General features: G+C 35.6%; 4 protein-coding genes, 1 non-coding gene and 1 pseudogene across 6 annotated transcripts; 3 read left to right on the top strand and 3 right to left on the bottom strand.

Moving 5' to 3' along the window:
* Nucleotides 1-3,864: 3,864 nt before the first annotated feature.
* Nucleotides 3,865-12,179, bottom strand: LOC118028329 (uncharacterized). Its single transcript, XM_073404979.1, has 3 exons — nt 11,376-12,179; nt 4,307-5,117; nt 3,865-4,160 (listed from the first exon to the last, which is right to left on the bottom strand). The coding sequence occupies exons 1-3, from the start codon at nt 12,177-12,179 to the stop codon at nt 4,156-4,158; spliced, it is 1,620 nt and encodes a 539-aa protein (XP_073261080.1). The 3' UTR covers nt 3,865-4,155.
* An 11,342-nt stretch (nt 12,180-23,521) lies between these two features.
* LOC118028283 (uncharacterized) lies at nt 23,522-25,862 on the bottom strand. The gene is made up of 5 exons (XM_035031828.2): nt 25,728-25,862; nt 24,387-25,000; nt 24,072-24,227; nt 23,806-23,853; nt 23,522-23,592 (listed from the first exon to the last, which is right to left on the bottom strand). Exons 2-5 carry the CDS (start codon nt 24,964-24,966, stop codon nt 23,537-23,539), a joined length of 840 nt encoding a protein of 279 aa, XP_034887719.1. The 5' UTR covers nt 24,967-25,000; nt 25,728-25,862; the 3' UTR covers nt 23,522-23,536.
* A 1,872-nt stretch (nt 25,863-27,734) lies between these two features.
* On the top strand, nt 27,735-31,282 carry LOC118028285 (protein PHLOEM PROTEIN 2-LIKE A9). 2 transcript variants are annotated; one of them, XM_035031831.2, is made up of 5 exons: nt 27,735-27,868; nt 27,990-28,042; nt 28,699-28,765; nt 28,883-28,968; nt 30,474-31,282. In XM_035031831.2, the coding sequence occupies exons 1-5, from the start codon at nt 27,806-27,808 to the stop codon at nt 30,919-30,921; spliced, it is 717 nt and encodes a 238-aa protein (XP_034887722.1). In that variant the 5' UTR covers nt 27,735-27,805; the 3' UTR covers nt 30,922-31,282. The 2 variants fall into 2 exon arrangements, with proteins under 2 accessions (XP_034887722.1, XP_034887721.1); XM_035031830.2 differs by having other exon boundaries at nt 28,690-28,765.
* A 1,863-nt stretch (nt 31,283-33,145) lies between these two features.
* Nucleotides 33,146-38,656, bottom strand: LOC118028364 (exocyst complex component EXO84C). Its single transcript, XM_035031930.2, has 7 exons — nt 38,232-38,656; nt 37,635-37,729; nt 36,019-37,063; nt 35,136-35,651; nt 34,308-34,496; nt 33,780-33,916; nt 33,146-33,706 (listed from the first exon to the last, which is right to left on the bottom strand). Exons 1-7 carry the CDS (start codon nt 38,325-38,327, stop codon nt 33,460-33,462), a joined length of 2,325 nt encoding a protein of 774 aa, XP_034887821.1. The 5' UTR covers nt 38,328-38,656; the 3' UTR covers nt 33,146-33,459.
* Nucleotides 38,657-39,401: 745 nt separating this feature from the next.
* On the top strand, nt 39,402-39,474 carry TRNAK-UUU (transfer RNA lysine (anticodon UUU)). The gene has a single exon. It is a non-coding gene; the product is annotated as a tRNA-Lys (tRNA).
* Nucleotides 39,475-47,266: 7,792 nt separating this feature from the next.
* On the top strand, nt 47,267-49,746 carry LOC118028370 (vesicle-associated membrane protein 722-like; annotated as a pseudogene).
* Nucleotides 49,747-62,720: the final 12,974 nt, after the last annotated feature.

Raw genomic sequence — 62,720 nt, 5'->3', positions numbered from 1 at the left:
AGGCCAAAAGGGAAAAAGAAGAAGAAGTTGAACTTACTTACCAGTGGGTTTGGGTTTTGAAGCAGTGAGAAACGGCAGAAGGGCCATCATAATTGATGCAGCAAGGTAGTAAGTGGACCTTGCTTGTCAAATTTGAGACTTCTGTTTCTGATTTATAGTTCCTATTGACCTTGCTTGTCAAATTTGAGACTTCTGTTTCTGTTTCTGATTTAGGTTTTTGGTTGCCCCTTCAAGTCTTGCAGTCTCTCTCTATGTTTTCTGTTTTCACGCGCTTTCTTGGCTCCAAAAATGGAAGACAGAATGCCCTAACAAAACAGACAAGACAGGCTTTGTTTAGATTCTTGGGGATGTCTGTACGACTTGTCATCTGCCAAAGACGACTCTCTTCTCGATGTGCATTAGAAACTATTTTAACTTTTTTTCTTTTAACTTCTTGAATTTAAATATTTAGACCAACTTTTAATGAAATTTATTAAACAGTGAAGGAAGATGCGTCCATACATTTTCTGCATCTCAACGTTGATTGGCCATCTTCGTGAATCTTTTTACAAGCAAAGGGAAAAACCTCCTCTCGCTCAAGGAAAAACAATTACAATGGCAAATGTTACTTGCAGGTTGACTACGTGAACTGATGCTTCATGTTCGGAATCTACACAGGTAAATAGAGGAAAAACAAATGAAATAATGTACAAGCTCAAAATCTTCCACCAATTGCATTGCGTAGAAGCAGCAGCAGCTTCAAGAATTGAGTAAAAAAATAGCCTTCACTGGACAGTTCTAATTTCCAAATTGCATAAACTACCTCACTTGACAAGATACATCAGCTGGGACTAGCAACTACAGAGTTGGTCAGTATGAAGCATTGCTCTTATGTTACAGTTCTAGAATTACACCTCTCAACTAATATTAATAGATATACTACAGCAATATATTTTGCTACAACATTTGTGAGCATTACGTCCAATGACATGCATGGTCCTAAGCCTCACAATTTGAATCTTTACATCCAAAAATTTGATCAGAGATTGCTGTCATGGAAAAATCTTCAACCCTCGGGATCAGTGAAATACACGGGATGATAAATATTTGTGAGCATTACGTCCTATCTAGTTCACCCATGTTTGCAGAACCAAAAGACTTGAATGATTCTATTGACGAAAGGGAAGAAGCAGTCTCGTCAGAGTCTGAAACCATCTCGTCGTGTATGATACTATGGTCCTCGTCAATCTCAGATGTGTCTGACCCAGACGTTCCTAACAAAAGTTTGTTGATGGCTGTCCTTGCAGTTTCAACGAACCATTCATCCTCAGGTAGTGCACTGCACAGGAGAAAGGTGGCAAAATCAGTTGCCAGTAAGAACAGCAGTACTTCATGGAAATGAAATGTGACTACCTTTGTGGGTCTATGCCTCTAGCTGAGAAAGTCCTGATTGCTCGAGCAATTATGGCCGAAGCAATCTGATGCACATGTCGAGATGGATAGCCAGCAAAACGAGCAATTTCAACAGTGAAGTGCATGTCAAGAATTAACTGTAAAAAAAATTCAAGTGATTGTCAATGAATACAGAATAGGAGAAGAGATAACATGAAAGCAAATCTACCCAGTTGTGGGACCAAGTCACTGACTCTCACTCAAACAAATAACTTCTTAACTTCTGATTTTCACAATACTCAATTAGTCCTGTACTCTAACTTGTGATATAAAAGAAGATTATTACTTACTGAAATTATTTATTAGTGGCCAAACTTGGAAGAGTGCAACAAATACAAATTATTCTTCTCGGAAAGTATTTTTCTAAGAACTTGGGGTCATATGTATGGAACCAATCTCGTCTAGGGGTCATATGCCATGTTGCTCTTGAATCCATGAGCCAGACCTCAGCGAGCTCTTCTCTATCTGTAGAGATTGTTGCTGCTTCACTATATAGAACCTCTCCATCTTCTGAGGTGCTTGCAACACATCCTTGAGGTCTTGATGACTCTGCAGTATTCTCTATACCCTTTTTAAACCAACAATCCTTTTTGAAGTGCACTTTTCTGCCACAGTTGTAGCATTTCACCATCTTCTTACTTCTTGATTTGGACCTCCCCTGCCTTTGACTCCCACTGGAGCCACGTTCCATTGATCTTCCTCTTGACACCAATAACGCCTCTGCTTGGTTTGAACTGTTTCTGTCTCCTTTGTTTTTGCGCCTATTTTCTTCTTCCAGGATAGCTGCTGCAACATCATCGAAGACTAAATAGTCTGAGAGGATATTATTGGCCAGGTTGATAATGAGCTGATCATACGAATCAGGAAGACTTTGAAGTAGAAGCTCTGCACGTTCATTTTCCTCTATTTGTTGACCCAACGTAGTGAGTTGTGAAAATAGAGTTCTTATTGTGTTGATGTGGTCAGTCACCGACGTGGTTTCTGCCATTCGAAGGGTATAAAGTCTCCGCTTTAAGAAAATCTTAGTGTGCAAAGACTTGGACTCGTATAGCTTTGTTAGAGTCTCCCATATCTCCTTAGCTGTTTTCTTCTCCGCCACACTTGATAATACTTCATCAGCTAGTGCTAAATGTATGTTAGCAATAGCATTGCCATCCATCTCATTCCATTTTGCATTATCAGTGATCTCCGCGGGCCGATCCCCAATTGCTGCCAAGCAATTGTCTTTCCTCAAGATTGCCTTGATTCTCATTTTCCACAGTGAGAAATTGCTCCCCTTGAACCTCTCAATCTCGTACTTTGCTGCCATTGTATTCATCGAGATCTATTCAGCTATCACCATTTCACAGATCTGTAACGTATATGGAAATAATATCGTTTGAATAATACTTCACTAAGTAAGTTCCCAGGAAAGATTGGAGGGGTCACAAACGGTCCCGCTTAAAACCCAATCTCCTTAGACAGAACTTCCTAGACAGTATTTAATCACCGCACTGACTTTCTATATACGCCAACAGTAAGTGAACAGTACCGTATGGATGAATAGTTCCGTATAGGTGAATAGTGCCGTATATGTGAATAGTAACCGTATACACGAATAACTTTTGTGTGTTAACAACACCAACCAAGAAGGCTCTGATACCACTGTTAGGATACTGGCATGCAAACCCGACAAGATAAAAGGTAAGAGACAGGATAAATGAGAAATGAGACACACAAGAATTTACGTGGTTCACCCAATTAGGCTACGTCCACGGGCAAGTATAGAAGGATTTTACTAGTAATGTGGGAATTACAACCTCTCTCAGATAATAGAAGAACAACTAAACATCTCTCTATTACTAGGAGAAAACACCTCACTTACTCTCTCACAAATACCTCACAATTTAGTGGGATTTCCCTCTTCACTCTCTCTTCCTTCTCTCTTCTTTTTTTTTTTTTTTGTGTGTGTATGTAATGCTTGGATGCTTGCCTATTTATAGGCAAGCATCCATGAAAGAGCAAGTGGCCAAGTTGGCCAAGTGGCCAAGTTGGCCAAGTTGGCAAGTGGCCAACTATCTTCACAATATGTGATTTTTCTCAAGAAAGAACTTCATCGATAGCAGCAGTTGGGGTCATTCCATTCATCAAGAGCAGAGGAATCCAGAAACAGGAGAGCTTGGACTTTCTACAAACTCATCGGTGCAACATACTATGCACTTGCTTCTACTTTGATCAGTTTAGAAAAGTGGTACGACCTCAATTTGGAGTGTCACCCCAATCCAGTTGGACCAAAAGAGATGCAAATAATAAACTTGGGGAAGAAGAAAAGAACAGAGCAAATGTGACACTTCAGGTAACGGGATAACAGGATTTATTAATTTTCAAAACTAAAACTCAGTCATAGTTGAAGGGAATTTCCAAAATACATAAATGGTAATTAAGATAATCATGGAAGGAAAATATCAAGCCAAATTGATTTGTCCTGCGTCAGATTGAATCACAGATGTTTTATTTTCCATCGAGTGTCTTAGTCATAAGAGAAAAGTAACAGAGGCATGGCCTCCCATAAACAAGAGTCTGTTACAAGGAAAACACAAGTAAATACTTAAGTAAAGACAATAGTAGGTCTACTGACTCATACGACCTTACAGACATTTTCAAAGGCCACCAATTGAACTCCCAGCCCTTGCTTTCAAATCCTTAAGTCCCTTGCTTTTTCTTCAATGATACAGTTGGTCCCCATTAACCTGTATCGCAGATTAGTTAATATTTATAATAACTCAATTTTGATCCCCTCAACATTTATAAAATTCTCAAAAAAATTAAAACCAAAAGCAAAGAAAGTTCAACGTGAAAAAAATATAGCATGTCATGAGTGCTCTTTACTGCTTACACGTACGTTTAGGAGAACTTATCTTTTGTAACCAGCTAGGAAGCCAAACACAATATTCCCCTCCTTTTCTACAACGCTGGCACCGAAAAGGACAGCAATATCGAGGTACATACTTCCCGGCTTCCTTAAAGAGGTCCTTCATAGTGCTCAGAAATGAGACATATAAAGGGAACTGCATTAGTGCAAATACTGTCACTGGAAAGAAAGCAGCAAACGAAATAAGACCCGTGGTCCATTTCTTTCTGAAATGAATTACTAGAAAAAGGGTGCAAGCAAAAGCAAGCATGGTTGTCATCACTGAGAGGAAGAGTAAAGTGAAGCCCAATATCAGTTTCCGAGGAATATTGTGGTAGAAGTTCTCATATTCAAAAGGAGAGGTGAGGATAGAAAGGAACATCACAACTGAGGTCAACGAGCTAGCCAAGGCGATAACATCCAAGACAGTGAAAGCTAAGAAGAAACGGTTGTGAAGGAAAATGGGAAAGCCAAGATCGTTAGAACCTCCAGGTATAGTGTAAGCGGCAGCAAAGACAACGGTGGCCAAAAGAACGGCTACTGCTGAGCATGACTGAGAGGTCTTCTCGATCCATTCTTGCGCCAACTTGAGTTGAGCTTTATGCTCCTCTTGGAAGAGCTCGAGTGCAGTCAATTCCTTTCCACGTTGCATTGCTTTATAACGCAGAACCACCACCCTTAGATGATCTTCATTGTCAGGCGGAACCACCACCCTTAGATGATCTTCATTGTCAGGCGAATCGTCCCTCGGTGCCCGCTTCTCGGACAGAGAAGGTGGAATCGCCCTCTGCACCCGCTGCTCGGACAGAGAACATGTAAACAAATTCATTAGTGTCGGTAAAGTCATTAATTACAGGAAAATGGGTTCCCTATCATGGACACGTATTCTCTTTTATTAAAGCAACAGAATGTACATTAAAGTACAGTCTTATTTACTGCAAGGCATAAAGAGCTGCGTTTCACTGATTTTGTGTATGGGTATTGAAAATGAACTTAGATTTCAGTTTGTTTTTGTGTATTGGTTGCGAATTAGTTGACTGGTTGATAAACAATTGATTTGTTAAGTTGGTAAAATTATTATTTTTATTCAGAATAGGTTTTATTTTTATTAATTCAATTTTTTATTTGTCTAAAATTTTAAACTTATAAATAGACTTGTAATCAGAATCATAATTTAATAATATAAAGAGTGATATTAAAGTAAGCAACACTTAATAAAATATACCAATATATCTCAAATTTTTTCTTGTTCTTGAGTTTGCTATTTAGCATTGTTGTTCATGAGCTTAATTAAAAACATTCTTTAATTTTACCTAACCAATGAATACTACTCATAGCTAGGAATAAAGAATTGTATTGTTAAAAGTAAACTAAATCTCTAAAGAATTAGTTGAACATGTCGACTAGTTGGGAACTGGTCAACTGGTTGAATTAGGGCAACCAAATTAGATTAAATGAATCGATCGACTGGTTCAAAAAACAATCAACCGGTTGAGTCGGTAAAATATATTTCCTTATAAACTTAGGTTTTCCTCTTGTTAATTTAAATTTTTTATTATCTAGGATTTTATACATATAAATAAGCTTGTAATCAGAACGTGAGAAATGTATATAAAAGAGCTTATAGAGTGTATCTTTGAGAAAATACTTAATGAAAAACATCATTTCTCTTAAATTTATGTTGTTATTTAGTTTTTGTTTTTAGCAATTAGCTTCTACCACACCTAGAGTTTATTCTAACAAGTAGTATCAGAGCTTGTGTTTGATTATTTGACATAACCAATCCAAACATCCCACTTCAATGTCTTTGTTTGACAAATGATAACTATGAAACTTAGCATCTTCAAGTGAAAGCTTTGCTAGGTTCCCAAGATATATAGAAAACAATTAAAAAGAGCTTTAAAAAGCCTATGGAAATAGTAACGTTGACTTCATCCCAAAATGAGGCCATACAAAAGGCATGAAGAAACGATCAACAAGAACTCACAATCATCCACCAATGCATTGATGATGCTATTTTTTAGATAATAGCCAGCGCAACCACCACTAAATTGGTATAGGAATGTTTGCAACAATCAAACTAAGAAGCTGACAATGTAAGAAAGTTATGTCTACAAAATTTATAAAGTGACCTTAAAAAGTTATATATGCTTAAATTTAAGAATATTTTAGATTACTTTGCTAAAGTATTGGTCATATACAATAATAATAATAATAATAATAAAAGAGAATACAAAGTGATATCAAAGAGAGAAACACTTAAAAAAATATACCTCTCTCAATCTTCTTCTTATTCTTGAGTTTTGCAACTTAACATTATTATCCGTAAGCTTCTACTACACCTAATTTACTTCCAACAAGTAGTATATACTCTCCGAGTAGATGGCTTAACACATGTGGTAGAAAAGATTCTACGCTCATTGTAAAAGAGATTCTATTATGTGATGATTACGATAAAGGAGTCATAAAATATGGATTTTCTTACAATTCAAGATCTCATGGGTAAACAACAAGCCCATGAAAAAAGAGCCAATGAAATTCAAGAAGATATAGGTGCATAAGCACTCTTCTCAAAATTCTCCATAAAAGAGAAGCAAGATGGTTTTGAATATACCCAAAGAAGTAAACGACGTGGACAAGGCAGAAGAAGAGGAGGAAAGGGCAAATTTAGAAGATAAAGCCATGATAGCCTTAGTAGGTTAACCAGTCAACCAAATGAAGCAAACAGGTCAACATGTTCCACTTACAGTAGCAATCCGAGACCCAAGTTTGACAAAACAAAAGTATTGTAGATGTCAAAAATAATTGGTCATTATGCTAGGGATTGTTGGAATCCAACTAAGAGGGTTCAAGAGAATGTCAATCTTGTGATAGAAGAAGAGAAAAAGGCTATTATATTACTAGTCTATGATGAACGAATGCAAGCCAATGAAAACATATGGATTTTGACAATGGTGCCAACAATCACATGTGTCGAGATAAAAGCAAACTCATGGAGCTTAATGAATCAATTAGAGGTAATGTCACCTTTGTAGATCATTTAAAGGTTTCCACCAAAGAGAAATGTATGATTTTGATTCTTTACAATAACAAAAAGATAACAATAATAAAAAGATGATCTTTATAGGCTATTATCAAAAGTACAAAGGATACAACCTTTAAAACCCTAATGAACAAAAGACTGTGATTAGTATAGCTGTTGAGTTCAATGAAGAAGGAGCATGAGATTAGAAAGTAAATGATGGTGAGAAGACTTTCTATCGATTCTTGATGAAAAGGAGGAGAGACATGAAGATCATCAAGAACTTATAGTTACACCTCCACAAACACCAATGAACTTAACTTCACCTTCATCTTCTTCTTTTTCATATGAAGTTCAAGTAGTGGTAGCCCACAAAGTCTACCAAGAAAAATAAAGAGCCTTGATAATATATATGTGGTAACTAATTTTATTGATGATGATGTAACAATTTATTATCACCTTGCTATATGTGATCCTATATTGTTTTAAGAAGAAATAAAGGATGAAAAATGAAGAAATGTTATAGATGAAGAGATTGCATCAATAGAGAAAATGACACATGGAAATTGGTTTCTAGACCTAAAAGAAAGAAGCAAATAGATATCAAGTGGATCTACAAAGAAAAGAAAAATGTCAAAGGAGAAGTAAAAAGGTATAAGGTAAAGTTAGTGGTAAAATGTTATAGTAAAAAACATGGGATTGATTATTCCCATAACTACCCAATATAGATGGGAAATCTACCAAATAGAAGTCAAATCAACCTTTCTAAATGGTTTTCTTGAAGAAAAAGTCTACATTGAGCAACTTATAGGTTATGAAGTGAAGGGGCTTGAAGACAATTTTAAAGTAGAACAAAGCCTTTTATGGATTGAAGTAAGCCCCAAGGGCTTGGTATAATCACATTGATGGATATTTTTTAAAGAATTGATTTGGTAGATGATCCCATGAATATATTATATATGTGAAGATAAAAGAGAGTGGTGATACTCTTATTATATGTTTGTATGTGGATGATTTGATGTTTATAGGAAATAATCTAAAAATGTTTGGAGACTTCAAATAAGCAATGATCAAGGAGTTCAAGATGACAAACATTGATCTTATGACATACTATCTAGGGATTAAGATCAAACAAGGAGAATATAAAATCTTTGTAAGTCAAGAGAAGTTTGAAAAAGAGATTTCTAAGAAGTTCAAGATGGAGGATTGTGCAAAAGTGAATACTCTAGCTAAGTATGGAGTGAAGTTGTCAAAAAATGATAAAGGATATGGAGTTCAAAGAAGTAATCTGTAGTCATATTATCAACTTGTAAAGCTGAATATATAGTGCCCGTTTGGCATTGAGGTTCAACCTGCTTTTTGAAAAATTTAAAATTTTTTTTTTGCTAAAATTGAGTGCGGTTTGTACTTTTTAGATCGTTTTGATGTGCTGATATCAAAAATGATTTTTAAAAAATAAAAAAACATTATTGGCATGCTTTTCGGCACGAAAAACTATTTGAAAAGCAACCGCTACCACACACCCAAACACCCTGATTAGTACTTAAAAGTGCATGTTTATCAAGGTTTTACATCATCATTTTGCACTTGAAGTATCAATAACTCCTTAACTAAAGCATGTTTTATAATAACAAGTTTGATACTATAAGATACCTTAATTTATGGTAAATGTTCATCTTATATGCAGGCCTATCACATAAATAAAAGGATTAATTGATGAGTTTAAGTATTGAAAGTGAAAGGACAAAGAGATGGCCAAACTTAGAAAAGAGATGTCGGTGCAGTCCAAACCGGAACATTGCTCGGTAATTGGATCATATCTGGAGCTCTAGATCTCGGATTTTGGTCCATTTTATATGGATGGAAAGCTAAGACAAAGGCCTACAACTTTCATGAGGAGCCCAAGATTTAAAAAGGTCGTTTTGAAGTCCAAATTGAAGGAACAACGAAGAAGTCCGAAGCTGTCCTGCAGCCCAAACACTATTTAGTATTCAGCCCATATCTTGAGTTCTAGAAGTCCAAATGACCTCATCTTTTTTTTGTTGGAAAGCTGAGACAATTTCCTAGAACATTCCTGAGGATTATGGGCAAATTATGATGTTAGCAATGACGTTTTGTTCAGACAAAAAGATAAGGATTGTCACCAAGTCAAGATGTGGCCACCCACTCATCAATTAGTCAACAAATCAATAGTTCCAAATTTTGGCCTATAAAAAGAGGCACTTACCATGTATTGAGGCATCTTGGTGTTCAGATCAAGATCATGTTCTTGCTTTCTCTCTTTGTATTGCTTATGTTTTGCTTTCATTAATATCAAGTTTATGCACTTCATTTCCTTTCCTTTACTTAGTTAACTTCTTTCTCATTTATGTTCTTATCTTGTTCATTTATGTTTCTTTCTTTCATTATGTTTAGCTAAGTTAATTATGTCAAGGTGAAAAGGGTACACTAATGGTGTAAGAACAAGTATAATATAAACTTAACATGGACCTTAACATTGGATACTAACATGTTTTATATTTGTTATCTTGTTCACTTTTAATACTTTGCTTGTTAAATGGTTAATCTAGATTTATGTTGTATAACACTTGGTACAACAAATACTTGGCACTTTCATAGCCCATACTGTATGGTTTAACCGACACCTGAGCTATGAAAGGAACTTGATTTGTTGTTAACATAAGTTATAATCATGAATGCCTGCCAACATTTACAAGTATTAGCTTTATTCGAATAAGATAACTAATGTAATCATGTTAACAATTTATAATCTGATTGGAACCTCCTTTATGTGTGGTTTCCAACTAAGTAATAAGAGTTTATACTATACTTGTTTGAAGTACCATTAGTGGATCCTCTAACCTTGACATTTGTTTTTTATCATTGTTTAATCCTTACGTTAATCTTTCATCTCAAAGTTCTCATTAATTTCTTCATCTTCCCTTTTATTATTATTATTATTATTATTATTATTATTATTATTATTATTATTATTTATATTCTGTTTATATTATATAATATATATCTTAGATCTTTTCATAAACTCAGTATATAGGCTGGAAACCTGTGACCCGATCTTTTCGATCATTCTGAGGTATAACAACGCCACGTACTGAGTATTATAATTATTATTATTGTTATTGTTGTTATTGTTTTTGTTGTGTTGTTATTTATAATTTATACAATTAACCTCTCTGTGGTTCGATCCCGGTCTTGCTGGGTTATTTATTACTTCGACAGTCCTGCACTTGGGAAAAGACATCAAGCTTTTGGTCGTGTCACACCCTCATAATTGTTACAACATGTCTTTATCATTCCATATGGCTAAAAAGATTATTAAAAAAGTTGTTAATGTCACAAGAGAAACATACAAAAATTTATGTGGATAACTCATCAACCATTGTCTTAGCTAAAAATCCAGTTTTCATAACAAAAGTAAGCAATTTCATTATCTATGAAATTACATTATAAACAAGAAAGTTAAAGTTAAGTATGTAAAAACTCAAAATCAAGTTGTGAATATTTTCATAAAGCCACTTAAATATGATGTTAGATAAGAGATTTATTGGGAGTTATAAATAAATCAAATTTAAGAAGGATGTTGAAAGTAAACCAAATTTCTAAAGAATTAATTGGACTGGTCGACCAGTAGGGAATCGATCAACTTATTAGAACAAAACAACTAGATCGGATTATATGAATTGGTCGATCGTTTCAGAAAACAGTCGACTGGTTGAGTTAGTAAAATAATTTTTCTTATCAATTGAAGTTTTTCTTTTGTTAATTTAATTTTTTGATTGTTTAGAACTTTTACCTACAAATAGGCTTATAATCAGAACGTGATAGATTCATGCATAAGAGTTTAAGAGTAACTTTGAGAAAATACTTAATGAAAAACATAACTTCTCAAATATTTCTTGTTGTTAAGTTTTGTCTTTAGGGATTAGCTTCACCACATCTAGAGTTTCTTCCAACATGTATCTCATAAAAATATGGCATGGGGTTACGATAGTACAAGAGTAGCTAACTCACCTTGAACCATTGTATTTCTTCTTGTAATTTGAGTGCAGGGCTGGGCTTGGTTCCTCCGCGGTAGTGCTTCATGTGTGCAACGTGGTGTAACAATGTGTAGCCATTATTATCGATCCTCGAACTCAGCCTGACCATAATTGGTTTGAACTTTTTCTTTACATAACGGTAAATCTCCCGCTGTCGATGCATCACAGCTACATGCATTATGTTCTGTCCTGTTTCATTAACAAGCTCAACACCCTGAGGAAATTTCTGAAGTATTTCTTTAGCAATCTCTTCTATTCCATTACTAGTTGCTATAAACAACGGGTGTTCTCCTTTTCCTCCTACGTCCCCTAGGTCTACTCCTTGTCCTCCTTTTCCCCCTACGTCCCCTGGGTCTCCTCCTTGTCCTCCTTTTCCTTCTCCAATATCTTCTATTTCGTTACTAGTTGCTATAAACAACGTGTGTCCTCCTTTTCCTCCTACGTCCCCTGGGTCTACTCCTTGTCCTTGTCCTCCTTTTCCTCCTCCTTCCCCTGGGTCTACTCCTTGTCCTCCTTTTACTCCTCCGTCCCCTGGGTCTGCTCCTTGTCCTCCTTTTCCTCCTCCTTCCCCTGGGTTTCTTCCACCCTTTTGTCCTTCACTTCGTAGTCCTCTTCCTCCTAGACCAGGGGTTTTGATATTAACTTTGTTAGAACCCACTACATCGATAGATTGCCACCAAAGATGCTTGTTCTTTTCTATAAGCCACCGGGCAAGTTTCAGTGCAGATTCATGGTTGTCCTTTTCTTTCTGGATTCTTCCCCTCTGCCATCCTATCATGTTTCTTTATATGTGAGATATACAGAGAGAGAGCTATAATGAATTTTCTGCAAATATGAGTAGAGTATACGAGAAAATAATACAAATGTTCAATTTTGGTGAGATGTGTCCAAAATTCTACTCCTATGTCAATTTTCCGGTGTTTCCCAATTTTTAATACAGACTTATATTACGTAATTTTATTTTATTTTTTGACTAGTTCGTGGTGAGGTGCTGAAGCAATAAATAAATAGTGAAAAGGTAATAAGTGATTTAATTTAACCATAACTATAACTATATTTAAATGCAGTAACTTTAATAATTCGAAATATAAATTGGACAAAAACACCCTTCACTAAAAGTCTTTCATAATCAGAGGCTCGTTTACTTGTATTGAGAAAGCTCTAGAGGTAAACTTTAATCCTTTAATTGCTAGATAATTTAGAATCCCAGGCTTCGAAAATAATTGGATTTGGTACTGCTTCAAGAAGAGATCTTGTGGCATCAAAAGACATTAGTTTGGGAGACAGAAATACCAAATTGTACCATGCTCTTACAGTTGAAATCTGCGGATGGAAGCTGGTGTACTGATGTAGATGTTTTGAAGATCATGGCTATAGACTATTATAAACAGTAGTTGATAAAGGATTCTCCTTTGGTCTTAGGTGCATGTGTTTCGGATATTTTCCTGCTCTTTCCTCTAGTGAAGGAGGAACTGAAGGTTGAATTAGTCATTTGCAAATATTTCCTCACAAGTAGGTCCCTTAGTTGATGCTTCTTTCCGTGTTTTTGTTAGTGCTTATTTCTAAGTTTGATGCCCCTCAAACTCTTGGCCAATAGAACTGTAATATCTCCTACAAGACACCCACTAAAGTCATTGTGAATAGGATTAACCCAACCCTTCCATCTCTTATTGCTCATACACTTTGTGCTAGGGAGACACATCAATGACAACATTATCATTTCTCAGGAGGTTGACGAAAGGTTTGATGGAAATCAAAATTAATTTAGAGAAGCATATGACTCGCTGCTATGTAACTTTGAGCATATTGTGTTAGTTGTTGTTTTTCAAAGTATTTTTTACTTGAAAATGTATTAAAATAATTTTTTATTTTTTTTTAATTTATTGTTGACATAAAAAATTATCTAAAAACATATACAAAAAAAAAAAAATTGAAAATAAAAAAACATAAATAAAAATTCAATTTTTTTTTTAAAATACTTTTGAAATGCAAAAAACAAACAAGTTCGTTATCTTTCATTATAAGAGCTCTTTTCAATCCATGAGCACCTTTGCTACTACTCAGTTTCTGCCAACTCCAACCCAACCTTCTTCAGCTTTTGTTGCACATCGTCGACCCTCTGGTTCTTCTAACAGTGGCTTCAATTCTCACCGTTGTAGGGGGGGTTTTGTGGTGGCTAGCATAACTACAACCGAAACTTTAATAATGGTTTTGGATATCGTGGATACAATGGTTATCTCAACGACAATTGGTAGTAGGGGAATTGGCAACATGGCAGTCGGTTTTCAAGCTCTCAATGCTCTCAATACACAGTTTAATTTGTTAGGTGCCAGCTTTGTTTCTTTTGGTCACTCAGCGACTCAATGCTCTCAGCTTGCAGGTCACGAACAGCAGGCCAATGCTAACCTTGCTCTTAGCAATGTCTCTATGGCAAGTTCTGTGGATTGGTTTCTAGACATCGGTGTAAATCAACATGTAACTCCTAATATTGCGAAACTGATGGGTTCAGAATTGTACCTTGGTAGTGATCATTTGTTTATTGTTGGGGGTAGTAAGAAACTCATATCCTATATATTGGTCATACAAAATTATGTACACTAAAATAAACTTTTATTTTATCTAATATTCTTTATATGCCCCTTATTAAAAATTTGTTGCTTTCTATTCAGAAATTATCATAACAATCATGTGCTTTTTTAATTTTACAATTGTCTTTTATGTTAAGGATCTTACCACCAAGACAGTACTCCTTTCCAATTAAAGCAAAATGGTCTCTATGTTTTGTCCGAGTCTTCCACCACTTCAATTCCTCAAGTTCATTGGTTTGCTTGTGTTTTTACCTTTGTTGATATCCAGCATCGTTGATCGGGTCATCCTACTCCTTGTGTTTTAAATTTCTTGGTGTCAAATAATAAAATTGTTTGTAATTCTAGACATTTCAATTTTCAATGTCAAGAATGTTAGATAGGGAAGTCATTATGTCTATCCTTAGGATCTATGGGTTACAAAACTTCAGCTCCCATTATTTAGTTTTTAGTGATGTTTGGAACCCTACTCCTATGTTTTTCTCTTATGTTTTTTTTTTTTTTCTATTTTGTTATTTTTATGGATGTTAATACAAAATATATTTGGTTTTATCCTCTTGTTGTGAAATCTAATGTATTCTCTATTTTCATCATTTTCAAGCTTTCACTAAATACCAATTTTAACATGAAAATAATATGTCTAGACTAATAAGGTGGTGAATATCAAGAATTAAACATTTTCTTTCAGACCATTGGTATTTATTATCGCTAAATATATCCTCATACTCATGAATAAAATAGCACTCTTAAACGTTGTCATTAGCATATAGTTGAAATTGATCTTACTCTTCTAGGTTAATGTAAAGCAACCTTACAATTTTGGAATTATGCATTTGAAACTTCTGTGTATCATCAATCATATGCCTACTCTTGTGTTGTTACAAAATAAATCGTCTTTTGAGTGTCTTTTTCAACATACTCCTAATTATGGGTTTTTATATATGTTTGGGTGTCTTTACTTTCTGTTTCTTCATCCATATAATGCTCATAAGTTATATTTTTGTTCTTCTCCATGTTTGTTTTTGGGTTATAACTGCTCTCACATTGGTTACCGTTGTCTAGACATGTCGTCTCAATGTATTTACATCTCTCGTCATGTCTGATTTCATGAACATATGTTTTTTTTTAAAAAAAAAACTTAACAGATGGCTACGCCTTCCACACCCTCTCCCCATTATAGTGTTGCTACTAGCCTGCCCAATTTGCTTAACTCTTTTACCTTTAACTCCCCTATGTCTACAACTCACTCCCTACCTGTGATGCTCCCTTACTTGCCTTATTACCCTTGCCTACCAGCCTTGCCGCTATGTCACCTCATGCATCTTTATCTAATGTTCATTCTCCAGGTACAAGTTCTACTCATTCAATGATGCCATTTTCAGGTTATGATACTACTGCTTCACCAAGTTCTGTTGATGCCCTGTCTGCCTCATTGTCTGATTCTCCAACAGGTTTGAACTTTGTTGTTGACCTATATTCTTATCCTCTACACCAGACCTCGAGATCAGACTTATCCTTGGCTCTTCTAGTGTCTTGTCAGAACCCTATAGTTCTCCATTCCAAGCATTATTGGCATCTTTTATCCGCTCTCCTTCCTGGGTATCTTCTCCTCCTGATCATGAACCTTTTATCTTTTTTGACAATAACATGTATGAGTTTTGGCATCATGCTATGGAGGCTGAAATTCAGGTTTTACTTTGCAATGGTACTTGGTCCTTAGTTCCTTTTCATCCTTTGAAGAATATGGTTAGTAGTCGTTAGGTGTACAAAATTAAGTGTCGTGCTGATGGTAGCATAGAGCGTTATAAAGCTCACTTTATTACTAAAGGTTTTACTCATAAAAAAAAGTACTGACAATTCAAAAATATGGTTAAGCAAGCTATTGTTCAGTTGGTTCTCACTATTATTGTTTCTCGAAATTAGAGCATTAATCAACTTGATATTCATAATGTTTTTCCCAATGGGACACTTCATGAAGAATTGTACATGTAGCAACCTTCTAGGGTTTGTTGATCCTACTCTTTCCCCTCATATATGTCAGCTACATAAGTCTTTATATGGCTTGAAACAAGCCCCTCAGGCCTAGTATACTTAACGGAGTGATTATCTATATCAATCAGTTCTTGTGCTTCCAAGATTGATACCTCTTTATTCATTTTGTCTATGGATAATAATATTTGTTATCTTCTTGTTTATATCAATATTCTGCATAAGGGAAACAATTCAGTCTTGTTAAACCGATTGATTCAGTTGCTAAACTCAGTGTTCAAGCTTCAGGATTTAGGGGCTACTAATTATTTTTTAGGGATTAAGGTTCAACCTACTAGTATAGATAGCATGCTATGATAACACAAGTATATTCTTGACATAATTAGTTGAAAATGTATGTCTTCTAGCAAACTAGTTGATACTCTTATGTCTACCTCCAAAGTAAATATGTTGTCCAATTTTGTATGTTTTCTGATTATATACGATTTCATCAAATTATTGGTGCTCTTCAGTATCTCACTTTTACAGGATCAAATATCTATTTTCTGTGAACAAGGTAAGTTTATACATGCTCCGACTGATGCACATTGGGTTGCCGTTAAATGCATTTTTCTTTATCTAAAGGGTATGATTTCTTGTGGTTTGTATATTACTTGTCGCTCATCCTTTTCTCTTTATGGTTTTACAAATGCTAATTGGGGTAGTAGTGTTGATGACTATAAATCTATGAATGCTTATCTTATGTATTTCAACAATACACCTATTTCTTGGAAATTAGGCAAACAATGAACGATTGCTCTATCTTTTATTGAGGTTGAGTATAAGGCTTTAGTTGACGAGACTTCCAAAGTCTTATGACTTAAGTATTTATTGATAGATTTGCAAATTACCCCTACTTTTGTGTCTACCATTTGGTGTAATAATTTGAGCGCCACTTACTTGTCTGCAAATCCTATATTCCATGCTTACACTAAACATATGGAGGTTTATTATCACTTTATATGTGATCGAGTAACAAATAAAGTTCAATTTCGCTTTATTTCATCCAAGGATCAACTTGCAGATGTTATTACCAAGCCATTTCTCATTACATTCTTTACTCATCTTCAATTTAAGTTTTGGGTTGAGACTTCATCCTCAACTTAAAGGTGTGTATTATAAGAAATGCTAATTTATAGGGTGTATATTATAATAATAATAATAAATTTACCATGTGTATATATAGAAACTTGTATTGTAATATCTATATTAACTATTGTATATTACCCTAGATATATAAATAGAAAATGATGGGCTATTTAATTGATTAAATCTCCTATTATTCTCAACTTATTTTCATAAAAAAAAATATATAATAATAGAAGCATGGTTCTTCCTAAACGTCAAATGAGAAGAATGAACGATGAGTTACTATAAACTCAAGCTTAACATTCTCTTCTACACAGTAGAAGAATTAAGTTCATTCATGCTTTAACCACTCAAGGTCACGACTATTACTTATGGGTTTAGTGCTTGTTGATAGTGTAGCAGAGGATATTTTTTAAAGTACTTTTCGTTTTAAAATATATTAAAATAATATATATTTTTTATTTTTTTAAAATTTATTTTTAATATTTATATATCAAAAAATTTCAAAAACATAAAAAACCTAATTTAAAGCAAAAACAAAAATTAAAATTTTTCATAAACATGATTCAACCGTAATCTCATACACCCCTTTACATGCAAAAACATATTACAAACTTAAAATTGGGCTCCCTCAAGGTTTTGTTTCCATGTAAATCCATTTAAGTATCTATCTATTATCTTGCAAAAATTTCAAGCCTTGGTACGTAAAGTGTTACCGTGTTAATCATATCTTTTGTCTATCAAACATAGCATACACAAATCATATCCAAGAGTCATTATTATTTTTAACACTCCTCCATATAGAGCTTTCAAATGCCAACCATCAATTTCCATAAAAAGTTTATAAATAAATGGCTTTCAAGAAACTCTTGGAGATTCTTTAAAATATAGATTCTTTGAAACTCTTTAGGTGAATGCACATCAACATTAAAATTAGGGTCAAACCAAAGTATTAGAACTAAGGTTAAACTCTTTTGATAACAAAGCATGTCTTGGACATCAGAACTAGGATATTAAACTCTTTTGATAGCTAAAATATCTTGGAGACTCCTTATAATTGTCTTCTACAAATTCCCTAGCTTTTGTTCTAACTCTCCACAACTTCATTGGATACGACTTTATTCCAAACTTATCATCTAAAAAAACATCAAGAGCTTAATTGGATATGTTAGGGTCACCATTTATTATAGGCAGTAGTTTTTAGCCACCCATGTTGAGTTAGTTGTAATGACCTAATACAACCATGTCTACCTCGCATTAACTTAATTATAAAAGCTTTGCTACTAGGTAACAAAGAAGCATAAATCCTCAATGTGTAGCCAATGCCTAAACAAAATGCACCCACTTTATTTTTTTTGTTTAATAGTTCTTTTAAATTTATAACCATACTTAACTTCATATTCCCTCAACATTGTCAAAGAACCATCTCAACCCAATAGCTTAAGCTGTTAGGTGAGGTCCCAGGATATGATTTATATTATTATCTAACACACCCCCTCAAGTGAAAGCCCTTTGGGCTTGAAACTTGCACAGGCCCACATTACCTTGTGCTTAATTTTTATCAAATAAATGGAGATGGTGAGATTCGAACTCGTGACCGCTTGGTCATCAAGGCTCTGATACCATGTCAAAGAATCATCTCAACCCAATAGCTTAAGCTGTTAGGTGAGGTCCCAGGATATGATTTATATTATTATCTAACAAACATATCCCTAAAATGATAAACATTAATGAATATTTTACATTATTAAAAATCAAGGACCCATCAACCAAAAGCCTAAATCTTTTATATTAAAACTCAAAAGGTTGGATCTACATTCTTTTCTTGCCCATACAAGTTTTATGCTCATTATTGTTAGATTTATGACTCAGAGGCATCATTTAATGTTTTTTGCCATTATAAATTACTATTAATATTGTCAATCCATTCATCCTCGTCTTCATTCACAAATTCAAACCACTTCTAGTCTAATGGAATATAATCATCATTCATACTATAAATATCACCATCATACTCATTTCCTTCAACAAGATACTCAAAACCAACATTACTAAGATCTTCTTTGACACCAACACTACCAATATCATCATCATGTTTACTCATTGCATATACACTAACTAATAGAAATACTCTATTGCTACTATTAGCATCATCATTATAAGCAAGAAAATACTTAATCCTTAAATACATACCTTTATGAGATTCACTTGAGTAGTATTGAGGTCTACATTTTGGAGCTGTATCAACGAACAAGAGAATTTGTTTTTCATGTTCATGCAAAAACAACATCTTCAATGTGGAAGCATCATCAAAAACTTTATTGCCTTTTCCATCTCGAATTTGAAAGTCCTTCGATCCATTATCTTTAACTGTATTGCCTTCTCTATCTGGACTTTGAGATTCCTTCGATCCATTATCTTTAACTTTGTTGCCTTCTCTATCTGGACTTTGAGATTCCTTCGATCCATTATCTTTAACTTTGTTGCCTTCTCTATCTGGACTTTGAGATTCCTTCGATTTATCAATGACAACTTCCTCGCAGATGAAAAATATGTCTATATATGATATACAGTTAGCGCCATATTGAATTTCTTTGCGGAACTCATTGTCAAGGTGTACTTTGAAATTTAGCTCTTTGTATCCTACAAAAAATTAATTAAATATTAGATAAAGATCAAACAAAGCTTAAATAAAGTTAACTGCAAATTGAAAAAAAAATTAAGGTTAAGGTTCTTCTACGAAATTTTTTTTGGGTTTTGAAAATTTGGCATTTTGCCTCCTGCATTAATTAATTAAATATTAGATAAAGGTTAAACAACGATTAAATAAAGTTAATTACATTAAAAAAAAAGATTTATATGAACAATAACTCATATTTTCAGGATTTTGAAAGGAGAAAAAAACAATAGTAATTCATTTATAGATGCCAAAAGGTCTTAGATATTCTAAATATTGATGATTTAACAAAAAACAAATTAGGATTTTTATTGTTTGCGGTTGACGGGATCATTGTACAAAAATAGGGTTTCTTTTGGAAAATTCTAAATAAGGTTTAGTTTAGGATTCAACACTATCGACACTAACAAAAAAATGTACTTATTATGAATTTTGATAACTTGATTTGTAAAAAATATTGTTAAGGTTGAATCTCATACCTGATTTTTTATGACTTCCAAAAGAGAAGAGAGACAAATGAATTACAAAGGGAAGATTTGTGTTCAATTTGTGTTTGTAAGAAGGGAAGAATAAGTCGTGCAGAGGGAAAGTAAATAATTAACGTTCGTGCACTCTAATGGGCTGATTTGTTATCTGGGTTGTTGGGGTAAATGGTAGAATATTTTTATCTTTTCATTAAAATTTAAATTTTATGTTGATCCTGAATGTAAAATATAATATATTGAAAAATAAAAGTAGAGTGTTACCGTGCTCATTATTCAGAAATGAAAAACATCCTTCTTTTAAGAGTAGCATGTGTCACCACCAATCCAATGTGTTGAAAGAAAACAAGCTATGAAAGAAAATAAGGGTTGTGGCCATGGGTATTGCGATACAAGAACCACAAATGGCATAGAATGAACGAAAACAATGGTTTATTAACTGGCAAAGCCAAGAAAATCTAGGTCAAAAATCAAAGACTTAGGAATCTATTTAATAAAATATAACTTCAAAGCCAAAAAAGTATTGTAGAAATATAGAATCAGTAAAATAACCAAGTCTCAAACTAGAAAAAAACAAGTATGAAAATCTTGGGAATCATTTTAAACCAGTGAAAAGCTTAGGTTAAGAGCATGTATAAACAAGAAGACCTCAAAGAAACCCAAAGCTGAAACAATGTTAAAGAGGTAGAATATGCATAGACCAATGCTAAAACTGGAACGAACATAATTTGGTTGAACTAGAAAACTAGGAGAAACAGCAAAGGAGCCTGAATCACACTCACGTAAGAGTAGGCGATGTTACAGAAGATGTTTATGGAGATCGATCCAATGACAATGAAACTTCGTCGGAAATAACGAGAAATCTGACGGTCTAGGAATTGTTGAGAAAAAATTGAAATTTGGGATACCAAAGAGTGACAGCGATGTAGACAATTGATGAAATAAATAAAAAAAGAAACACTTAAAGCTTGCTTAAGCTGGAAAAAACCCAGTTCATAGGAGGGGGCTCTGATACCGAGATAAAATATGAAACAATTGAAACCTATACCTAAATAAGAAATAGAATCATATTTAATCTCTAAATAGGGAGGATATCTTAGATATGAAGGATCTTAGATTGAGTCTCAAGTCCATCCTATAATTATTAGGAAATTATTCAAATATAATCTAACATGCTTCTAAAATACATCTATTTAGCATCGTTATTGTTGACAACAGGAAATTTCATCCTTCCACGAATTACTTTTGACACTTACTAAGTGGGTGTTTGTTTCCGCTGCTGCGGTTGCTTTTAAAGCAAACCGCAGCTGTTAAACGTTTGGTAACATAAAAACCATGCTAACTGTTCATGTGGGGCCGGCTAAAATAAATTAAAACCGCAGGTTTGCAGAAAGCAGCTGAGAGCTGCTTTCCGAAAAGGCGCAAACATGTGGAACGCAGTGGAGAGTTTTCACTCTCCACTGTTCAGTAACATGAACAGTGGAGAGTGAACTCCACTGTTTATGTTACTGTTTTAATTCATGTGGGTTGGTTTTTTTTCACTCGTACTGTTAACATTTACAGGTTTTTTTTTTTTTTTTTTTAAACCATGAAAATGAGTTTAAATTTTTTTATTGTTTTTTTAAAAATTATAATGATGTAGCATTTGTGAAAATTGATCGCAATTCCAATTATGTTATTGCCAGGTCCGGCCCAGTTAAAAAAAATTCAGTTTTTATTTTTATTTTAATTGTGTTCTATTCAAAAAAATTAAAAAGAAATCACTTGATGACGTAATGTTGTTGCGCACTTAAGAAACCATGAAAAATATAATCCTTGTTGGATAGATTTCGTATGTGATGACATTGCACATAGTGTAATAGAATAATAAAAAATATTTGATATCAATATTATTTATTTCATGATGTAATAACAGTAGTTAAATTTACAATATTTAAATTAAAATCATTAATATTAATATATATATTTTTAATTATTTTATAACCTCAATTTGAAAAGCATTTTTTTTTAACCAAACACATTAAATTACTTTTTCTTCGACCTCAATTTCAACCACAGTTTTAACCAAACACCTATTTTTTTAAACCAACCTCAACTAAAAGTACTTTTTATAAAACAATTTTTTTCTAAAAGGAGGATATTGTTGCATGAGCAGTATCGTTATTGTTTCTAAAGCTTTAAACGGTGGTTGCTTGTGTTTAAGTGGCCGTTTGGCGCTGCGGTTGCGGCAACGGTTGAAAACAAAAGCTGAAGTAAAGTGTTTGGTTAATCCAAACTTCTCATTTTTTTACATGGGCCCCACCTAATAACTGAGGTCGAACCTCAGCTCATGAGAAGTAGATTTTATCTGCTTCTCCTGCGTTCTTCTCCTGCGATCCTACCTGCGTCTTCTCATGTTGGAGAATGAACTCTCCACTGTTCACTTAAGTGCACAGTGGAGAGTGAAATTAATTCACTCTCCACTGTTCACTTAAGTGCACAGTGGAGAGTTCCTTCACTGTTCATATGAACAGTGGAGAATTCTTCCACTGTTCACATGAACAGTGAATACCGGACCTGGTCCAAAACTATAAAAATGTATTGAATTAGGTCTGATCCAGTAAAAAAAAATATTTTTTATTTTTAATTGTGTTTTATTTTAAAAAATTAGTGTTTTACATTATCCAATAACACTATATAAATTAGAAGAAGATCGTTTGATGACGTAATATTTGTAGAATTTGATCACAATCCTAATTTTATTTCTGATGATATTTTACCTGATGTTGTTGCGCGCTTACAAAACCAATAAAACTATAGTCCTTATCGGATGTATTTTATACGTGATGGAATTGTAAATGGTTTAATGAAACAATAAAAAATATTTTATATAAAATATTATTTATTTCATGATGTAATAACAATAATTAAATCTACAATATTTAAATTAAAAACAATATATATATATATATATAATATATATATATATATATATATATATATTATAACCTCAATTTGAAAAGCATTTTTTTTAACCAAACACATTAAACTACTTTTTACTCAACCTCAGTTTCAACCACAGTTTTAACCAAACACCTATTTTTTCAAACCAACCTCAACTAAAAGTACTTTTTATAAAACAACTTTTTTCAAACCACAACCACAAAAGCTACCGCAATACCAAACACACTCTAAAACCACAAGGCCCAGGCAGCATCGGTCAGCGCAATATTATTATCAATATAATAGTTAAATTACTCGATGATTTAGGGCTGTCCAAGATAGCAAAATAGTTTCAATTTTCAGTACCTTTTTTACTATTGCTCTGGTCACCATTTGCGACGGAATGGCCTGCAAAAATCTCACAACTTGGGGGTGAAATCAAACCTTCGGGGATTTAAAGCAATACAATGTGTAACAATGCTTTGAACCCTGGTTTCTTGAGTTTAAAACCACAAGACCCAGGGGGCATCGGTCAGCGCAATATTATTATCAATATAGTAGTTAAATTACTCGATGATCAAGGGCTGTCCAAGATAGCAAAATAGTTTCAATTCTCATTACCTTTTTTACTCTTGCTCTGGTCGTCGTCACCATTTGATGCGGAAAGGCCTGCAAAAAACTCTCAACTTAAGTCTAATCAAACCTCCTAGGATTTAAAGCAATACAATTTTACATGGCTCCCGAAAAACAATTAAAACCCGAAAATCGTGTTTAATTAATCGGTTAAACAGCTTTCCTTGAGAGCAGATGCTCGAAAGGGGTTTAGCTTATTAATGCTTATCAAATAAAATAAATGAATGAAAAAGAAAATGTTGCATCAAACATACAACAGTATATCAGGTTCCTAATGGAATATTTGGGCATTGCACATCCACTCTTGAAAGCACTAGGCATCTCAGCAAGGAGATGAAGACAGGTCCTGCCCTGTTCGTCCTTCATATCATCAAGTGATGGATCCCGTTTCAGCAACGTCAGAGCAGTTTCTGCATTGAAAGTATAATGTCATTTGATTTGTTTCTAATCAATTATAAATTTATGTTGTCTCTAATCTTAGATGTTTAGGGATGAATGTGTGTGCAGTCGGAGTGTCTATAGATGTCTTGAGAATTTCATATGAGAGGGAATAAGATTAAGAACAATACCAAAGTGTTGTCCTTCGATGGCAGCATGAAGAATCGGCTTTAAATCTACTTTCTCGGAGTTATCATTCTTTTCTTTATCTAAATGTCCTCTCCTGCGGTGCTCTTCTAATAGCTTTCCCTTGGAGATTTGCTTCATTTTTATAACTAAATACTCCACTATTTCTTTCTTACCACATGCAGCAGCTCTGTAAAATGGAGTCTCCCCAAGCGCGTTTTTAGTCTGAAGTTGCATTGAAGGATCATAATCACCCTGTTCTTCAGGGGTAAACTCGAGTAAGAGCTCTACAGCTTTCATATTTCCAGCAAAAACAGCTTCATGGAGAACTGTGTTTTCATGCGCATTCTGTAATGTACAGGGATTCCAGGGAATTGAGTTTTCATTAACAATATGAAGTAGACTTTTAAGCGGTTCATCCTTTTTGCTATACACTGCCAAGTGAAATGCAGTATCTTTTAAAACCGTTATTGGAGACATCACGTACTTATCATATTCTCCATCGTAAGCTTCTTTCATCAAATCCCATTTTCCTTCCGAGGCTGCTTCGTAGACTTTCTTCATCAAATCTGGAAGTGTACCCATCTAGCCTTCTCTTCTTTGTCTATCTTAAAGTTCTCTGCAATTGCAGTAATAATCATGAGCGAACTCTTAATGGTACGTAAGTTCCAGAAAAAAGATGCTCTTGATTAAATACATCAAGTAAACAATATATATATATATATATATATATATATTAGAAGATTGATTGATACGGATAGCTAGCTAGAACTTCGCTCCCAAGACGTACGGATCCTTGTGGATTAACATCTAAGATTTCCCTTGAAGGATGAATTCTAAGCACACTTCAACATGACAACCAATCAGGGGGGGGGGGACTTGCCAATTAGAAAAGAAAGGGAAATCAATAGATTTGATTTTCTATTGGAGGAGACTTTGTTTAACCAAAAGTGTGTTATTCAATGCCTTGGTTAAAACATAAAATTATACTGACTTTATGCTTAGCTGAATGTTTCAAGATTTAATAACAATCATTTAATCCATTCATTAAGTACTCCATGAACCTTTTAACCAATTAAGAACTGATATCTAAGTCCACCTCACCTCTTAAAAAGAAAGATACAAAACATAATGAAATTCTTAAAAAGACTTTATCAATTCCTAAAAAAATTACGCTAAAGCAATTTTTAACCGAATATACTAATATCAAAATCAAACCAACATCTACCTTTTTTTTACATAAAAAGACTGAACCTTGAAAAAAAATCAAGTTTTGAACATAGAGATTGAGGAGGGCAAGTTCTTTTATTTTATTTATTGTAATGATGGTAAGTTTAGGTAAATACCTTGGAGCAGAGGAGTGAGCAGTTGGCAATGGGAGAGAAGAGGTTTAGTGGAGGAGAAGAGATGGGGAACGGATATAAAGAAAAGAAACCAGGGAGGACTTGATTAACAAAGTTCCTATGTAGTTTTCTTATATTACAATAATACCATTAACGTCCGTTCTTTGTTTTCAAGTTTCAACATTCAGGACATGCCAGGTTTCAGCAAAGTCAAGAGCCAGCATTAAACTCACATCTGACACCACCAAAGCCATGACATTAGACAAATCTTGATCACTTTATAACCTTGTTTAAGTTCTCTTGGCAACCAATTTTTTGTTCTTAAACCACCACCATTTTTTTTCCTTTTATACAGGACGAGACGTACCATAAGATATATTTTTTTAGGGGAATAGTTTCACTAAAATTTTGAAATAAAGTTAGTTTGAAATAATTGCTTGACCGGGAATAGCTGGAATTTCGTTTTAGTCACCGACAAACTCTGCCAAACTTCCACCAAGCTATCACTTGTTAAAAGTGAAAACTTTGATGGGATCAAAAGCAAAGGTGTCTATTATGAGAGGGGGCATTTGAACTTCTAGCCACCGTGGAAACCTTCTACCCGAAATATCAAATTATTAGACATACCATCATAATGGTAAAAATAAAAAGCAACCTGTCAAACAATATCCCTTTACTTTAGATAGACTAGGACTACACTTCATGATGTGAATCCCACCATCAATCTTAAGGTAGAAGTCTATTGTCCATATGTGATCCTAAAATACCCTCTCATTTAAAAAAAAAAAAAAAAAAGGAGAGATGATTAGGAAGGGAGAAACAAAGGCCCAGATCGCAGATGAAATATTCCTTTTATGTTTTGAATTGATAGTAAAATTATTGATGGAATTAAAAATAGAAACATGTTGTCGGAAAACATACCAATCATATATGTTATTTAAACAACAGTAGTATAAAACACTTACTTACTTATTGAAGCACATAACGGTTTATTAAGCTAAAATCTATTATTGTCAAAGATAATCCTTTTATTTTTAAAATTTTATTACTCCTTTCTTAGTATAAAAAAATATTTTGCAATAAGATACCATTGCAATTAAAGCTTGGTTGTTTGTAATGAGGGGGTAATGTTTAGATATAAAGGGGAAGAAGAAGGAAAAATAGAGAAAAGAAAGGTTGATGGTCAGGTCATATATTAAATATTACTCATAGAATTACAGACAGAATAATTTTGTCTGTCAACCTGTTAGCAATTCTGTCGGTACAATAAACACGTCACTGTCGGAACTCCAAGTTTGAATATCACTGTAATTTCGTCGGTAAAGTCATCCACAAAAACTTACACGTCATCGCACTACTTTGTTTTTTAAAATTCTTTATATTCCGACTGGGATTCCCTCGGTATATACTAATGGAATGTTGCTATCAGTATATATTGACGGGGTTAGCAATGGAATAAATTCAGTCGGTAAATATCACTGCAAAATACCGATAAAAAAAAAAAAACATTGGTGATTCTGTCAGTATTCGTTGATTTTCTAGTAGTGGAAGATATTTTTGTCATCGACAAAAATAAAAATAAAAACAAAAAAAAACAAACAAGAGGTACATATTTTTTTTATATATTTATTCTCTTTTATTTTTACTAGTTGGGATATTTTGATTAAATGAAAAAACAAATATTGGTTTTTATAGTTCATTTTACACCTTTTCATGTTCATCTCAACAGATGAAAAATTACTTTGCTTATATAACATAAATTATGATGAAAAATTACTTACTTTAATATTTGTCATTTAAATGTTAATAACACTTTTAATAAAAAGTTTATCAAATCATCGTTACTTGTTTTTAAACTTAGCAATACATAAACAATAATTAAGGAAAAAATCAAAAGCAACCTGTCAAACAATATCACTTTACTTTAGATAGACTAGGACTACACTTCATGATGGGAATCCCACTATCAATCTTAAGGTAGAAGTCTAATGTCCATATGTGAACCTAAAATACCCTCTCATCTGACAAAAAGAAAAAAAGCTATCGTTATTGTTCCTTGAAATCTCTTTGGCATCCAGATCATGAGTTCTACTTCCAAAAATTCAAGCAAAGGGGCCGGAGACTCTCGACGAACGCCTCGACAGGTCGGAATTCTTTTTACTTCTTCGGTAATTCAGATAATCAGTTCGTAATGATCAGGGGAGCAAATGAAATGTTTTAATGATATGACAATTTGGAATTTTTCTTGTGTGGCATGTTTTAAAGGGTCGTACATCAAAATTTTTGTCCAGGCTGCTTGATCCGAGATTTGGTGGAAGGTGAGAATATGGTTTTTTTTTCCTCCTATTTGAAGCTTCTTTGTGCATGCTTTTTTTGCAGTGGTTGAAACATTGTTTACTAATCAGTTTATTTTTGGTATATGATCTGCACATAGAAAATGGAAAAAGGTCCTTTATTCTATTTTACGTCAATAGATCAGCCAGCCATCCAAGGGCGATGCGAAAATTTATTATTAAGGTGATAAAAAGACAAGATTGATCTATTGAATAAAATCAATTACTTTTTTAGGTGAATCGAGATCGCCAATATGTTGAGGACTGAAGAATAAATAATGCTTAATGGATTAACCTGAGTTAACTCGGGTTGTTTTTTGTATTTTATTTAATTGGTTTTTTTTTTAATTTTATCATTTAACATTGGATCGGTTGAGAATTAAGTTTTAGAATCTATTTTGATTTGTTTTTAATGAAAATATCTTGATCTTAAAATCGAGGTCACGAGTTTTGGCATTTTAATCTTTGTTAAATCAAGTCATTTCTTATTTTTATTTTTTTAGGAAGTTATATCAGTCTTATTATCATTTAATATTAAATCGGATTGGTTGAGAATTGAAATTCATAATTTATTTTAATTTATTTTTTATAAGAATATTTTGATATTGAGATCTAAGGACACTATTCTTCAGAGGTAATAGGAATATGAAGCCGAAAGAGTCTAAATCATCTACAGATGGGTTAAAGACGGATAAAGTCTCCTCAGAGGTCAGAATATTATTACTGCTTGAATGGTAATTAATTAAGATAATTAGTTTGTGATGATTAGGGGTCAAACGAAACGATTTAATAATGGCAATTTGGAAATTCTCTTGTTTGACACAGGGCACTGGTGGCAAAAAGGTGTTTAAACCAAAGGATCTTAAAATCTGCTGGCAGGAAGAGAGTCAGTTTTGGAGTATTCCTGAAGGGTGAGGATAACATACCTGTTTTCTTCTTGAACAGTTATGCTGTTATGTTACAAATCTTGGTGTGCTTGATCTATTGTTATGTTACAAATGTTTTGTTAATAAAAGTAAAATTAGAATCATTAAATTACAATCAAGATTTTTAATTAATTAATATTCTTGCATGTATTCATTATAAAAAATCATAATTTACAAATATATAAAGTTTTAAAAGGATCAATATCTTAGAAAATTTGTATGGTGTTTAAGTTGTCACTATTAAAATTTAATAGTAGATATGAAAAATAAAAACAATTATATCTAGTCTTTTTAGAATTGAACCAATTTAATTTTTTTATAATGGTTCTTTATCCTTTTCATGCATAACTCTTCTGTAATGAGAAAGTATTGATAGTTATAATTTGAATATTATAAAATATTTATGAAAGTTTTTTAAATTCATAAAAAGTATTTTATATATTGATTGTTTTTTTTATAAAAAAAAAACCCTCACTATCTGGTTCATATCTGTTTTTTTTTTTTTCTATTTTTATTCTCTTTTAGATACCCAATCTCCCCAAATTTCTCCTTCTATCTTTTTCTTCTCTCTACTATTCAATCCATTAATTAACCCAACAATAACCCAGACAGTCATAACCATAATCAAGCTTTCTTTCTCTTCCAAACCCAGCTAGAAATAATTTATTGTGTTGATGAATTTGTTAATTTTTTATGCAATATTTTTTTGCGGGTTTTACAAATACATCTTTATTAAAAATTGTACAATATTCTTAATTATTAGAGAGGAAAAATACAATATTTTTTTGCTTTTGTAAGTTGGTCCCTTTACTTTTCAAAATTGTATGTTAATTCTTTAAGCAAAGTTGACTGTTGATTTTTTAAAAACAATTCCTAAATTACCTTTTTGAAAGACTTAATTTTGTCTACAGTAGATAAGATTGTAAATTTTGATTATAGATAAGAATATTGTTGGTAAAAAACCAACAACAGGACCAATTAATTTAAAACAAAGGGATTAACTATTTAGTTTATTGAAAACATAGGTTTTCTCTTGATCCACGTTTATGTTTTAGGGTAAATTACAAAAAGCTTTTCAGAGGTGTTATAAAATTATACGAATCATTTTGACAAAAATCTTCAAATTGTTAAGTAAAGATTACAAATATCCCAAGGCCAAATTGTTACATTCTTAAACGTGGAAAGTTAAGGTTTAGAAATCAGTATATGGTGCAGTTCCGGCCATACTTTTAGTTATTGTTTCTTTCTGTTGTTTCCTTTCATTTTTGGCGGAGACCATAAAACAAAGTTTTTTTTTATTTATTTCTTTACATGACAGGATTGAATTTTAGGGGTGAGTATATTAAACTAAAGACCAATGGTTTACCATCATGATGGAACTGTATCACTACCTTTCGTGAATCTGCAGATTCGGAATAGTGGTGCTATAGTAATGTAGAGCCTATTTTGTTTATGTCAATTTGAATCTATTTGCTCTTTGCAAAATATAGGGATGGTCGTCCAGTAGAGCTGCTGGAGGTGTGCTGGCTTGATGTAAGTGGTGAAATGCCTGTAACCAAAGGGAAGGCGTATGAAGTTAGCTTTATGTTATCCATGAACGAAGAGCATTCCTTTGGCTGGGAAGTTCCTGTAACGGTGATGGCTAGGATAGGAAAGAAGGGAAAGTATGAGCGCAAAGAAATAGATCTATCAAAATTAAGCGAAGAAGTAAAGGAATTTCCTCCGGATAAGTGTCGGATTGAGTTTAAAAGTGATGAAAACGATAAAAATGACGAGGTGAAGCTCTATTTTGGCTTGTATGAAGTGTGGACTAACAAATGGAAGGGTGGTCTACGGATTCATGGGGCCATAGTTCAGGAAATACCAGCTGGGATTAATGATCCTCCACCTAATACCCCTTCCGACGAGTCGATCCAGAGAGAAGGGAGCAGCTCATGACGATTAATTCTATTTCAACATCTGAAAACCTCCGATCGAGTCGAAGTTCAAGGAGTACGTAGAAGCTGATTTAGAGCCTTGTAACGTGGGAATTTTTTTTCAGGGATTTGATCAGCGGACCAGATTGCATCTCCTAGTTATCTATTATATCTATTTTCGTCAGTGTCATATTTCAAGTTATTTTGATTTTCTTAGTTAGCCCAACTATGGCAAACTTATAATATGCATTGCTAGGACTCTAGTTATTTAGCTATGGTTTGAATAAAAACTATAGACTTGAGACTCTTTCTCCAGAGCTTTTCTATTTGTCTTATGATATGCTACGTCAACATCCTAAAATTAATCCTCTGGGTTTGATATATATTGTTAATTTCAGTATATAAGCTGCTCATGCATGTGCGTCCATTTTTTAAGATTTTGAAGTATAGGGTAGATAAAAAAGAACCATCTTTTTTTTTATTAAAACAAATTAATGGATTTTTAAAGACAGGTCGGAGAGATGCGGTAGAAATGACACTTCCTTTCCTTATGGTACTCGTGTCATCTTGGATGGGTCTCAAAATTTTCTGCATTTGATGTGCAAAATTTGATGTAGATTCTACAGGTGCATATTCTGGATAAAAGGCAGTAAAATAGATGAAAAATATATCAAATAAAATATTAGAGTTCGATATAATTCTTGTAAATTAAAAGATCTGAATAGAAACAAAATAGTTGAGTTTTTAGGATAGAAAAATCTAATGATTTTAAAAAAACTGAGAAACAACTAGTCTAAACAAAAAGGGTAAATAAAATAGTAAAAAAGCACAATTAAAAAACATAATTTTTTTTTTTTTTGTTAGGCTGGACAAGCTGCCTTGTCATTGTTCCAAACCAGTGATCCGGACCGCTGGGCAAATCGGCAGGCGTGCGTGAAATGTTAATTTACCTTTTCTACAGGAAGGAGTTAATTATAAATGAAGATGCACGATATCAAATGAATTATTTTGCAAAGCAGGAAGAGAAGAAGAAAGGCTTACCTGGTCTGCTGGAGCTGGTGGGCTGGAGCGACGACGTCTGGACAAGGCTTCTTCTTCCTTCTTTGTTCTTCTCTGTTATGTGTTTTCCCGTGTTGGGTTCTTCTCTGCTTTTTGGTTTCTCTGTTCTTTGTATCTCACCCCCTGTTCTCTGGGTTTGTTTCTTCGTTCGTGGCCTCTTGTGCCCCTCTGTTCTGTGCTTCTGTTTCCTTATGATTTTTTCTCCTCAGTCTTTTTCCTTATCGTTTATATCCCCTGGAAAACCCTCGGTTCACTCTGTATTTGCCCTTGTGTTTGTTCTCTTTCCCTGTTTGCCTTTCTTCTTCCCCAGTTTCCTTTGTTCCCCCCTCTGGTTTTTCGTTTCTTCCCTCCCAGTCTTTCTCTGCTTGCATCTCTCTCCCCTCCTATCATGGTCCTTCTCTGGCTTTTATGAAGCCAAAGAATGTATGATCGTGCACGATCTGCACGATGGGCGTCTTGCACGTTCGCCTTCATTTGAAGACTAGTCGGGTGCTAAAGGCCCTGTCATTGCAAGACCACTTCTGGCATTTAGAGAATATCGTGTGGGTGAGGAGATCGTGTCTGGCCGAAGCTGTGTTAGTGGTGTCTCAAATGGATTTCCTTTGCCTTTCCTGGAGAAGAGAATGAACAGGGTCTTGAATAAAATTTAAATTCAAGATAAATTAATTATAAATTATACAATATAAATATAATATCAAAAAATATAATTTTAAAATTTAAAATATCTCTAAATAGTCAAGATTAAGTAATTCAACTTAAATAAAATATTATAAAATTAAAATGTTTTAACATAAATATTTTAAATATAAAACTAGATCAATATTATCCAGGCTAATGAGATCTAAAGCATATTTTATTTTGCTCAAATTTCTACAAGGTATAAACTTGAAAAAAACAACATGAATATAAACTATATTTATTAGTAATAAATCTAATTTTAAAAAATGAATATCATTATTAATAAAAATAGTAATAATAATTTTCAATATTATTAATAATATCATTTTTATTGAAAATAGTAATGAAAAAAAAGCTTTTTATATTTAGGTGGTTTAATTAATTAAATTGAATCAGGTATAATTTAATTTAATGGCTTTTCAAGACCGAAACGAAACATGTAGAATGAAACCGAAACATTACAGACATAATTTAGCTGAAAAATCCGAAACGGATCGAGATTTAAAATAAAATAAAAATAATTTTATTTTGTTTTATTTTTTGAATTGGTACGAAATGTTTTTCAAATTGCATAAACTACCTCACTTGACAAGATACATCAGCTGGGATTAGCAACTACAGAGTTGGTCAGCATGAAGCATTGCTCTTATGTTACGGTTCTAGAATTGCACCTCTCAACTAATATTAATAGATATACTACAGCAATATATTTTGCTACAACATTTGTGAGCATTACGTCCTATGACATGCATGGTCCTAAGCCTCACAATTTGAATCTTTACATCCAAAAATTTGATCAGAGATTGCTGTCATGGAAAAATCTTCAACCCTCGGGATCAGTGAAATACACGGGACTATCTAGTTCACCCATGTTTGCAGAAGCAAAAGACTTGAATGATTCTATTGACGAAAGGGAAGAAGCAGTCTCGTCAGAGTCTGAAACCATCTCGTCGTGTATGATAATATGGTCCTCGTCAATCTCAGATGTGTCTGACCCAGACGTTCCTAACAAAAGTTTGTTGATGGCTGTCCTTGCAGTTTCAACGAACCATTCATCCTCAGGTAGTGCACTGCACAGGAGAAGGTGGCAAAATCAGTTGCCAGTAAGAACAGCAGTACTTCATGGAAATGAAATGTGACTACCTTTGTGGGTCTATGCCTCTAGCTGAGAAAGTCCTGATTGCTCGAGCAATTATGGCCGAAGCAATCTGATGCACATGTCGAGATGGATAGCCAGCAAAACGAGCAATTTCAACAGTGAAGTGCATGTCAAGAATTAACTGTAAAAAAAATTCAAGTGATTGTCAATGAATACAGAATAGGAGAAGAGATAACAAGAAAGCAAATCTACCCAGTTGTGGGACCAAGTCACTGACTCTCACTCAAACAAATAACTTCTTAACTTCTGATTTTCACAATGCTCAATTAGTCCTGTACTCTAACTTGTGATATAAAAGAAGATTATTACTTACAGAAATTATTTATTAATGGACAAACTTGGAAGAGTGCAACGAATACAAATTATTCTTCGCGGAAAATATTTTTCTAAGAACTTGGAAAGAGCTGGTAAATGTATTATGACCAACAAAACAATTTTTTCTTCTAGAAAAAAATATAAAAACACATAAACACCCCCACCCTGGCATCCTCTCAGAGGACACAACAAAATACCTGCTGCAAACCAAGTGGCTTAAGTGGAACTGATTCATCCTCAAACACATCCCAGAATTCCTGCTCCTCAGACAGCCACATCACAACAGTCTCTGTTAGCCTAGCAAGCAAAATTTTCTGTATTTTCTCTTTCCCAAGTAACACGTCTCCAGCCACAGTTGCCAATTGCTGAAGCTTTGAAAATAATGCCTGCAGAAAAACATAGTGTCAGTACCAAAAGGATACTGGTGCAAAATACATAGTAAGCCCAATTTCTGTATAGTGGCTGAATGAGAGAAAGGGGGTCGGATCCAAGATCCTTGGCTTGACAATAGGTTTCTCGAGAGCATGTTTTAAGTTGAATAGCAAGTAAATAGAGTCAGATCAAAGCATTAACACACTATTTGCAAAACCGAAGATTAAGACAATATATCACAAAGGACTGAAACACTCACATAAGTGCTAAAGAGCATGGGGGTTTGAGTCTTCTTCAAGACATGAAAGATAAGGACAGTTTATTGAATGAGCAATTCAAAAAAAGATCTCAGTTCTAATAAGTATTTATGAATATCAATTCTATCTAATATCTTGGAATGGGAATAAGTTTGGTGGTGGAAACAATAGGTTGCTATTCAGCACTTATATCTAATAAATATGAATTTAGAAAAGAAATGGAGATAGTTTAAAAGTCAGGGTTGATGTGATCACAGTAACAGAGGAATTCATGAAGTTTCCTGAAGATACAAGGATTGCAAGAAATACTGAAATTGAGAATGGAAGCACATGCACATCCAAGAGTAGCATTAACAGACCTTAGTGGGGAAATCAGCAGTAGGAAAAGAAGGTAACCTGAAATGGCAATGACGGAAGAGGATCAGAGTCCCAATACAAATCCGCCCCTTCCCCACTTAAATAAATTAGTGCATTTAATCGTGTTTTTCCTTGTCTTGAATAGATGAAAGTCAAAACATATTGCCGACAGAAGTGATCTCTAAGCTTGTCAAAAGAATGCTGAAGGCTGCGTTTCCATTCCTTCAATTCTGCTGTAATGCTCGCATTAGGCACAATATTTTCACTTTCCAGCTCCTTGCTTTCATTTGTTAGACTCCAAACTTTTATTACTGCAAGTGGTAAAAGTTCATCCAGAATAGTAAATGCTAATCCCAAAAGTGCAAGCTGCTCCGAATCAGTCTCAGCTCTGAAGTGTATAACCTCCTTCAGCTCTGTGAGATTGTCATCATCAGAGGGACCTGGCAGGGATTTAATTAGCATATCCATGTATTTATCAAACAGCTGTGAAATTCTTGTTAATACATTGGCTCCAAAATGCAAGACAGCCATGGGCGTTAGCTGTGCCAATATATCCTGTACAAATTATTTGAACCAAATACTATCAATGAAATGATCATTAGAACATCATAAACTACTAGACTACTAGATCAATAAGTAGATGTGAACCAAGAAAGGAAACATTGTGAACCAAGAAGTGTCATGCACGCATACATACATACTCAAATGCATATGTATGTGTGCAGATATATTCACAAGCTCTAGGACACAAGGTCTAAAGATGCTTGTTTGAACTTTGAAGTAAATGTGTAAAATAAAGCACTAGGACACAAGGTCTAAAGATGCTTGTTTGAACTTTGAAGTAAATGTGTAAAATAAAGCACTAGGACACAAGGTCTACAGAATTTTTCATTCGCAGAATAACAGAAGAGAGCCAGCTTACTTCAATGATGTCCATGAATTTCATTCCACTATCAACAAGCACACTATCTGACAATGTTGCAAAAGCAGATAATGGAGACATAGATCGAGGTGACAAAAGCAAGCTCTCATCTATTTCTGTCACATCCAGAGCTGCCCTTCTGGCCCATCTAAAATTCAACTCTAACACTTCTTCAATGTATGGTCGTAAGAGCACCAAAAGCAACTTTGACAGTTTCAGACCTTGTGATTCCAGCATTGAGGAGTATGTAAGACTAGCCTGAACACAATTGCTAGCTGTGCCCAAAGCAAAAGGTGTTTCAGAAGAGGGTGCATTCTCCTTCACCAACCGTACAAAGTATTCGATTTCCCACTCCACCCATTGAACAACCCTATTGGTATATACAGGATTATCACCAAATATCAAACCAGATTCTTTTGTTGTCACAGAAATTATTGAAAACACAAGCCTGGATAGTGTAGCTGGAAATGTTTTGGGATACACAGAACATGAAGGAAGGAAAAGCTCAATACTCTTTTGGAGGCGGGAACCATATGATTTTAGCAGTAGTTGATGTGCCAAAGGACCTTTCCCAAGCTTGATCAAAGCAGATAAAGCTTTCTTTAGTTCCAGAATGCTAACCAAAGGCTGTTCAGTAATCTCAATCAGTTGATCCTCGAGCACGGACTTTCTCTTCAAAAACGCTGATCTATATGAGGATAATTCCATGGATGAGGTATCTCCAGGACCTTTCAGCTCTGGACAGTTTTTCTCTTCAGCTTCCAAAGCTTCAACTGCTTCTTCCACTTTATGTTCAGCCAAGAGAACATCAATATTCTCCAAGAATATGGCTTTCCGATTATCTGCGTCACTTAGCAAGGAACTTTGAAGTTCATCAACTTGAGGATCTTGCTGACAATCACCAATGTTGCCATTAGCAGAGTTCCACTCTTCCAATTCACGGCAAACCCCAGTCATCAAATCCTGCACAAGAATCCCTTGAGCAGAAATATGCTTTTTCAATTCCACCAACTCATGCTCCATTTCCACTACTTCTTCAGACATTCTACAAATATCAGAAAACAAAATTTCGCAAACGAGATTAGGAATGCAAGGTAATTTACAGCAGGAAACTGTTAAGTACAGATCTGAATTGACAATAAGCAAACGATGGAAGGAAATGTTCAGAAGAATATCTGCAGATATTATCATTTATCTATTAGAAAAACCTCCCATGTATCGTGATAGATACCGTCCATACAGGGGTCACCTATCCAAACTACAAGTGTTTAGATGGCCACTCAAATAAGGAAGAAGCAAAACATTATGCAAGTTCTAGTATTTCAGTAAGTCAACCCAAATTATTATGATTTGTGGGCCCAAATTCTTCTGGAATTCAGAACAAAACTTAAATGGAGGAAGTGCTTAAAATCTAGGAGAAGAGGAAGCAATACCCTGCAGAAAGTAAGAGAGAACAGATTTCTCCAAATGGCTTGCAATCGTTTCTTTGAAGCACTTCAGGTATGATAATCTAATTCTAAAGTCTGAGAATAAAAAATCTCTAGCTTGTTTTCTTAGATCGGACATGACATGAGGTACATCTAATCTATCAAGCAAAAACACACGGAATTTTTTACCTCGAGAAAGCCAAGTACTTTGTTTGCATATTGCCGCATAGATTCTCCACAGCATCCTTCAAATCCAAGAGTTCACAACAAACTTTTCTGATTCCCTGCAGTCACAAACTTACTTAAGTTAGTGGAAAAAATACGCAGCCATCTGACCACAGTAACATTCATAAAATCAACACAAAAGGATGACATAATAGAAAACCATTTTCAATGCCCAGGATCAACACCAGTAGCTCCAACCTATCAAAATCCGGATCTATTGAATGCACAAAACAGGGAAAGATGCCATTAATACATCCGAACACTACAATCACTAAAATCTAATTCAATGCACTTAGAATTTCGAATCAAATCAACCGAAAACAACTTAGAACAAGGCAAAACACCAAGAAACACACTTCTGCAATAGTATGAGAGAAGCCCAGAAGACAAAAACGGCTCTTGACGCTAATTGAGCTCAAAATGAAGAAACCCCAGATTCAAAAATAAAATATTTTCTCGAATAGTCACAAAAAAAAAATTAAATACAAAATTTAAGGTCCAAACTTAAGCCATTCTAGCTTAAATAAGAAACAAAGAAACATTTGGAAGAAGAAAACAAACCTTTTCTGTGTGAGACTGGTACGAAGAGTCGATCTTGGACTGAGAAGTAATGCTTTCTATAGAAGGGAAATCATCGTCTTCTTCACTGCTCTCCATTTCTTTTTCTGAAAGTGTTTTATCGCAAAGCTCCTCCTTTTCTCTTGAAATATTCAGTTATGCGTAGCTAAGTAATCAAATTAAAGCTCGAAATATAGTAAGAAAGAAAGTAGTGGCAATGTGAGGGTCAGCTAGATCCTAGAGGACAAGTTGGCCTGTCACTTTGGAACTTGCGCTCTACTGCTAGTTTTTTTCTTCTCTCAGAGATGGGAGGTTTTTCGATCTTGAGAGCTAGTTGTGATTGGTTGGTTCATTACCATAATCAATTATGGATTAAATTCAAGAAAAGATTAAGAAAAATAAATTGTTTTCCTTAATTACACTGATGCCTTTTTGTATGAGATCTCCTTAAAATGCATATATATTAGATTCAGTTTTATATTACTAAAATTGGCTCCAAAATACTTCCACTATTTAAACTTTAAATTTGTCCATCAAGGGAATCTTGTAAAAATTATGCAAGATTTGTATTTTAGTCTTTGCCTAGCTAAATTTGTGTAAAAACAAAATTCAGCTATTTTAGAGGGTAATTTTCTCCTTTAATTTCACCATGAGATTACTTGGTGACTTTGCAATGGTATTTTTTTTGTGTATGTCTTTTCATAAACTATGAAGCTTAGTTAAAATAACATAGAAAGAGAAAGTTTTTGTATTATAGTTTAGTAGTTTTTACATTTATATTTTGTATTTTAAAAAAATTATCATTTATATTGTTGTAAGTATAAAATAGATTAAATAATATAAAATTTAAAATGTAAATTATTATACATACAACAAAATTTAAGATATAAACTATAATTTTTTAAAAGGTAATGTAAGTTAAAAGAACAATATTTAAATTATAAGATCGTCATAGTAATTTTTTAAAAAATAAAAAATCTTAACTACCACCTAGATGAATACTTAGAGTTGGATTTAGGACTCTAATCTCGGTCGTAATTACAACCAAAAGTTTAAAAGAGAGAGATGACTGTAATTACATAATTGAAGGTATGATTTTTCATAAAAAAGAAGTTTGAAAGTAAACTATGTGTTATACTATTTTAAATATAATGCGAACACTAGAAACGTAAAGCCGTCTTAGCTCAGCTGGTAGAGCGCATGGCTTTTAACCATGTGGTCGTGGGTTCGATTCCCACAGACGGCGAGACTTTATTGTTTGATCTATTTTTTTTTCACTCCTATTCGACTACCTGTAGAGCGCATGATGGCTTCCGCTTCACATCCCTTCACCAACACACCACCATCTCCTCCTCCATTACAGCAAACTGTGTCTTCAACAACAAGAAGAGCTCGGTCTATCATTTCCATATCTACTGTGTTTTCCGTACCAAACTTCTATGCTTCGTCTTTTACTACAATTAGTGACTTCTTGGACCTCCCAAATTCCGGTGGTGTCAAGGCCTTGGACATATTTTTAAGACCATTCATTTAAATGTATGAAGGTTGCAGCAATACATTGCTATGGAAGGTTAGCAGCAAAATGCTTTTCTGATGGAACTTTTCCCCCCTCCTATCTTAGGTTATCTATAATTCTTTGCAGTGCCATGGCCTTGTATGTTTCTCTGATTAATCTCTATATATGAAGCAATTTCAAAGTCAGGTCATTTTCCAAATGTATTTAGTCCTTCTTTGGCTCCAAGTATCTGAGCAATCTCTTATGGTTGAGTGGCTATGGAGTTCGCTGTTCACAAAGCTCAGAAAAAACTTGGTACTGTCCTTTGCTTCCTGGAGAATAGTTGGTGCAGGTAGCCTTAACTGGACATACTGAACAATCTTCCTCACAATTGCACAATCTAAAGACTTTATCTAGCACGGGTGAATCTTCATATTCCTCTCCTTTCATATGATGTAAGTGTAAGAACACCATGCTGATCTTAACATATTAACCTGAGATCCTTTCTTTCTGCAAATCCCTCTTGGCCCAATTCAATTCTACTCCACGTACCAGGTCTCCACAGGTCTATCAATGTCAGAAAAATGCAAAATAGTGCCCCAAATGTTCTTAACAGCAGCACATGAGAAGAACAAAGGATTCCTTTCTTCAGAATGCTGATTGCGCATTTGGGATATCCCTCAAGTCTGCGATATTTCCCCATTAGCAAATCCAGTATAGATAACCACACAATAAAGATATGCCTTGGAACCCCGAACAAGTTTGAGCTAGTCCACTCTTGTATTTTTGTGCCTCATCTGATCTCCTATAGACTTAACTGAAAGAATGCCAGATACACTCAGATGTCAAGATATACTGTCTAGTATACAAATAGAACCTTGAATGTTCTCCATTACAACTCACCTTGCATTTGGCTATTGCCACTCATCACCAACAATTAATGTAGACACCTTTGCATCGCTAGAGTTTTCAGTTTCATAAATCAGTCTAGTTCCATATTTTTTAGCAAGAGGGCCACGAGGATGCCATTTATCTCACAAGAGAAAAGTTTCTTCCCCATTTCCAACAGCGTGGCTGGTATTCCCCCAAATGGCATATCTAAGCTTCATGAGTTCCTTCCAAGACCAAGAACAGTCAATAAACTTTCAAGCTCCGGTGAAGTCTGTCTATCTTTGAAAAGGTAATTCATACGCCATTTGCCACCCAGTGTGATCATGGCCAGGGGGACTGTTGCCCCTTAAATCTTGAAAGGGTCTGACACTCAGGTTTTCAAGGCATCATCATAGGATAACCACACAGCATGTTTGATATGGTTTTGGTGTTAAAGTCAGAAGCAATAGAAATAAGCATTTAGCAAAGTGTATTGTTTTTTGAGCTTTTCCATGTCCTTGAGAGGATTAGAATGTCTTAATATCAATGCCTTTTCTACAGAGGTGTTCATTTTCTCAATTCAAGGTCTCATGTGTTTCATCATATTGGAGTGCTGGAATGAAAAGAACATTAAGGAATTTAGCAAAACTCATTGCTTCTGCAAATAGATTACCAGTAGATTGCTAGAGCCTGCACTGCATAAAGACTCTGCTGCATTTGACGCTTCTTCCTGTAACATTTCTTTGAGCGATTTCTTGTGGATTGCAGAGTTCTTAACTCTTACTGTTCTCTCTAATAAAGACTCCTCTTTGGAACATAAAACTGTTGAAGCATGTGGTAAAAAATCACACAAATCCGAGCATTTCAAACTCTTTTAGGCATTTTCATTTATAAAAAGAAACACTGGATCCTTACTATAGAATTGTATATTTTCAATAACTTGACTGAGTTCTGGCCTTAAATTATCATAGATTCACTTGTGGATTCTCACTGATATTATATTCTCCTTATTAGTTCTTCGAGAGGCAGAGGCTTTTTACTGCCATTTTCAATCCAACGCGTCTCGCCATTGGAGAAGGCTCAACTTTGGGAGCTCTTATATTCGACATTGAGCTTGTCAGCCTGAGGAATCAGTGAAGCAGATATCTTGAATCTAAAAGACAAAACTTTGTACACATTCTTAAGCAAGCCATCGGAATCCAATCAGTTTACCAGTAATCAAGATTTTTGTACCCTATACGCAGGACAACAATTGTGTTCGAGTAATGCTAAAGAAACTCCTTTTGTCTGAGACGTCACTGTTGTCATAACGGGCTTTTGACCCCTTTTTCAAAATAATTGAGAAATATCAAGAAAATTTAGGGGAAAAAAGAAGAAGAAAATTGCAACAGGCTCCTCTCTCCCCTTATCTGTCAGATTCTAGCCTCCACAGTAAAATCAATCCATCAACAGCCCCCTTTTCTCTCCTTACCGACCAGCCTTTCTCCTCCATTTTTATTCATCGACCAGACCTCTCTTTCCCTTTAGCCAAGACTACTCAACCATCTCTACCCATCACAGACCAAACCAATAGCCCCTCCTATCTCCTTACACCTATAGCCCGACTAATCACCATCACTCACCGACCATCACAAACACAACACGGCCCATAAATCACACCAACACAACCTTAAAAATCCGATCTTTTTCTATCTTTTTTGCATGTTTCAATATTGGCGTGTAAGACATGCGCGCTACGCTCCACAGTACATACCGGCGCGCTAGCGTGTGAGGCGCGTGTGCCCCCACTGTCCAATTTGTTTCTACAGTAGGACTATTCTCATAATAAAAAAAATGGTTTTCATTTTTCCATTAAAGAATCAACCATGTGGGAGTATTATTTTAAATGGTTCATGTTACTTAAAAGTTGAAAATTTTAAATTGTTGTCAATATACACACTTCTGTGCGCACGCATATATGAATCTAGGTTTGTCAATAAGAGTTCAAATGATAATTGCATTGAATATATCAGTTCAAGTTCGTGCAAAATAAAATGAACATAAATTAAAAGAAAGAAAGGGAAAAAAAACTGTATTTAAGATCCAGGGAAATTAAGTGAAATAATATTTTATAGATCCCAAATTACAATATCAGACGTTGCACTGAAGAACTTATACTCGACGTGATACAAGCATGGGGCACAACTGGAGAATTAGAGCTGGCAGTTCCCTGGACATTATTGCATAAGGCAGATATTAGTTTTCCAGGATCGGATGAGATGATGTCAACATTGCCCATTACAGTGTTGGTGCCCGTTACCCCATCAGCTGAAGATCCAAGCATGGCAGGGCGTAGTTTTCCTAATCCAAAGTGTCCTGATTTCGTTACCAATCTATTGTATGTTTTTTTTTTTTATTGTCGAAAGGAGTTTGTAATATCTTAACCTTTATTCAACGAAGATTCATGTGATTTAAGGTGGAAAAGTAAGAGAAAATTTGTAACGTGAAGTGGTGTACTGTGATGAAAGTTAGAAAAGAAGGAGGTCTTGGGTTGGGTTTTTTAATGTATAAAAATATATTCATGCTTTTCAAATGGATATGGTCATATGCATAGTTTTAAGACCCGGCCCGGTGGTCGACCCGGTCCAAGGCCCGGGTTCCGGGTTTTGACCGGGTCACCGGGTCTCGGCCGGGTCGGCTGGGTCAAAAAAAAATTTAATTTTTTTTTAAAAAAATCAAAACGACGTCGTTTTAACAAAAAAAAAACAAAAAAAATAAAAGTCAACGGGTTTGGGGCTAGATGTTGACCGGGTCTTGCCGGGTCAACCGGGTCCCGGGTCGACCCACCGGGTCGACCGGGTCTGGCCGGGCCAATTCCCAAACGGGTTTTGGCATTCACCCGGACCGGTCCCATGCCCGGGTCGGCCGGGTCCCGGGTCGACCCGCCGGGCCGGGCCGGGTTTTAAAACTATGGTCATATGGAGGCTAAGCTTATCATGTCATAGCTTATAGAAATAGGTAACATTCTATTTTTACTCCTAAATTTTTGAGAATGGAATCCCCAAAATTACATGGTTATATTTTTCCTATTTTGAAAAAGATATTTTATTAATTTTGGATCCAAATAGTATTATTAGCTTAGTACTATGTCAAAACATTAAAATTATAATTGGTGATAGATCCTTCAGTCTCTTTTGGTCTGATGTGTGGATAGGATCAAATGATTTGTGTAGCATTTTCCTCGAGCTTTACAAAGTTTCTGCTATTTCAAAATGATTTGGTCATGAGATGGGTCAATGTTGAATGATCATTGAACGATGAAATTTGGTTTGGCGCAAGAACCTCTTGTCTTATGAAGAGCAACAATATCATCAATTACTCTCAATGCTGAGGCAATGATAATTCAGCACAGAAAAGATGATAAAATTATATGGGCATGTAATTCTCATAGAAGCTTCTTAGTTAAGTTTTATTACACCCTAATTGATAATACCTCTTCTGCTAATGATAGAGTCTTTAAAGCTAACGTCTGGATTAAAGGAGCCCCTCCAAAAGTTCAGGTGTTCCTTTGATTGGCAATCCAAAACAAAGTTAGTACAAGAGTTTTTTTTTTTCATCACCAAAATGTTTTGCCTGTCACTCAAGCTTCGTGTGTTTTTTGTAAATCAAATTTGAAAACTTCATAGCATCTTTTTATATACTGTAACTTTCCTAGGAGTGTTTGGATGAAAGTTTTGGATTGATGAGATATCTAATGTTGTTTACTGAGCACACTAAACTTAATACTTTTGTAGTAGCTCGGAATGATGCAAGACAAATTTCAAAGGTTAGCTTAAAGATTAATCTTCAATAGTACTACTTAGGGTATTTGGTTGTTAAGGAACAAAATTATTTTTGAGGAGGGAACTATAAACTTGTTTGATTATTTCACCACCATCCTTTATCAAGTTGTTATTTGGTTGTATATCCTAGATTCAAACTTAAATTATGATATAATTAAAAATCTTAGGTAGTGTCTTTGTGTTTATCGTAGCAGATTTTTTTTTGAAGTTTTTTTTGTATTTCTTATATTTTGCTTTTGCTATTGTTTTTATGGTCTTTTTCATATATGACATTAAAAAAAGAAGAAGCTGAAGATCCAAGTACAGTGTCGTATGTTACATCACTGATTTGGATAGCAGACTCATTCCCAAAGCCATTACGGTTGAAATGTTGGTCAATAATAATAGGGTTTCTTGAATTTACAAGTACTGTGTGATAGTCTCGAAAGTGATCTTCCTTCCTAACATATCATGATCCACCCTAGAGAACGAAGAAACCATAACATCAGTACTAATTTCTGGCTCTTTCTGATCTATTGTTACCCTCCCATGTCTTGATTCTTGCACCATTCAGTGTAGCTTTTAACATGGACCTGATCTTCTAGTGTTTCATAAACTCCATCCGTTCCTAGACTCCCAGCGCTGCACAGAGAGAGTAATGTTTCAAGAAACAGAAGAGAAACCATTGATGGCAATAAAATCATCACCTAATTGAACAGAAGAAAATGTGCATAAGAGAAACCTTAAAGGTTCGATGACCAGTTCCTATAAATTAAAGAGTCTTGGACACTGACACGGTTTGATGCAGAAATATCAATTCCATTAGTAGTCGGGCTGTCTTCTAGCTGGAGATGTTGACATCTGATCACATTGATTGATGGCTATGTGACTCTTAATTTTGACTGCTGACATGTTTCAAGTGACTTAGACGCTGGAGGCCATTACATTTGCTGAAATGGAGATTCTGCAGGCACAAAATTCATTACTCACACGATCAGAAAGTTGAGAAAGGTGTTCTTGTATGTTTCGAGGATGATGATGATGATGAAGACTCAACGTTGGATTGATCAATCTTACCACGCGACGTCTCGAGCTGGCAATAGCTAGCACTCGTTGACTATCATAGTGAAATGAGTGACAGTCCAGAAGAGGAAAATATGGAAGAAATTAATTAAACTCATTGAATAGCTAGCGACATGCATTCCGCAAGCTTTCCACCATTTTCATAGCTTGTTTGAATAGTATATCAGTGGTTATTTTTTTTATATTAAAATATATATTAATGATATTTTTTTTGTTTTTTTTTTAATATTAGTATATTAAAATGATTTTAAAATACTAAAAATATATTAATTTAAAATTAATAAAAAAAACAAAATCTTCCACTATAAGAAACGAGACCCATTGATCTCTCAAAATCAACACCAACCCATGAATCAAAGCTTTTTGGTGGGCATTACAAAGTCATTTAATCTGCAACAATTTTATGAAAGTGATTGGAATATTGGATGGAGACAGGTATATATACTATATATAGGATTAGCACAGGCACCAATGGTAGGAACAGGAATGTTAGGAAAATAATAAAAAAAAATTGTCTTAAATATTTACATCCTTTTCCAAGACTCACAATATTCATAGCTTCTAAATCCTCCTCATTCGGTCTTCACCTAAGATTTAAGTCAATGACTTCGTCAAAAAAAGTCAAACTATCAAAGCTAACAGTTTTAGTATGATTTAATTTGATATTTTTAAGAAATAAAGCTAATTAACCACACTGCACGCAACATCAAATGACCCTTTCTATTTGTTTGTTCACTCTTCATCATTACAACTTGGCGGTTTTAGGGCAAAATGAAGGCATTACCTCCAAACCAATGTTCAAAATAAAGGTATTTTCTATGGCTTATAACTTTCCGGTAGCACATTATTTTCCGGTGTGAGAATTCGGAGTCTGCCACATCTCTTTTATGCTAAAATTGATAGAGATTGTTTGAATCCTTAAAAACAGCCAAATCCCATGCACTTTCTTAATTTATTATGTTCGAGCTAGGCTTGCATGGTGAGATTATCATTGTAAATTCTAGCAGACAAAGAGAATTGATTAAAGAGAGATTTATATAATTATTAATTTTAGAATTTGTAGATTATTTTAAGTGCATACTGGGTCTATATATTAACGTTAATAATAATAAAAAAATAGAAGAAGAGGAGGTTATTCCATTCTTTGATTTTTAAGGCAAAAAAGAAGATACTCAACTTGATGAAGTAATTTATCACTTTTATTTTTATTTTTTTTCTTTCAAAATAAAATAATGTTTTCTAAAAATAAAGTTTCTTTTTTTTCTTTTTCATATTCTCCATGTATTTTTTAATTCATCAATGTTAAATTGAAATGATAAATAAAGACTAATATAAATAAACTATTCAAGAAAATAAAACTTAATATAACTTACAATATTTTTTATTAAATTAAAAAAAATATTCTTGCACTAACTTACACATCAAATAAAGAAAATAAATTTCACAACCATGCCCAAATATTTATTTATTTATTAGATAAATTAGAAAAAAAGTGGTCTTATGGATGTAAAAAATGAGAACAATCTCTCACAAAATTATGCTCTCAATTACCCTTTTAATTAAAACATTTGGAAACCTAATTAATTTTCTCACGCAAAACCCATTATTAAACCTCACTTTCCTTTTTCTCTACTCTTTACTCTCTCTCCCCTTTCCCTTTTTAAAAAAACCACATCTTTGTAAGCCCTCTCCTCTTTCGCTTTTACTCTCTCTCTCTCTCCTTCCCAAAAGCAACAAGGAAACAAACATCAAGGGAGAGAGAGATACCAAAAAAATCCCTCTCAGATCTCTCTCTTTTTGAAAACCCCCAAATTTTGAATTTTCAAAAATGAGCCAGAAATCACTGATCTATGCATTTGTTTCTCGAGGAACTGTGATTCTTGCTGACTACACTGAGTTCAGTGGGAATTTCAATTCCATAGCTTTTCAATGTCTCCAGAAACTTCCTGCTACTAACAACAAGTTTACTTACAACTGTGATGGCCACACTTTCAAATTACCTCGTTGACAATGGCTTTAGTAAGTGCTTTTGATTTGTGGGTTTTGTTTAGTTTTGAGGTTTTTATGTTTTCAAAGAGTTTTTGTTCTGGGTTTTCTGTTTTGGTAACTCGGTTATCATTAATTTTTGCTGTAAGAGAGCGTTTGTTTGGTTTTTGTAGATTTTATTTAGGGAGTGCGGTTGATGAGACATGAATTGGATCTGTTTTGATTATCTTGAAACTGTGGCTCGACTGTAGAGAGGATTTGTGTTTTTGGGTTTCGGAAAATGTTATGTTTAATGCAAAACCTAAGAATTCTAACGTTCTTAAATAACATATGAAAGTGGTATATAGGATTCTAAGTGACTTTGCCTTTACGTCGAAGATTGACTTGAGTGTTTTTGTTGTTGCAGCTTATTGTGTGGTTGCAGCTGAATCGGCTGGAAGACAAGTACCTATAGCTTTTCTGGAGCGTGTTAAGGATGATTTTGTGACAAAATATGGCGGTGGAAAGGCTGCCACAGCCCAGGCCAACGGTCTTAACAAGGAATTTGGGTGGGTGATCTAGCTGGGTTAAGACTGTTGAGAGAAGAGGGTGAAGTTTTGTTTTGCTAATGTTGTTGATAATTGAGGTGAACTGTTAACTTGTTGCAGGCCAAAATTGAAGGAACATATGCAATATTGTGCTGATCATCCTGAAGAGATAAGCAAGCTTGCCAAAGTGAAAGCTCAGGTCTCTGAAGTTAAGGGTGTCATGATGGAGAACATTGAGAAGGTAGGGGACCTTTTTCCCACCTGAAACACAGTATCACATTTTTCAAGTTATATTTTCTTGTGATACATGATTGATGAGGCACAAGTTTTGTTGTTGAATCATTAGTGCTAGAATGTTAAAACGTCTAAAAGTTGCTTCATGTGTGTATTCATGCAAGTTTGCTTGTTTATGTGCACGTGGGCACTTGGGTGTGTGTGTGTGTGTTTTGTCACCGAGTGTAAGTAATTTCATGTTCCTGACAAGATTATTATTTTCAAATTACTTTTCATGCAATACTTTGGTTTAAAGCTGTCATAAGTATTTCCATTGAATCATTAGGTTTTACCAAAATGTTCAAAAGTTACCTTATTTGTCATATGTGTAGATTCTTTCAGGTGTACTTGTCAATGTGCCTTTTGAATGTGTGGACATGTATGTGTTATTGAACATCAGTTCATTGAGGTTTCTGTTTAAGTGGGATGGCATTCCCATTTTTTGGTGCGCAGGTAGCTTTAATTGCTGAATTGAGTCTTCATCACCAGTTTATTTGTGTGCTTTCCCTCCGAAGTTGTTGGACTTCTTATTTCTTTGTGTTCATTGGTGTAGACTAGATGGACACTTTTTTCTCTGTATTTCCGTGTGTTTTCTTATGTTTGCAGATTATGAAATTCAGCTGACCCCATTTTGAATTAATGTGTTCACTTCATTTACTGTCAAGATTGAGCTGCACTTGGTTCCTCTTAACACATGGTGTTTTCAAGGTTTGAATAAAAGAGATCCTTTTTCTGTATTGATACAGGTTTTGGATAGGGGGGAGAAAATAGAACTTCTTGTGGACAAGACTGAGAACCTTCATCAACAGGTCAGTGACTCTCTCTCTCTCTCTCTCTCTCTCTCTCTCTCTCTCTCTCTCACACACACACACACACACATGCCCGCACGCAGCCGCACACACATATTAATGACATTTCTAGGGAGCAGTAAGCTGTTCTAGAAAGTTTTGTTACTAAATGAAATTTAAGGAAAACATGTAATCATCTAAATGAAATTTACTTCGTTGTTAGTTTTTATACCTGTTTCACAACAATCATATCGCATTATAGCAGCACCATCTTAACACGCCTTTTGACAATTTATCTAGATGCATTCCTAATCTTCGTTGTTTCAGAAAGATACTGATCCCCTTTTATTGTTTGTGGAAATTGGTAAACTGTAGGCACAAGACTTCCGCAGTCAAGGGACACAAATCCGGAGAAAAATGTGGCTGCAGAACATGAAGGTTAAGCTGATTGTATTGGGTATACTGATTGTCTTGATCCTCATCATAGTCCTCTCTATTTGCAAAGGCTTCAATTGCTGAGAGTGAGAGATGTTTTTGAAGGCTTGATAATACTGTTTCTAGAGCTTTTGCGAGTTACAAAAGCAAATACCGAATATATTGTTATGACTGTGTGTAGCAGCAACTAGTGATTTCTTTGATATATCGTCCAAGAACTTTATTTTTGAACGTGAATGGAACCCTATATGTTATTTGTCATATCATTCCAACGTTTCTTGGTTGATGGATAAAATTTTGGATTGTCACCATACTTTGTAACCCTCCTGTTTCTAGAGCTTTCTTAATCTTTTGCATGCACGCCAACTTGTTACCTGAGCAAAAACTACTCTCCATATTAGAATTTTCATGGCACCTGTTTCAATTCTTGCAATCCCAGAATAGGTTTCGTGGTTTTGATAAATGATCGCATCGGTGATACAATCATTAAAGTTTGGCTTGAAGATTTTAACCAATGTAAATCAACCATTGACAAGAATCATTCATTGCCCTCCGCGAGTTGCATGCGAGAATAGAAGCAAAAATCAATTGAACCCGGTAAAAAAAAAGAAAGAATGTATTTTATATAAATTCATCACAAACAACAAAATTCAAGCACAAGCAGAGAATCTTGAGATCAAGTATGGTTTGCGTATTCCAATTTTGGCAGAGAAACAGAGTTCAAATCCTGCCAGCAACAAATCACAAAAAAAGAGATTAAAATCCTTCCTTTTTGTGCCTTCATTGCTTCCCCAATCTTAAAACTCACCTTTCCTCTCTCCACCGACAAATCACCAAATAACCATCACTTCTTTTTCTCATTCTCCCTAGAAATCCCCTGGGATTTTATTTCTACCACTCACCAAATCAGAATTTCTCCCACAAGGCCAAGCCCCCTTCCCTCCTCTTTTCCCACCTCTCCCCACAATTCTTATAACTAGTCTCATCAGGAAACCTTGGCAACCACCTAGGAATATGCAAACCCCTGGAATCCAATTTCATCTATTTCCAAAGAAATCGAATTCCTCCTCAAAGAAAATCGAATTCCCTCTTGGAATAGGCTTGGCAAAAGGGATTTCATCACTGAACTCAACAAAAAGATTTAATATCTTTAAAACACACCAGACCTTAAAAGGCCAATGCCACTACTACTACAATGCAGCGTGGATCCTCCTGTAAAACCCTGTACAGTTGACATGTCATGTAATGAGTTGATGATGTCAAAGATGTTGACTGAGTGCGGTTGGATGCATTGGAATATGACACAGGCTGTTTTGGCTAGTGTTTGGAGGTAAAGGGTGGCTATATGGGTTAGGGTTTCAAGAGCTGAGAGTTGTGTGGACTTAAACCCTACTGGATTGGCAGATTTGTGATACTGCTGTTTTTGTTATTTTGAAGGCATAATCTGATGGATTTTCTGCTGTGGTGGTGGTGTGGTGGTGGGTTTTGGAAGCGGGTTTTGTTGGATCTTTTGTGGGGCTTTGGTTTCATGGTGATTGGATGGACGGTCATGGAGGAGGAGGTAGAAGAGAGGCTGATGATGATTGGCGGAGGGGGAGGAGGAGGATTCTTCAAAACCCTAACAATGGATAATTAATCATATCTTGGATTTTGTGCTTGACAAGACTTGAACCCTAGCTGCGCTCCAATTTCTCTAGAGATGATCCTTTTGGCCACCGAACGACTAATACTATTTTTTCACTATCATTGTGATTTAAAACTACTTATAAAGAAAGTAATTAATTGAATTAACTGATAAAAAATTAACATTGGAAAAGGAGAAAAAGAAAATTAAGAAAATTATCAAAACCATGCTCTTCTGTAAATTACTTTCATTATAATTTATAGTGCAATTTCTCATATATTTAATAATTTTTCAATAATTTAATCTTCCCCTCCAACTCCTTACAATTTTTAAATAAAAAAAAATATTTTCTTTTCTTCACTCTCATCCCCTTATTTTTCACTCCATCCATTCCAAACAGAAGAAAGAAAAATTCCAATGGAGATGTGTTTATATTTGTATACTTTCAAAATATGGAATATGGGCCTTTTCTGATATGGAACATGGGCCCTCTCTGAATATGTGTTGCTAAATACTTTTGGCCCAAGACTACTTCCTACGGGTCTCTCTGCCTTTTAACCGTTTTAACCACCTCTCTCAAGCCTTTGAAAGGAGAGAAGCAAGAATCAAGAGGCAGCTTAAAAGTGGTGTCGCCAAATTAGCAAGCTTGTAGCTTAACTGGTAATAAAATCCTTTTTCCACCAAGAAATTTCGTGTTTGGATCTCTCTTCTGTAATAATAATTATAAAATATTCTCTCATCTGTTCTGGGAACCAGTGAAGAGGTAATTCAATCACTACATGATTGAGAGAAGCACTTCTAGTAAGTTTACTGCAACAGATTACAAAAGGAAAAAAAAGAAAAAAGAAACAGAGTTGAAAAAGAATCTTTATCATATTAAGTCAGTCTGTGTCCTTCTATTGATTTTTTCTCCATGAACCTTGAAAAGAGTAGAAGAAGATGAAAAAACTAATAACATGAATAGTCATATAGAGAGCTAAAAAGGGAAGTAACATGGCATCTCCTACAGTAGACCTCCTGACTAGCGAGATCATTTTGGTTCTTGAGAATGAAGCATCATTGCTTGGATGACTTGCTGATGAAATTTACAAAATCAAGATGGAGTTCATAAGCATGAGATCCTTTGTAGAAAGATTTTCTCGCCGAAGGAGAGAAAACCAGGGTGGAATTACATCATCGACAACTTCATGTATTACAAGAATAGGCAGCAAAATTCGATCGGGTAAGTACACTAGGCTTTTGAATCAACCATTTACATTCCCAAGAATATCTCTGTGAGGCATCAAATTGCAGCAAAATTAAGAAGGAACCATTTTGCATTATGATACTAGAATATGGATGAAAAGTCATGGCGACTCCTGTCTTTTCATCGAAGATGTCTTCGTTGGGATTGAAAATGTAAAATGTGACTGTTGGGGTGGTTCTTAACGGGAAAACCATGACGATCTGTTACTTCTTTAGCCGGAATGGGTGGTTTAGGTAAAGATAACTCTAGCTGCTACTACCTACAACTGCCAAGTTGTGAGGCCACATTTTGATTGGTATGCTTGGATCACTGTTTCTCAAAGTTATGTTATTGAAGATTTATTTAGAGCCATGATAGCAGGACTTGTAAAAAGCAATAAAGGAGGACGTTCCGATGAATTTGAGCACCATGAGTTACAACCAATTGGTGGAGATTCTGGTTAACTTCTTACATGGAAGGAAATATGTGATTGAATATATTAGATGATGTGTGGAGTATATATAGATCTCTGTAGTGAATAAATGTTGCACTTCCTGATAGCATGAACGGAATCAGAATTTTGCTCACAACTCGAAAACAAGATGGAAGTTTCTAACGGTAGGAATTAGATCGATCATGACGAGAATGGACTTCTCCGTTATGTAATAGAAGAGTCACAGGCTCACAGCCTCTTCTCGACTAGACGAAGGAGACATGAGTTCCATTCAGGCTTCGCCTGGCAGATTGGGATGACTTGGATGCTGGGCAGATACAGATAGAGCCTCACTCATAGATAGAGGAAGAGTAACGCATGTTATGGGCATCGGATCAGATAGCCCTTCGGGGAACCAACCGCACATCCAGTTCCGTTCAAGCTTCGTTTTTCATTTGGGGCTGGAAGCCATGTTCATCAGCTTCTACCTCTTGAAAAGGACGAGGCTTGGGCATTGTTTTGGATTGAAGCTTTTTCAAGCAACAATGGATGTTGCCCACAAAATTTGGACTTTTAGCAAGGAATTTTTCTGAAAAATGTAAAGGCTTACGTCTAGCAATTGTGGCTTTGTCCGGTCTCATGTCTACCAAGAAGTTAGGTTCGAGTGGAGGAAAGTCAATAAAATCTTGAATATAGTCCTGAGCTTGGATTCGTAAAGAGAATATTGATGCTGAGTTTTAGTGACTTGCCTTGTCAATTAAGAAATTGTTTCTTATATTGCCGTGTCAATCGGAAAACTTTCCAAGTTAGAAAACGCTGGCTATTAACGAAACCAAAATCAAGGAGTTTTGGGTGTGTGGCTCATAGACAAATGCCCTTTCTGGGATGTAAATTTAATTTTTTTTGTTGATAGAGATGATTGATAGGTTAGGGGTGTGGGGCACCGTCCTCACGGTATGGTAAAGGAGTATTATTAAAAAAAAATACATGATGTAAATCTAATTTGATATTGTTAGGTATTGCCATTAGTGGGACTACCCCACCACCAAGCAAGTGGTAGCTCCATTAGTGCCACTAATGATGGCATGTTGGCCCCTCCATGATGGACATTCATTGCCTATAAAAGAGGCATGCAAAGAGAGCCAAATTGTGAGAGAAGAGAGAACGTGAGAATGAAGTGAAGAGAAAGAAGAGAGAAAGAGCTGCTGCCATGGGCAGCAGCCCTGCAGCTGCAAGGCAGCAAGAGAGATGGGAGTTGAGTGATGAGATCCTCCTCCATGTATTTATTGTATTCTTTCTCTACTCTAATAAAATGGACTCTCTCCCGTGGATGTAGGCGGTTTTGCCGAACCACGTAAAATATTGTGTCTCAGTGTGCTTATCCCTCCGTTGAGCAATTATCAGTTCATCACCGGTCACCGGATTCCGCGCCCAACAATTGGTATTAGAGCTGATGGTTTAAGTGGTGTTTGATTTTTTGCTCAAAAATGAAAGTTGTCAAAATGGAGTTTTGACCATACCACTGTGTAGAGGAGGAAGAGACGAAGCCATTGGTGAAAACCGCGTCGAAAACGGACGTCGGAATATCCTTCACGCGCTGTCACGCTCCGGCGAGGTGACTGGCCACGCGCGCAGACGCGTGCAACGCGTCTTCTTCGCCCGGATGGGCTGACCCGACCCGAATACCAGACGACCCGACCCACGTGGCTGACCCGGATAAGGATGACGTCATCATGACGTAATTTGTGACGTCATCATGCACAGTAAGCATGGCCCAAGATGACATCAACATGATGTATTGGTGACGTCAGCAAACACAGTCAGCATGTCATGCCAGCGACCAGTCAGCGGACACGTCATCACAGTGGGACCCACATGCCATGTCATCAGCCGCGAGCCGAGCCACGCCGAGCCGAGTTGAGCCGAGCCGAATTGGAACTGAGCCGAGCCGCGAGCCGAGGGATAGGATCAAGTGTAGCTGATCCTACGTGCAATCGGATCTGAGATTGAATCTGAGCCGTTGATCAGGCCAAAATTGTTTTGATCAAATCTTAGCCTTTTGAAGTGCGATTTGGACGATTCAAGACATGTTTCCAGCTAAGTTGATCATTCCGGATGCAATGGTACAGTCCGATCGTTGAGATTCGAGACCGAAAATGGAAGTGGTGAATTATGAAAGAGAGATTGCCCGATCAGAAGGCATCTGAGGGTCTGGACTGAGGTCGATGGAGATGAAGAAGAAGAAGGTGCACATGTTTACCCAATTTCATGTGCTAAACTGTTAAATGGAAAAATGTAATGCCTTGATGGAAGGCAAAATTGGGACACTCAGGACACCCGAGATGTGGATGATTTGAGGTGTAGAGTGGAAATTGATGAAGACCAATCTTGACGAATCTAAACACTAGTAGTCTCGCTAGATGTTGAAAAATCATATATTAAACCTGTATATTCCAGATCACTTGTAAAGGAAAGCCGCAACAGAGCTAGCAAATGGTTGTATATACGGAGAGACAGTACGATGGATAGATATGGCCTAAGAAGTTCTGTCTAGGAGATTGGGTTTTAAGCGGGACCAGTGTGACCCCTCCAATCTTTCCTGGGAACTTGCTTAGTAGAAGGATTATCCATACGGTACTATTTTCGTATATATAGCAGTTTGTAATAAAACGGTTGAAGACTAGCAGGATGACGGCATAAGAGGAACAGTTGGGTTCCGTATGATCAAGGATCTGATGGAGTGGCGATTTCTCCAAAGAAGTTAGATTCGGTGACTGTGATTTCTCAAGGGGAGAATTGATGAAGACCCTGATAATGGAAGAGAAATACAACAAGGGGATAAAGATTGGCACCCTATTTTGACTTGGCCAGGTGTTGTGACAGGATGAGCTGCTGTCAAACATAAGCAAGGAATAAGGAGAAATCTGGAGAACAGAAATTGCACGAGGGCACACGAAGATTGTGCAGGAGTACCCGAGGGATCCAATGAGGTACTGTAATGAGACAACAGGTGCAAGGAGAAGAAGTGTTCCCAGATGAAGCTCAGAGCAGAGACTGTTAAAGTTTGTACAACAGGAAGTCTTTTATGCTCTTGATGAAGACAACAAGCGAAGACCTTTCCAATGCATGCAAGGATGGAAAGAGAGCTGTTGCAGAGGCACCTAATTGAGGGGGTGCGAACGCCTGTGATAAAAGGCGACCGCCTATGATGAAAGGCGAAGACACCAAAAAGAGTGGTGTAGGAGGAGCAGTCAAGCAGAAAGGCGTAGAAGCTCCAAACATAGAAATCGAGGTGGAGGATTGCGAGGAGTATACCGCAACTTTCTCTTTCTATGTAGTCAGTGGCAGTAATCTCTCCCAAGTCCACATGGTGGTAGAGAATCTTGGAGCCACTGGAGTCATCCCCAATGAAGGAGGATGAGACCGCCCCATGACAACGGGCGGAGACACCTTAGAGAGAAGGTGTGAGGGCTATGAAATGAGCCCAAGATCAGGCCCCCAGAGCCGATGTGATGGCTAGATATAAGTGGACAGATGGATAGCCAATGAAGTGGCTATGATGAGTATGAAGACAAATGCAGAATTGACTTTCATGGATATTGCCCCCATGCTAAAGATCAATGAGCTAGAAGACATTTGCCTTGGACAATAAGTGTGTGACTTGTGGAGCATTAAGACGCGGCTGCTATGAAGGAGCAGAGGGCATGCACAGGTTCCGGGAACGAGTTAACTCTTGTCAAGGTGGTGAGCTCGGTAATGGCATTGTAATACTCAGAGTATGGAGATAGATATGGATCAACCTTTAATGGGCTGCCCCCATGGTTAAAGGTGGAGAGCTACCTGGACTCTTACGACTAAGAGCGAGAGACTCATGGAGAAGTAAGACGTGGTTCCTATGGTGGAACAGAGGGCAGGCGCAACTCCTGGATGAGTAGACTATTGGAAGAGTGGTGGACTTTGATCATATTGAGATACTCAAATAATGACTGTCGCACTTGGAATATCCGTTTGAGGGGGTGTTGTAAGCCTTGGTGTAAGGCTTGATAAATCATTCCGGACCGAGCATGGCTGATACGCTCGAAGGGGAATGTTGTGTCCCAGAGACAAGCGTTAACACTCTCCAGATGTGATGTGTGAGACCATCTGGTTGAAGTGATCCTTTGGTGTAAGCAAGGGTGTGCTTTGGTGACTCTGGTGATTGAAAGGTTTGGCGAGTACCTGTAAACTTGGCCACAGACGCTCTCGGAATGGTAAGCTTGGAAGAGCTGCAAGATGCAAACTTGTGCTGAAGAAGCAAGAGGACAATTGCCCACATAAATGGCAAAGGGGGTGATTGTTAGGTATTGCCATTAGTGGGACTACCCCACCACCAAGCAAGTGGTAGCTCCATTAGTGCCACTAATGATGGCATGTTGGCCCCTCCATGATGGCCATTCATTGCCTATAAAAGAGGCATGCAAAGAGAGCCAAATTGTGAGAGAAGAGAGAACGTGAGAATGAAGTGAAGAGAAAGAAGAGAGAAAGAGCTGTTGCCATGGGCAGCAGCCCTGCAGCTGCAAGGCAGCAAGAGAGATGGGAGTTGAGTGATGAGATCCTCCTCCATGTATTTATTGTATTCTTTCTCTACTCTAATAAAATGGACTCTCTCCCGTGGATGTAGGCGGTTTTGCCGAACCACGTAAAATATTGTGTCTCAGTGTGCTTGTTCCTCCGTTGAGCAATTATCAGTTCATCACCGGTCACCGGATTCCGCGCCCAACAGATATATAGTGAAATAAAGCTACCCGCTCATGCTCATGTGGATGTAAACATATTGCTAAGCCTGTTTTTCTTGTTTTCTGTCTTGTGCAATATTCATTATTATTGCTGAAGGTTTCTCAACACTTGGGGCATCGCAAAGCTGCAGTAGCTACGGCACTTAACTGCATACCTTCACAATCCCGGATATGGAACTGATTTTAATTATGCATTCGGTACACCGTCATCATCAGATATATATATATATATATAAGCTGAAGAACTTACATGTCCTGGCAGGTGTTGAGGGAATGGAAACCTCATCGAATGACTTTGGAACCTAGAACAATACAGGCGATTTATCCTGACAAATGTGAGACTAGCAGATGAGAAAGACTTGTGTGCTGCAATTTACAACATGAAACTACACAAATTGTTTCTGAAAGCAGCTAATGAAGAGGGGCCATTAAGGATAGATGCACTTTCCTCACCTCATTGCCTTGAAAAGCTTAAACTAGTTGGAAAATTGGAAAAGGTGGCATGTTGGTTTCCTTCTCTTCACCCCGTCACATTTTTGCTCTTCTTATGGTCTAGATTAAGAGAAGATCCACTTCCTTGCCTACAAGCAGTGCCCAATTTGGCAAGGCTTATCGTCGTCAACGCCTATGTAGGCAACCAGTTATGCTTTCTTAATGGTTTCCAGAAACTCAAGATCTTGAGTACATACAACTGCAATCACCTAAATGAGATTGTTCTAGAGAAGGGAATGATGCCAGGTCTTCAAAGTTTGAGCCTTGGTAGATGCATGAAACTAAAGGCATTGCCTAATGGTATTGATATTCATAATTGTTAGAAGAGATCATAGATTGCATTCGTGGAGAAGGAAGAGTAGATCGCCAGAAGGTTAAGCACATTCCCAATACCAGCTATTATTTCCAAACACAATCTGGATTGTCTTTTGAAAGACTTTCTTGACAGATTGTACTACATAAAGGCGAGTTATGTCTTCTACTATATGAATTACAACGCCAAATTCTTCTCTCTCACTTGCACATGCACGCATCTGCATGCCCTTTTATTTGTTCTCTTAATAGAAATTATCATTGTTTGTGATTTAAAATTGCTTCTGATTATGCTGATTAACTGTGGTATTAATCTGCAGAAGTGATTTAGAAAGAATGGAATGCCTAATTGCTTAGTTTATGATTGAATAGTGAGCTGGTGTGATTTGTTGGATACGTCCAAATTGCACTCTTTTCCTTTTCCTTTGTGTGTGTTAGTTTCCATTTCTTAGAGGAAGTTTTTCTTTTTGGCTAACATGTTCTATGCTAACATGCCAGTTTTATTTTGAACCAGAACTTGCAGCATAAGTTCTCAGATGCATCACGGGCTAGTCAAAGGTCCTCTGCAGCCAGAGCATTGCTGTTGAACTCGTCTGCATCATAGTGACTCTAGACATCGATTCAAGGTGTCCAGTCCCAATATTCTAGGGTAATAATAATTGTGCTTAGCACCTCAAACTCTTAATCCCAACTGAAATAATTTGCTGCAATCCTAGAACTTATGTACAGATGCCATTAACCCTGTTATGTTCATAGGCTGGATGTCCATGTCCAGTTGCTTTGTGGTTAAACTACAGAATGTTGACCATCAAGCATGACATGCTTTATATTTGAGCAGCATTGGGCTACAAATTTCTTGCAGACATCTACTAGTGACTGGGCTTGGATCAACTAGAGCTTGAGCAAAACCTGTCCAGAATGAAAAAAGGAACTCGAAACTTAACCTCCAACTTAATTGCTCCCCTCTTCTCACCAACTGAATTGCTCCCCACTTCTCACCAACTGGGCTAAGTCTAATTATTACCAGAAGGATCACTCTAAGTTGATGTGATATATAGCAGCCACTTGAAGCTCATTTTGGACCACTCCAACTTTTTTGAATGGTGTATGGTAGGTAGTTCATCAAAGAACCGATCAAAGAAGAAAAAAACAGAGCTTAGGCCAAGATTCACGTGATAAAACAGTATGCACTCACAAGGTGAATTAAAAACACCTCTAGTTTTGAACACATTACAGCATCATTACTTATTCACTTTCCTATGATATCCAGAAAAGAAAAAAAAAAAATCTTGTAGATAAAGTCTAGTAAAAGGGACTCTGCCATCTGAATTGACCTAGAGTTTCACCAACATGACCTGACTAAGTAAGAAGTTAATGCTATTAGATCTAAGCAAGGACAGAAACGGGTCACCTTGATGAGCACACAAGGTTCTTAGCAGGTATCTTCAGATCATCAAGGATAATAGGCCACACTGTTTTCTATCTTTCTATATTACCCAATCACATTATTTTCAACTTCAACCTCTGAACAAATTGTTTCTTTCTCACCAATTTACAAGGAGACTATTCTTCCACCCATGAAAACGAGTAGATGAACACATTGACTCTCTTAAAGTCTTAATTCCAAGTTCAAGGAGACGGGTTCACACCCTTACAACTATACAGTATCAGACAACGCATCTACAGTGTTGCTAGCACATGTAATGGGTGCCCACCCTCACTGGCTCTAATAAAGACAGTGCCATAAGACAATTCAAGTTGGGGCACTAGACTTTAAGGTTTAAAAACTTCTAAAAGCAAGACATGACAATCTTTCTACCATAGATGGGACTTGGAAGTTGGGTCTGCATCAAGCACATAGCTTGGATGTTGCCATAATGTCCAAAACCCCATTAATGGGGTGGAAAAAGTCGTGCAGGCTTGGCACATGGAATTATTGCTAGTGGGAAAAAATATGACCTGTGCAATAAATCTTTCAAACCTCAGACAGAAAAGTTGATTGGTTTCTATTGATTTCACTTTTCAACACTTTATCCACATTAATTGCTTTATATTCAAAATGAAATTCATAATGCCATAGCTTTTCTTCTACTCCACCTATGTCAAAGCCATCATCCAATCCCCACTAACAAATCCCTTCAGCCATAGAACAACCCTCTTGATAGGTTGTCAAAATTCCTTGAAAGTATGAAACACATTATGGAGGGTAATGACTCATGATCATTACCTTGTAGATTCATGAGTGGGACCTATATCAGAAAGGCATAATGTGTTACGCAAGAAGAAAAGACAAAGCAATGTCAATTCTATGTGATGGGCTAGAGCTGGTTTGTGCCCTAACCCACATTTAACACAAAAGTTGAAGGGTACTCACATCTTGGACCCCATGGAGCCTTGCATAAGATCCAAATTTCACGCCTGGTTTCGTCTAATCTCTATCCTCTTTGGAACCCCATCAGTTCAAATGAATGAGAAATCTACATGACATATAAATCTCCATTTTTAAGGCAGTTTTACATTATTTTGCCCCTGTCTTATCAGGGATACGCAAGGATTTAGGGACAAAAGGATGGACCAAGTTTGAGGGGGAGAACAAAACAAAGTTAAGTGGACCTATGGATGATCATTTCTCATGAAGTGTTTGGTGTTAGATAGTTAGCATCCCATGTGGGAACAGCTCAGGTTGTTTTTTATATATATACATAGTTGTTCTCCTGATTTTTACTGCAAATTTAAGAGTTAATTAAGGAAAATAATCTTTATATTGATGAAGAAATCGGAGATTGAGATGGGGAGCACCCCCTGCACATGAAATTATTCCTTGTGATTTCATGACAAGAAGATTTTTTTTCTTGATGGTGCTATCAGGGTTTGTTGGTTAGCTATTTGGCTTTAATTTCTTTCTTCAACTATAATTAATAATGTATATTAGCCTATGATCATCATGGAGCATTAAAACCACAATTAAGTAGATTAGTTACACTATTCTCTTCTACTCATTAATTGAACAAAACAAGCAGATCACTTTGCTCTTCTAGTTTTTTAAACACAAAATTTTATTAAGAAAAATAGTGGGAAGAACCATTATACAAACTTGAAGTGAAGTCACATGTATACCTAACATTGTTTTACAGAATTTGAAGGCGAAATTCATGCTTTAAAATGTCATGATGCCCCTCTCATAGCTAGAAAAGGACAAAGTTCCTAATTCAAAGGCCCCACTTGCCAAGATCCTTTTATAATTATCAAAGGTTTCAGTGTACCTTCACAATCATTCGTTAATCTATTTAGAAATTTTTATTCTCCTATCTCTTAGATCTCCAGGTGTTTAACATTCATGGAAGCCTACAAGAAGGGCAGCACCATGAAATATATATATATATATATATATATATATAGAATAACATTATTAATTGTTAATTATATGTGACTTCACCTCAGTTGTTAATTGTTATTGTAATGCTACAGATGAGGAATGCCGGCACATGAAGACTGAATTCCATTAACATTTTTTAAAAAAAAAATGTTCTTGAAAATGCAAGAGCTACATTACCTGCTCCAGAAGTTTCTCCCTGACAAAGAAACAAGAGTTCACACTAAGTTATATGTAATTAATTATCTATCATCAACAACTCAAGTGCATGATTTTAAAATGTATACAGATATTCAAACAGAAGACTTATTTAATTTAAGTTATCTGGGAATTTAAAATAATTATGTTGATAAGTAAGTGACTTGTGCATCAAATGGCATTTTGTTCAGCAGTTAGGTGATTTGGTAAACTAATCAGAATCCAACAACAGCATGGAGTTGAACGTGAATTGTGATCAAGAGGATTGAATCAGATCAATTGCTAATTAATTATCAGTATCCATTAACAGCTATCTTTGAATATGTAAGAAGGTTAATTTTAAGCTATGCCATGAGAAATTAATGAACTCTGTGGTTGAGTACTGTCGTCTCTCATTAGCACAAAACATTTTACTTAGTTTGCTTCCGTGATCATGAGGGACAAGCAAACTCAATTTGATTCTACATTCTTAATGATCATTAATGCTCTTAATCAAGGAGGAAACTACTAACAACAATTTCAGGGTCAATAATGGGACTTGATGAGCACAAATCTCCATTAGGAACTTGTACCTGAGAAATTTCTCCTGATTTTGTGATCTTGATTGTAATGGCATGCCAACAAGAAACTTTCTTTGATATCTTACTGGAAGTGCGTCATAAATTCCATCTGATTAGACCTGTAAATTAACTTATCTTGCTATACAGGGCATGGTGGCAACACTGTAACTGTGAAAATTCGTGTACTACAACATATGGGGAAAAAAAAAGCGTCTTTTCTAGCATACACAAGGAAGTTGCAAG

This window comes from Populus alba, chromosome 15, assembly GCF_005239225.2.
Source record: "Populus alba chromosome 15, ASM523922v2, whole genome shotgun sequence".
Lineage (NCBI taxonomy): Eukaryota > Viridiplantae > Streptophyta > Magnoliopsida > Malpighiales > Salicaceae > Populus > Populus alba.
The sequence above is the reverse complement of the archived record's forward strand: the minus strand, read 5'-3'. Positions and strand labels throughout refer to the sequence as shown.

Excerpts from the sequence above, each read along its gene's own strand:
- LOC118028329 (XM_073404979.1), bottom strand. The coding sequence starts at position 12,179 with ATGATAGGATGGCAGAGGGGAAGAATCCAGAAAGAAAAGGACAACCAT. Across the intron at positions 5,118-11,375 it reads AAGAAATACAATGGTTCAAG|CGGGTGCAGAGGGCGATTCC; the intron begins GTGAGTTAGCTA and ends CTGTCCGAGCAG.
- LOC118028283 (XM_035031828.2), bottom strand. The coding sequence starts at position 24,966 with ATGGGTACACTTCCAGATTTGATGAAGAAAGTCTACGAAGCAGCCTCG. Across the intron at positions 24,228-24,386 it reads CATCGAAGGACAACACTTTG|AAACTGCTCTGACGTTGCTG; the intron begins GTATTGTTCTTA and ends CTTTCAATGCAG. Across the intron at positions 23,854-24,071 it reads TAGGAACCTGATATACTGTT|GCCTTTCCGCATCAAATGGT; the intron begins GTATGTTTGATG and ends AGTTTTTTGCAG.
- LOC118028285 (XM_035031830.2), top strand. The coding sequence starts at position 27,806 with ATGAGTTCTACTTCCAAAAATTCAAGCAAAGGGGCCGGAGACTCTCGA. Across the intron at positions 28,043-28,689 it reads GATCCGAGATTTGGTGGAAG|AGGTAATAGGAATATGAAGC; the intron begins GTGAGAATATGG and ends ACTATTCTTCAG. Across the intron at positions 28,766-28,882 it reads CGGATAAAGTCTCCTCAGAG|GGCACTGGTGGCAAAAAGGT; the intron begins GTCAGAATATTA and ends TGTTTGACACAG.
- LOC118028364 (XM_035031930.2), bottom strand. The coding sequence starts at position 38,327 with ATGGAGAGCAGTGAAGAAGACGATGATTTCCCTTCTATAGAAAGCATT. Across the intron at positions 34,497-35,135 it reads TTCCGTCATTGCCATTTCAG|GCATTATTTTCAAAGCTTCA; the intron begins GTTACCTTCTTT and ends GTTTTTCTGCAG. Across the intron at positions 33,707-33,779 it reads AGAGGCATAGACCCACAAAG|TGCACTACCTGAGGATGAAT; the intron begins GTAGTCACATTT and ends TCTCCTGTGCAG.